We start from the raw sequence: 72,089 nt of genomic DNA, 5'->3' as shown, positions 1-72,089 counted from the left end.
CCTCGGAAAGCAGAAAGGTAGCCTTATGCATAATGCAGATGGAGGTAGAGCTTAATCTCGGAAGGCATAAAGGTAGCCTTATGCAAAATGCAGAAAAATGCAGGATGGAGACAATGCTTAGTCTCGGAAGGCAGAAAGGTAGCCTTATGCAAAATGCAAATGGAGACAGAGCTTAGTCTCGAAAGGCAGAAAAGTAGCCTTATGCGATGTAGATGGAGGTAGAGCTTAACCTCGGAAGGCAGAAAAGTAGCCTTATACAATGCAGAGAAATGCAGATGGAGGTAGAGCTTAACCTCGGAAGGCAGAAAGGTAGCCTTATGCAAAATGCAGATGGAGACAGAGCTTAGTCTCGAAATGCAGAAAGGTAGCCTTTGTAAGCACGTGATTTTTGGCCTATATGAGAATTACTCCCAAAAATTCAAAATAAAATAATTTTCCTTTTGTGTGCAATTTTGAGGATTTTGTGGCATTTTTGGATAATTATTTGTATTTGTCCATGCATGTTTATTTGTTAAATTAATAAAAAATACAAAAATATGTTGCATTTACATTTAGGATTTAATTCTACAATTAGGAGCAATTAAGTTTGTTTTATAAGAACAAAAAATCATAAAAATAATGTACGTTACATTTTTAGCATTTAATGTCCAAATTGTGTGATTTTATCGTAATTGCTATTTAATTGTGTGTTAATTGTTATTGAGAATTAATTTTCACTTTTATAAATTAATTTAGTTCTATAAGATAATTTAGGATTTTTAGAATTTAGTTTTAGTTTAAGAAAAAATAAAGGAAGAAAAAAAAGAAGCATGGGAAATAAGAAAAAAAATCGGATTGGGCCACCTTTTAATTTAAATCAACCAGGCCCAAACCAAATAAACTCCTACCGGGTCGACCCGACCCGGTCCGCCGCATAACCCCAAAAAAACACCCCCTTTCTTCCATTTTTCATTTTTGAAAAAAAAACCCTAAAAAAACCCTAAAGCCATCCGCCCCCTCTCTTCTTCTCCTTCTCCAAACCAACCCCCCAGCTCCAACGCCCCCCTCCCATGGCTGCCCCTTCCCCTTCACGTCCAACAACCTCCTCACGTCCACCATGTCCATGGCTGCCCTCCCCGTCGTCCCCATTGTCCCAAACGACCATCTGCTAAATGACCCCTTGTCCTAAAACAACCATAGTCCGTCGAGCTCCAGCTTCACCTGCTTCTTCTTCTGCCCCGTCTTCATCTTCTTCGACGAGCATCGAACTATCGTCGAGCTCCAGCCAGCTTTACTTGCTGCTTCTTCTGCTTCGTTTTCACCAGTCCGTCGACCTCCAGCCTCACGTCCAAACGACCCCTCCAGTCGCCGGAAAAACCAGATGACCACCTCTCTCCCGTCGGCCAAACAGTACCACGACCACCATCGTCGCTCCATGGCCAGCAGCCATTGCTGCTGCTTTATCTCCTCATCCCAAGCGACCACTAGTCGTCAACCTAGCTCACTTGTCCATCGCCCAGCCACGCCGGAAACCACTGACCGTTCGGTCATTTTCAGTGGTGTTCGTGGTCGCCTTCGTCGTCCACCTTCATCGCCTGAAATCAACCGGAAAACATACAAAAAATTTCCGGGCAGATTCGAGTTATTTTGGTTTCAATGTTTCCGGGCAGATTTTTTTCCGTTCGAGTTCGTCGTTGTTCCGATCCGTTACACATTTCTGAGATTAGTTCTGAGGTGACTTCAAACTGCAAAAAATGCTGAATTAAAAGGCTTAACAACTTGCCTATTAAATTGTGTTCAATTAATATATTTTGGAATGTACATTAGGAAATATTGTATATGTTTATGCTCATCTTAAACATGTATTTACATTGTACAGCTATACTGAAAATTGGACTGTACTTAGAATTATTTTAAGTAGTTTGAACTGTTTTCTATATACCTATGGGTACATGAATTGATAGATAGTCATTACTGGAGATTATTTTGATTTAGTTTAATTAGTGAAGTATAACTCTGAATTCATGCAAACCGGAATAGAAATGAGTCAAAGCTTGTGAATTTTTAATCATGTTAGTAATGGAGATCTGTAAATATTAGGCAGAATAAAAAATGGCCAGTAATTTCGTAGAATCAGTAGGCCCACTATATTTTAAGTTAGGATCATAGTAGTAATTGCTAAGATCATTAATCCAATAGGCATGAGTTGAGTTCAAACAAGACGAGATAACGATTAAGTTTAACAAACTTTCGAATAAGCATTAGTGATTAAGGTATTTTCCAGTTTCAAATAGTTGTAAACAATTAATTCCAACGGTTCAATTTATCTAACAATGTGGGTCTAAATTAGTTAGAGGATAATTAGTTTATTTTGGTAATATTATTTGTAAATTCCGTATTTTATTTATAATTTCAATTTTAGTAATATTCAATTATAGAATAAGGCATGAAACAATCTCCCTTTGTCTCGATTGCAATTTTCAGTTTGCATTTGTCTTAATCCGATAAATAAGTAGCGGCCTTTTCAAGCATGTAATTAATTAGAATTTTTCTTTTTTTAGAGACGAACTTAAATAGAAAAAATGTAGTCACTTTAGGATTATCCTTTTAAAAAATAAACGAGATGAGCCTCGCCCAATAAAACGCACAAGTTGCGGGGCCCTCAATAATTGGTTAATAACTGTATAGACTTCGGATTCGGCCGTTTAGCAAATTTCACGGCCTTACCCAAAATAATGATACGCTAGTCGCTTTAGGTGCGTACTTTAAGTAACATTACCTTCTTAAACCCGGGTGCACATTTATGTGACCCAAATCCAAATCTCAACAAAGTCGAAATGTGTCTCTAACCACGGGTGCATTGATGTGACATGGTTCGAGATGTGTTTTCACGACGTTGTAATTCTCTGTTAAAATAATAATAGTAATAAAAGCGGTAAAGAGTTTAAAGTTTGCACATAAGTTCATAATTGTATAAAAGCAGATAATCAAGCCGAATTTGACAGTTGAGCGACCGTGCTAGAACCACGGAACTCGGGAATGCCTAACACCTTCTCCCGGGTTAACAGAATTCCTTATCCGGATTTCTGGTGCGCAGACTGTTAAATAGAGTCATTCTTTTCCTCGATTCGGGATTCTACCGGTGACTTGGGACACCATAAATCTCCCAAGTGATGACTCTGAAATAAATAAATAAATCCCGTTTCGATTGTCCTTTAATTGGAAAAACTCCCTTATCCACGTCCCTTTGCGGCGACGCAAGCGAAAAAAGGAGGTGTGACAGCTCTGGCGACTCTGCTAGGGACTTAACCCAGAACCACTGGTTCAGGGTTAGAAATTCGAGCTTAGAATAATTGTTGTATTTGGCTTTATCGTGTGATTGAGCTTAAATGTGCAAAATGATGCTTTTTACCGCTTTGATATTATTTGAACTGTACATATAAACTGTGCTGAAACCTTCTCTTCTCACCTCCGGGGATGTGCTTACTGGTTGAGACTCCCTATTCTGTTAGTGTCATACCCTTAAATAAAAGAGGCTCGGAAGGTTTCTAAGCCGGCTGGCCTTTTGGTTTCCGGAAAGGAGCTCCTTCCTCAACTCGAGTTGTCCGCTCGGGCACACTGTCTAGAACATATACCCAGGTTGAACCTAGAATAACTTGACTTCATGCCGGATCCCTAGTAGGAACGTTTATTTGCATCATGTTGCATTTGACTTAGGGGACTCAACACAGGGGTTGGGTCCGTCTAGGACAAGCAACCTGAAATGAAAAAAGACCATCCTGCTGCATCCTGTTTATTTTGCACATTTATTTGTTTCAGATCTGCATGCTGACTGGCTTCTGAAATCAGGAATTTTTGAAAAATTGAAAAAAAGGAAAAAAAAGAAAATAGCAATGTAGGGAGATAACTACTTATTTTTAGAAAAATAAAACCAATGTCCAAATAGTGTCAAAACCCTGCCGAAATTTTGAAAAAATGAAAAAAATTGTCTTTTTTTAGTTTGATTTATTTGAAAAACAAAAGAAAGCAGTCTTGTTTACAAGTTTAGTTTATGTTGCCCGAACTACGCTGGTTTGACTCTCACAAGATGTGAGATACGTAGGCAGCCCTCATCAGGTCAAACCTCCCCTTTTGCAAAAAATAGCAAAAACAAAAATGTGTCAAAAATTTTAATTTTTCATAGAGTTGGGTGATGCTGTTTTGTCAGAAATAGCCGAATGTTCCCAAAAAGGATGTCGGAAGGCTGACTTTGCATAAACGACCACCTTTGGTCATGTTTATGGATTTTTGTAGGTTAGCTAACGCAACCTTAAAATCTTCGTCCCTGGGGTGCTGAAGGGCCGTGCTGGCAAAACCCGGTCTTTTATTTTAATTTGAAAAATAATAAGAAAAAGAGTCTGTGGTCAAGAATACCGTTTAGATTTTTCAAAGCCGAGCCAGCTTCGGCGGTGTCTTAAATCGTTCTTGCCGAGATAGCCTTAGAGTAGCTTTCAGTGGCCGAAAGGCTATTTTCGTAAAAGAATGGACAAGTTTGTGAAGTTTCATAAAATAATCTTCCCGGCCTTAAAATTCATGTGAAATTGGGAAGGGGCCACGTTTGCAAAAATAACCATTTGGTTAAAATCAGCATATAGGGGAAGGAATCTCTGTCATTTTATTTTTCTTGAGTTTGTATTTCTTTTGATTAGAGTATGTGGGCTGTTTGACTTTCGAGTCTGTTGTTCGTCTTTAAGTGATTCCAAAAAAAAAAATGTTTTATTGTTGTTTAACTTTTATGTGGCAGAACTACGCCCGGTCTGATTCATGCGGGGACATGATACGTAGGCAATCCACATAAGATTCGACCATCACTAAAAAAAGGGAAAGATAAAGCGAATAAAAGAAAAGAGTAAGCCGGAATGACGCATGCAGTCAAAGTAAAGGCATGTTAGAAATGGTTAAACTGCCTAGGAACATTGCATTCCCCAATGTGAAATTGCAATATGTGTTAAACTCTAACGCTAACAAGTTTGTTGTTTATATCCGAGAAAGAGATTTCAAAACAGTTAGCTCGTTAGAACATTCTGGCAGATTACCATTACCACACAAGATCAAAAGGGACCATTCCGGAAAATATGTCTGGTTCAGACAAAAGTATTGAGGAGGAAAAGACGGAGATGCAAATGATGAAGGAGGAAGTAGACAGGTTAAGACAAGAGATAGCTAGGATGCACCTGGCCTGGGCTAAGGGACAAACATCACCAATACTTCCCCCTACTCCTACCCTCTCACCGGCTCGGACTCCGGAACACCCTCCCACTGGTCCATCAACAAGCTTCCCCATTTCCCAATACTATTAGGGGGAAACTTCCTATAATCCCCAAGCTCCACCACCCAAACAAAACCCTCCTCCACCAGCTGTTCCTATTTTCGTGGCACCTCCACCCGCCACATTGCAAAAATATCTGATGAACCAGTGTTCCAAGTTCATGACAACCAATACTATCCTCCTGAACTCACCTTCAAAGCACCCGAGCCATACACTTATACCCTTCACCTTCAGCTCCCAATAGAAACTGAGAGGCCAGCTAAGAATCCGGAGCAGGACGAAGTGCTTTGTAAAGTGAAAAGCCTGGAGCAATCCTTCAGGAATATGCATGGATTGGGCAGCCAAGTCAGTGTGTCCTATAAAGATCTGTGTCCCTTCCCCGATGTTTAATTGCCGGCAGGTTTTAAGATGCCAAAGTTTGATCTATATGAGGGACATGGTGATCCCATGGCGCATCTACGAGGTTTCTGTAGTAAGATGAGAGGGGCAGGTGGAAAGGATGAGCTGCTGATAGCTTATTTCGGTCAAAGTTTAAGCGGGTCCGCATTAGAATGGTACACGAGGCAGGATCCTAGCAGGTGGTATACTTGGGACGATCTAGCACAAGCATTTGCAGGTCATTTCCAGTATAACCTTGAGATCATCCCCGACCGTCTCACACTGTTAAAACTTGAGAAAAAGCCGGGACAGAGCTTCAGGGAATTCAGATTCCGTTAGAGAGAACAAGCAGCAAGAGTCGATCCACCAATGAGGGAAGGTGAAATGGTGGACTACTTCTTACAAACGTTGGAGCCAACTTACTTTGGTCACCTGTTGACATTAGTTGGTAAATCTTTCAATGAAGTAGTAAAAATGGGTGGTGTGGTTGAAGAGGGATTCAAGTCCAATAAGATTATGAGTTATTCGGCAATCAAGGCCACAACTCAGGCTATCCAAAGTAGCACGGGAGGTGCGCTCGGGAAAAAGAAAAGAGAGGAGGTCGCAATAGTCGAGGCAGGTACTTGGTCCAGATTCGGAGGTTCCCCCCTCACTACCAGCCCAGACCCCATCACTCAAATTACCCACACATGCCATATGGCCTTCCACAACCCTACTACCCACCATCAGAGCCACTCTTTTCCGCCCATCACACCCAAACCTATCCCCGAGCTCCACATAATCCACCTCAGTATTATCCTCCGAACAATGTCCGGTCATATGTCCAACCATCAGGTCACTCCCTCTGGCGAGCGCTAGCACCACATAATGCATTCTTGCCTTCACAACATTTTCGAGCACCCAACGACCCTAGAAAACAGGGGCAGGGAGGGGAACAAAGGCAAAGAAATAGCTTCACGCCAATTGGGAAGTTCTACACAAGCTTGTTTGAAAAGTTAAAGCATTCTGGTCTGATTAAGCCACTCCTCGGCTATACTCCAGACCCATATGCAAAAGGCTTTGATCCTACTGTACGATGCATGTACCACTCTAATGTCCAAGGGCATAGCATTGAAGATTGTCGTTCTTTGAAAAGAAAAATAGAAAGAATGATTCAAGAAGGGGTAATTGTGATCAATGACAGTGACAAGGAGCATGCGAATCCTCTTGGGAATTTGCGGACTGAAGTTAATGATATTCAAGTTGTTAATGGTTTTGGCAATATTGATGGGAACCCAGTGGTTGAGATGTCGAGCTTGGCAATTGGAAAGACGCTCCGCTCCTTTCTTGGTTGGTCAGGGAGGAGTTTTGGTGGTTCATTTTGTTATCATTTCTGTTGTCCGGGTTATTTGCAGGGTTGTAATCCGGATATTGTCTTGTGTCAAACCCTCTTATCCTTCCATTTTTGTCATAGTGGTTTGTTTAGTGTTGTCTAGGTTCGTTTTAGGTTTGTTCCTAGGTTGTACCCCAGTTGTTTTGCTTGTTTTGTTATACGAATCGTTTCACCGCCTATCTAACGCAAAATTCCGGTCTTATGTTACTTTCAATCATCTTCTTTATTTAATTCTTTTATCCTTTTTGTCTTTGTTCAACGCCGATTCTAGTGACATGACATGCGTGCACAGTTTGGGCCTAATCTTAAGAGTTAATCATAAAACCATTGGGAGATGTTCGGAACACTTAAGGAAAATAAGAATAGCTTGAGATCATTTGAATCCCGAGCCACGTGAAACTGGGGCAAGTAAAACATAACGAAAAAACCATAAAGGCAAGTGAGCCATATTGACAAGGGGGCCGTTCATGATAAAGCAAGTGAGAGTACTGTCCAACGGTGCTTTAAAAATGACAAATGAAAAGGCGAACGTGTGGACATGGTTATCAAGTCCGGCACAATCAGAAGATGTGACGAATGTTTAATTGTTTTGTTTGTGCGTTGCATGTTTTGAAGATTGGAATGACGAAGGTATTTTATTCTGCTATCTAGACACTTTATCCTTCGTTAACCCTTTTGAGCCTTATTGGTTTTCTTTCGTACCCCTCATTCGGAATCAGTAGCGACAACTAGAAAACATAAGAATAGAAGATAAAGAAAAAAAAAACAACAGAAACAACAAAACGACAAAAGAGAAAGGAGAAATGAGAAAAAGAAAGAAAAGAAAAGAAAATAATAGGTAAATGAAAATAAATAAATAAAATAAAATAAAGAGGAATTGAGAACTACGTTTGACCTGATTCCTCAAAGAGGATACGTAGGCGCCTCACGGCTTGGTCATAGTGTACATAGTGTGCATAAGGTAACATAGTGTAACAAAAAATCAAAAATCTCCATGCAGAAACTAGGGCAAAAGTTGTGTCTGATGTAAAGAAATCTGGTTCCGAAGGTTGTAAATTTTGAACCCAAATTGATTCGTTTTGAGCCGCTAATACCCTTTCTTTCTAGCCCTATCCAAAACCCCACATTACGGTCCAAAAAATACCTTTTGATCAGTCTTTGAAAGATGCCAAGTCATGCAAATGAAAGTTGAGAATAACACTCTGATCCCGGGAAGAAAAGCAATAAAATGAGATAATCTTATCAGTGAAAACCTTCACGGGCACCTTGAGGCGGCTATAAGTTGAGAGAAAAACCAAAATAAGAGAGACTTGATAGTGAAAACCCTTCGGGCACTACAAGTCGAATAAAGATTGAGAATCATACAGGAAAGCACCAGACGAAGATTGTGAAAGGCGATTAACAACGGAGGATAGGCCACGTGTGCATGTCATGATCAATAGAGTTGGTATCCACATCTGATAGGTTTTACTTTGTAGTTTTCTTGTTAGGAGTCATCTTTTTCTTTTACCTTTTATTCTTTTTCTTGTACCTTTGTCATTTCCTCTTCTTGAGTCTCTTTGGTCAGAACAAGTGAGAAATGATTTCAAAATTTGCCATCAGCTTTCCAATTATGCAAGACGAGATCTGACTAGTACATCAAAGAGGTATAAGTCAGGAAAGAACATGCGTAATGAGCTGGTAATAGTCAACGTGCTTTGAGGTTCGCGCAAAATACCCAAGATTGGTCCATATCAATTCAGGGACAGTGCAACAAAAAGAGGGCTAGGGGGATTGAACTGAGGGTATATTCGATGATGAGATTGACAAAAAGATGGACCAGTGTCAAGTAGGATATCCCTAGCAGAAATCGAGGGTTATAAGGCCAAGGCCAGTGGAAAATCAAGAAAGAACAACGCGGAAAGAAATGGACATAATTGGAAATTCATAGGAGACTCAAAGGTTGGGGAAATGCCAAGTTCACGAATGATACCGCAAAAAAAAAAGATGTTGGGTCTACACCGGGAAAGGGCATTTCAGTAACACAGACGATGGAGGAAGTGGTTAATCAATGAACATGCAAGATCTTCAAGAGAAATCAGCTGGCATGAAAATACATGAGGTTAGATAAGGAGACTGGGAAAATGGTTAAGAGGTTTGTGAATAAGGAATCGTCAAGAAGGTCGGAAGGTATCAGCCCAGTTCAAGATGGTTAGACAACGCATAGATGGGAAAATGGTTGATAGCATCCCCAACAGGAGTATCGCAACCAACCACCATGTTTAAACTCACAAGTTTTCTTTGTTTGAAACAGGGATGGATGCTATGTTCATATCAAAGCTTGGAAGGTTGAAATATTCAGGTATAATGCCCCAATTCTGCTTACGCAAAGGCTGTTGAGAAGATCACACATCACCACTAGGAAAAGCATTTCCTAGTCTGGGTTTTCAAGTTATATTTTGTTGTAGGAGACACACTTCCTAAATTGAGATTTTTTTCTAGGAGACGCACTTCCTAGTCTCGGTCATTTAAATTCATTCCTAGGAGACGCACTTCCTAGTTTGAGTCATTGAAGTTACACCTGTAGGAGACGCACTTCCTAAATTAAGTTCATTCATAGGAGACGCACTTCCTAGTTTGAATCATTGAAGTTTCACCCCTAGGAAACGCACTTCCTAGTCTGGGTATTTCGGGTTATATTTTTGCTTTAGGAGACGCACTTCCTAAATTGAGATTTTACCCTTAGGATATGCACTTCCTATTTGGTTCATTTAAGTTCATTCATAGGAGACACACTTCCTAGTTCGAATCATTACAGTTTCACCCCTATTACACGCACTTCCTAGTCTAGGTCTTTCGGGTTATATTTTTGCTTTAGGAGATGCACTTCCTAAATTGAGATTTTACCACTAGGATACGCACTTCCCTTTTGGTTCATTTAAGTTCATTCATAGGAGACACACTTCCTCCTAAGTTTATTTTTACCCATAGGAGACGCACTTCATCCTAAGTTTATTTTACCCATAGGAGACGCACTTCCTCCTAAGTTTATTTTTACCCATAGGAGACACACTTCCTCCTAAGTTTATTTTACCCATAGGAGACGCACTTCCTCCTAAGTTTATTTTTACCCATAGGAGACGCACTTCCTCCTAAGTTTATTTTACCCATAGGAGACGCACTTCCTCCTAAGTTTATTTTTACCCATAGGAGACGCACTTCCTCCTAAGTTTATTTTTACCCATAGGAGACGCACTTCCTCCTAAGTTTATTTTACCCATAGGAGACGCACTTCCTAAGTTTATTTTCACCATAGGAGACGCACTTACTAAATTAATAGTTCAGTCATAGGAGATGCACTTCCAGGTTGAGTCATTGAAGTTTCACCCATAGGAAATGCACTTCCTTGTCTTGGTCATTTAAATTCACCCTTAGGAAACACACTTCCTAGTCTTGACCATTTAAATTCATCTTTAGGAGACACACTTCTTAAGTTTGGTTCATTCAGGGTTTAGGATAGCAGACGTATCTGCTAGTCAAAGTTTTTGGTTTTACTCGTAGGAGACGCACATCCTAGCCTAGTCATTAGTTTACTCTCACCATTGCATCATTAGTATAAGTGATTTATAATATTGCTAACAATTCACAAATCTTCCTAGTGCAAACTGGGGCAGAAAATTTCCTTTGTTTTGTCTATTTTATAGCAGTCAGGAGCCCCTCTGAAAAATAGAATGACGATTTATTTTCGAAGTTGTTGTTGAGGCCAGTAGCCCCCCCTGAAGAACAGAATGGTGCTTTATTTTCGAAGTTGTTGTTGAGGTCAGGAGCCCCCCCTGAAGAACAGAATGACGATTTATTTTTCGAAGTTGTTGTTGAGGTCAGGAGCCCTCCCCCTGAAGAACGGAATGACGATTTATTTTCGAAGTTGTTGTTGAAGTCTCGCCCGCCTGAAGAAAGGAATGTCGATTTATTTTTCCAAGGTGTTGTTAAGGTCAGGAGCCCCCCTGAAGAACAGAATGACGATTTATTTTTTGAAGTTGTTGTTGAGGTCAGGAGCCCCCCTGAAGAACGGAATAGCGCTTTATTTTTTGAAGTTTTTGTTGAGGACAGGAGCCCCCCCTGAAGAACGGAATGTCGATTTATTTTTCGAAGTTGTTGTTGAGGTCAGGAGCCCCCCCTGAAAAACAGAGTGACGATTTATTTTCGAAGTTTTGAAGTTGGGAGCCCGCCCATACAACAGAGGAATACATTTCAGTCTTTACATTTTAAGTCCGGAAGTTGGGAGCCCGCCCATATAACAGAGGAATACATTTCAAGTCAGTAAAGCAGAGGAATACATCCGAAATCCCCAGCGGGAAACAACAAAAATCCCCAGCAAAGGAAGGCAGTTCAAGATTCGATGGAAAAAATGATGCGAAGCTCCCGAGAAGGAAATAAGCAGTTCGAGATCGACAGTCAAGGGAGAATACAAGACAAATCAGAAGTAAATAAATGCCAGAGGAGTCACCGGGAAATCAAAGCAACACGAGACACAAGAGCATGACTGAAGATCTAGATAAGATTTTGTAATTCATAGACTATAGTTTAGTCTAGCTTCTTGTTTTCTTTCAGCATGGTGTAATAAGGAGGTCGGAAAGCAGTAATAGCAGCATGTAACAGCAGTAACATTGCAGTCCCATGGTAGTCCCAGCAACCAAAACTTCCCGAACTACATTAACCTAATTCCCTTCTATCCAGGGATATGTAGGAAACCTTTGAAGCAAAGGTTCGGTTAAATCTTTTTCAAAAAATGCTTCACACAGAGTACTCGGATGGGCAAAAATCGCTCACTTTATCTTTGCACGAAAACTCTTCGTGTTTTCGGACAAAGAGGGGCAGCTGTAAGCACGTGAATTTTGCCCTATATGAGAATTACTCCCAAAAATTCAAAATAAAACAATTTTCCTTTTGTGTGCAATTTTGAGGATTTTGTGGCATTTTTGGATAATTATTTGTATTTGTCCATGCATGTTTATTTGTTAAATTAATAAAAAATACAAAAATATGTTGCATTTATATTTAGGATTTAATTCTACAATTAGGAGCAATTAAGTTTGTTTTATAAGAACAAAAAATCATAAAAATAATGTACGTTACATTTTTAGCATTTAATGTCCAAATTGTGTGATTTTATCGTAATTGCTATTTAATTGTGTGTTAATTGTTATTGAGAATTAATTTTCACTTTTATAAATTAATTTAGTTCTATAAGATAATTTAGGATTTTTAGAATTTAGTTTTAGTTTAAGAAAAAATAAAGGAAGAAAAAAAAGAAGCATGGGAAATAAGAAAAAAAATCGGATTGGGCCACCTTTTAATTTAAATCAACCAGGCCCAAACCAAATAAACTCCTACCGGGTCGACCCGACCCGGTCCGCCGCATAACCCCAAACAAACACCCCCTTTCTTCCATTTTTCATTTTTTGAAAAAAAAAACCCTAAAAAAACCCTAAAGCCATCCGCCCCCCTCTCTTCTTCTCCTTCTCCAAACCAACCCCCCAGCTCCAACGCCCCCCTCCCATGGCTGCCCCTTCCCCTTCGTCCCCATTGTCCCAAACGACCATCTGCTAAACGACCCCTCATCCTAAAACAACCATAGTCCATCGAGCTCCAGCTTCACCTGCTGCTTCTTCTGCTTCGTTTTCACCAGTCCGTCGACCTCTAGCCTCACGTCCAAACGACCCCTCCAGTTGCCGGAAAAACCAGACGACCACCTCCCTCCCTCGACCAAACAGTCCCACGACCACCATCGTCGCTCCATGGCCAGCAACCATTGCTGCTGCTTCATCTCCTCATCCTAAGCGACCACTAGTCGTCAACCCAGCTCACTTGTCCGTCGCCCAGCCACGCCGGAAACCACTGACCATTCGGTCATTTTCAGTGGTGTTCGTGGTCGCCTTCGTCGTCCAGCTTCATCGCCTGAAATCAACCGGAAAACATACAAAAAATTTCTGGGCAGATTCGAGTTATTTTGGTTTCAAAGTTTCCGGGCAGATTTTTTTCCGTTCGAGTTCGTCGTTGTTCCGATCCGGTACACATTTCTGAGATTAGTTCTGAGGTGACTTCAAACTGCAAAAAATGCTGAATTAAAAGGCTTAACAGCTTGCCTATTAAATTGTGTTCAATTAATGTATTAGAATGTAAATTAGGAAATATTGTATATGTTTATGCTCATCTTAAACATGTATTTACATTGTACAGCTATACTTAAAATTGGACTGTACTTAGAATTATTTTAAGTAGTTTTAACTGTTTTCTATATGCCTATGGGTACATGAATTGATAGATAGTCATTACTGGAGATTATTTTGATTTAGTTTAATTAGTGAAGTATAACTCTGAATTCATGAAAACCGGAATAGAAATGAGTCAAAGCTTGTGAATTTTTAATCATGTTAGTAATGGAGATCTGTAAATATTAGGCAGAATAAAAAATGGCCAGTAATTTCATAGAATCAGCAGGCCCACTATATTTTAAGTTAGGATCATAGTAGTAATTGCTAAGATCATTAATCCAATAGGCATGAGTTGAGTTTAAACAAGACGAGTTAACGATTAAGTTTAACAAACTTTCGAATAAGCATTAGTGATTAAGGTTAATTCCAGTTTCAAATAGTTGTAAATAATTAATTCCAACGGTTCAATTCATCTAACAATGTGAGTCTAAATTAGTTAGAGGATAATTAGTTTATTTTGGTAATATTATTTGTAAATTCCGTATTTTATTTATAATTTCAATTTTAGTAATATTCAATTATAGAATAAGGCATGAAACAATCTCCCTTTGTCTCGATTGTAATTTTCAGTTTGCATTTGTCTTAATCCGATAAATAAGTAGCGGCCTTTTCAAGCATGTAATTAATTAGATTTTTTTTATAGACGAACTTAAATAGAAAAAATGTAGTCACTTTAGGATTATCCTTTTAAAAAATAAACAAGATGAGCCTCGCCCAATAAAACGCACAAGTTGCGGGGCCCTCAATAATTGGTTAATAATTGTATAGACTTCGGATTCGGCCGTTTAGCAAATTTCACGGCCTTACCCAAAATAATGATACGCTAGTCTCTTTAGGTGCGTACTTTAAGTAACATTACCTTCTTAACCCGGGTGCACATTTATGTGACCCAAATCCAAATCTCAACAAAGTCAAAATGTGTCTCTAACCACGGGTGCATTGATGTGACGTGGTTCGAGATGTGTTTTCACGACGTTGTAATTCTCTGTTAAAATAATAATAGTAATAAAAGCGGTAAAGAGTTTAAAGTTTGCACATAAGTTCATAATTGTATAAAAGCAGATAATCAAGCCGAATATGACAGTTGAGCGACCGTGCTAGAACCACGGAACTCGGGAATTCCTAACACCTTCTCCCGGGTTAGAAGAATTCCTTATCCGGATTTCTGGTGCGCAGACTGTTAAACAGAGTCATTCTTTTCCTCGATTCGGTATTCAACCGGTGACTTGGGACACCATAAATCTCCCAAGTGGCGACTCTGAAATAAATAAATAAATCTCATTTCGATTGTCCTTTAATTGGAAAAACTCCCTTATCCACGTCGCTTTGCGGCGGCACGGGCGAAAAAGGAGGTGTGACAGCCTTATGTGATGCAGATAGAGGTAGAGCTTAACCTCGGAAGGTAGAAAGGTAGCCTTATGCAATGTAGAGAAATGCAGATGGAGGTAGAGCTTAACCTCGGAAGGCAAAAAGGTAGCCTTATGCAGAATGCAGATGGAGGTAGAGCTTAACCTCAGAAGGCAGAAAGGTAGCCTTATGCAGTGCAGATGGAGGTAGAGCTCAACCTCAGAAGGCAGAAAGGTAGCCTTATGCAGATTGCAAATGGAGGTAGAGCTTAACCTCGGAAGGTAGAAAGGTAGCCTTATGCAGTGCAAGAATGTAAAAGGACGATTAGTAGTAAGATCTCTTAGCTGATTACGACAATATGACTACTGGGGAAATTGTATAGGGATAGCAATTGCGGATAAGTGATGATTTTGAGAAGTTGTATTCTTGAGAGTGCATAAATATATCTAATGATATTGCGAATTGAGTACCTGCATCCAAAGAAAAATCGTGAGTTCTGAAAGGGGAAAGGTTAGTTCATCTTCCCCGGGCTCTTGACGTTGTATGTTATTGGGGTAGCGTCGCTAAACAACAACAATTCGGATAAAAGTTATGCATGCTTTAGTAAATATAACGTAAGTATATGATCGAAAATAGCTTTCTTTAGATGAACCAACGACTGCGACGTGGTTCAAGATATTGCAACCTCTTTTTCTATGGAATTTTGAGGGTCCTCCTCAAAATTCTGCCCCAGTTTGCTGAGCGGACATTTCTAACGGTTGTGCTGAATGACTAAAAAACATCTTTGGAATTTTGAGGGTCCTCCTCAAAATTCTGCCCCAATTTACTGGGCTGGTGCTTCTGGCGATGCATGAACTAAAATTAACTTTGGAATTTTGAGGGTCCTCCTCAAAATTCTGCCCCAGTTCCAATAGCGGAGAAAATGGAATTTTTATTAAATTATGACCGAACCCATAGGCTGCCTACGTATCCCCTCTTAAACGGGAATCATGTCAGGCGTAGTTCAAATTACATCATAGAGGGAATCATAAGTGGTTACACATAATATTGTTTTACTGCATCTGAATTGATTGTCTTTGGCCAAACTTCTCCATCCATCTCTGCAAGAATAAGGGTTCCTCTAGTTAGAACCCGGTGAACCATGTACGGACCCTGCCAATTGGGAGAGAACTTCCCCTTGGCTTCATCTTGATGTGAGAATATTTTCTTCAACACCAGCTGCCCCGGTGTAAACTTCCTTGGATTAACCCTTTTGTTGAAGGCTTTGGACATTCTGTTCTGATACAACTGACCATGGCAAACCGCATTAATCCTTTTCCCATCTATATCTGATGATACCCAGCGAAACAATCAACAAAAAACTGCAACTCATGCTTGGCGCAGTTATAAGAATGTGTATGTTAGGCAAGGGGAAGTCGTCTTTGGGACTGGGCCGATTGAGATCCCGGTAGTCAACACAAACTCTAACTTTCCCATCCTTTTTTGGAACTAGAACAATGTTGGATAACCATGTCGGATACTCTACTACCCTGAGAACTTTGGTTTTGACTTGCTTGGTAACCTCTTCTTTGATTTTCAAACTCATGTCAGGTTTGAATTTTCTGAGCTTATGCTTTACCGGCGGGCATGTTGGATCTGTTGGCAGTTTGTGATCTACAATAGATGTGCTGAGACCAGTCATCTCATCATATGACCAAGAAAATATGTCTTCATATTCCTTCAGGAACTCCATCTACTCTTTTTTTTCTGATGGTGACAGGTGAATACTGATGTGTGTTTCTTTGACATTCCCTGTATCTCCCAGATTAACGACCTCAGTTTCGTCCAAGTTAGACTTAGGCCTATCTTCAAAATTCTCAACTCCTCTAACAACCTCTTCTGGTATATCATCCTGTTCTGAGTCCGTATCTATTTGTTGCGTTATCTCGTTGCAAGTCACAATCGTTGGTTCATTATCAAGGCAAGTAATAGTAATGTTGTGTAAAATAAAGTGAATGATAGAAAAATAATAAGAGAGAGATATATAATAAACTGAAATGCTTCGATTAAATTCGTAATTGTTTTGAGTATCAGAGCTCTTTTCAAAATTAAAGACAATGCAGAAATAAAATCAGCTAGTAAAAAGTAAAGTGTGATGCATGGTGCTTTTGTTTAGCCTTGCTACCCCGAAGCTTTCTGGGCCTTGGTGGTTCTGATTGACCAATTGCTGAGGCGCTCTCCTCGGTTCACAACTTGTATAGAAGGGCCTTCCTCCCCTTCCTCTTCGAAAATAACACAGTAGTCCATATCATCATCCTCCAGGAACAGATTTTTCACGGCTGCCAATGCTTCATCTTCCTCCGACCCATATATAATATCTGCCGGCTGGAAAGTATGCTCTAAGTGAGGTATCAGATGCTCCAGTGGGTAGTAGGGACCGCGCCATGGTGGCGACCAGTGATTGAACTCCTCCCAAGTGTACTCATACCCCAAACCAAATGTAGTGCCATGTTTCTTCAGCTTGATGGGTTTGGCGATTCCCTGGAGGTTTTTGCCGAGTCCCTTTCTAGGTTCGTATCCACACCAATTCAGGATACTTTCAATCTTGTTATCCCACCATTTATCTTTGTCTATATCGTTGACTCCTTCAATGTGGTAGTATCTTTCTCCGCCTATTCTCCTTCTACCTCCAATCATCGGGATGGTCTGGCGACTATATATGGGGTTGCTACCATCGCCATGAATGATCAACTCTTTGTGATTCTATTCGAACTTCACTGCCTGATGTAGGGTCGATGCTACAGCTCTAGCGGCATGGATCCATGGTTGTACCAACAACAAATTGTAGGATGTTGGGACATCTATCACTTAAAAGTCAACGTCGAACGAGGTTCGCCCCATTTGCAAGCATAGACTAATCTCTCCGATAGTAGACCTTTAGGACCCATCGAAGGCTTTGACATTGATGGCCCCCTCTTTGATCTCGTGCAGGCTCTTTACCAATGTTCTGAGAGTTATCAATGGACAGATGTTGAGGCTGGAGCCTCCATCGATCAAGACTCTAGTGACGAAGTAATCCTCGTATTGCATGGTGATGTGTAGGGCCATGTTGTGACTCAGCCCTTCCGGCGGCAGCTCATCTTCGTGGAAGGTGATTTTGTGGCTTTCCAGTATTTATCCTACCATATTTGCCATTTTGCCTCCAGTTATGTTGCTGGGCACATAAGCTTCGCTCAATATCTTCATCAAGGCATTTTTGTGTTTGTCAGAGCTCTGTAGAAGAGCTAGGATGGAGATCTGTGCTGCCGTTTTGTTCAACTGTTCAACGACCGAATACTCATTAGCTTGTATTTTCCTCCAAATATCATCAGGACCAGTTTCAGTAGTCCGTTCCGAGGCTTGCTTACCGGACTCAGCTAGGTGCTCTGGAGTGTAAACCCTTCCTGTCTGGTCATACCCTGCGCAACAATTGCTTCTCCCATCTTGGTCTTTCCTTTCCTCCTTGCTTCGGCTGTGTAATCTCTTGGTATGGAATTTGAGTGGAGCAGTGTTATGTCTGACATTGCTACAGGAATGGGTACCCTCGGTGGTAACACAACAACTTCAAAGAGTACAGGTGCCTTTAGAGCCCCAAACTCAACCTCAACTGGCCCGGCGACCTTCGCAGAAGAAGGTGCTTCAAATTCGAGAGGTATAGACATGTTGACTTCATCGCCCCTGGAGGGCTGGTTCTGGACAACAATCTGGTTAAGTGTGACTGCCGGTTTCTTTAGCTCATCATCCTCAACAATCAATCCTATCGATTCCTTGGGGTCCCAGTCATCTTCGATCTCGATCATGTGAATATCCCCATCTCTGTGATCAGGCAAAGGGTTGTTGCGGACATTGGGAGTAGGCTCCTTTGCTACGATAACCTTATTGTCGATCAGAGTTTGAATCTTATCCTTCAATGAGTGGCACCCATCAATGGTATGTCCCTTCATGCCGGAGTGGTACGCACAGGTCTTATTAGGGTTGACCCACTGGGAAGGATTTTCTGGAGTTATGGCGGGGATAAGGGAGATGTAATCAGCAGCTTTAAGTTTCTCATACAACTGATCAATTGGTTCAGTGATGGCTGTATATTGTCTGGGAGGTCTGCGGTCAAAATTTGGTCTGGGTCTAGGGAAATTTTGGCGAGTGGGAGGTGATTGGTAGTGAGAGGGTTGGGCATTATAAGCTTGGTAAATAGGTGCAAGTTGAGAGTATCTGGGTGAAGTAGGTTAATATGTGGGAGGTGGAGATGATTGGTAAATGGGTGGTGGATTTTGGTAAGAGGGTGCAGATGCTTGGTAATTCAGGATAGGCTGATATGTAAGTGGAGGTGACGGGTAAGTGTGGTATTTTAGTGGCGATTTGTCTCCCTGTGCGACCATCACGACATTGACATCCTTCTTCTTAGACGTGCCACCGGACTATAAAGCCTTGTTGGTGGCCTGCAAGGCTTCAAGATTAGTAACCATACCATTCTTAATGCCTTCCTCAATTCTTTCTCCCAGCTTGATGATATCGGAGAATTTCTGGCCCCCGATCAGCATCAACCTCTCATAATATTGTGGGTCCTGAGCTCGAACGAAGAATCTGTTCATTTGTTCCTCCTCTAGGGCCGGCCTAACCTTAGCATCCTCTGATCTCCAACAAGTAGCATACTCGCAAAATGTCTCGGTAGGCTTCTTCTTCAGATTCTGGATGTAGAATACATCCGGTCCATTCTTTGTATTGAATCGGAACCTATCCATGAAATCCGATGCCATACCTACCCAGCTTGTCCATTTCTTGGGGTCCTAACTGATGTACCAGACTCAGGTGCACTTGAGATTGGTTGAGTGTGGTGGGGTATGGTATCTACGTAGATGGGAGTGTTGTGGGGGTGGTCGTTTGTGGTGTTCAATGGTTCAGGAATGAGTAGTGGAGTGTGACATGTGTTGCAGTGTTGAGCATGAGTGGGTTGCATCTGTGGTTGCGGGGTGTTCTGTGGAGGTGCGGGATTTTGAGAATTTGAAAAGTTGACATCAGGAGCGGTGAGAGTGAATGATAAATTTTCCAAGTTCCAAACTTGATCCAGTTCTTCTTGGAACTTCAACAGTTTCTGCTCAAGTTGGGCAGCAGTTTCCCCTGAGGAATCTCAATTCTTTCAATTTTCTTTCTGGTGCTTGAATCTCCCATTCTACCTTTGTTCTTGTTCCGGATAGGACTCGGAGGAGGAGGAGGTGGAGGGCCCTTGGATATCGTACTGTATGATGATGGTGCCATAATGCACGAACTAACCTTTGGGGAGGAGAATAAAAATAAAGAAAAACAAAAAAGGTAACAAGTTAGTGCGGGTTATGAGAAGGAAATGTTGCAATATTTAAGCATATTGTGCAAGAATATAAATCGCGTCATAATTTGGGTGCCTCGTTGTGCCCGAGGTAGGCCTAGCGACAAATTAATTTGGAGAACTCATAATGCTAAATACCTCATTTTATTGATAAAAATAAGACGACTCCAAAACGATGCTAAGTAACAGAAAATAAAATGTCACTAGTGGCCATCGGCCTTATTACACCATTAAAATCCAAATAAAAGACTCCTAACTACTTGGTCCCAGAAGGACCTTCCCCAGATTTGGTATCTTTATCCCCCTCGAACAGCTTCACCAGCTCGCGCAGTCCTAACAGCAGATAAGCTTGGGCCAAATGTCTGCCTGCATTCCCTTCAGCGTTTCAACAATCTTCAATCCTCTTGAGGAACTTTCCTTCTAGCTCCACTAGACCCCGCTCCAAATACCCTAATCGCTTGTTGGCCCTGACAGCCATATCCTTCCATTCCTCGATCAATTTCTGATGGGCTTCTTGTATTTCTCGATGCTCACTTTCACACTCTCGAATTCTCTTACGCAGTTGATTGTACTTAACCCGTGCTTCAGCTTTCTCGTTGATGATTCTGTGTCCGTGAATGAACCCAGCCTGACACATACCATTGTGATTATCTTCCAACCAACCCTAATAGTGTGGCACGCAAACAGCGTGATACCTGTCTGGATCAATAGATTCTTTCCCCAAAACGAGCTTGCAATGCCACATGTGTTGAGCTTGGCATTTGTGAGGGCTATCATCATCCTGGAAATCAGCCCTAAAGTGACTCATTTTGTCGACCCTTGGTATGATTTTCTTCCTTCCAGCCTGCCTCATGGCTTGGAGGGGAACATAGGGATAAGTTCCTCTTAGACCAATGAGTATGAGAAATGGTGCATCTCAGGATCGAACAATGAATTCTTCCGTAGGGAACCATTCGACCATCCACTATACTTGGTTTTCTTTTAGATTCTCAAATAGCTCCACCCATCTTCCAGCGTCTTCTGGCTGAGCGAACATGTTAGGTATATAATTCATACGCCTTCACTGATGGAAGGCAATGTGATCATCCTAGTCTCTGCGTAAGATCTCTTGTCGCTATTCTCCTTTCTGGAAGTGCTCCATGAGCCAGAGCAGAAGTAATAAATTGCATCCCTCAAAATGACTGGCTTTTCGCTGATAGTTGTCCAGAGCCCGGTATATCTCAACAACAATCATGGGCACTATACTAAAAGGCTGTCCGCCAATTCCTTCCATTAGAGTCTTGGTTACCATGGCCAGTCTGGTGTGGATCCTAGCCTTCTTCATAGGGAACACTATCAACCCCAGGAAACAAAACATGAATACAAAAACCCTTCTGTGAATATGCCCCAGTGAGGTGAGGGCAAATTCATCTGAGTAGGTGCGGTATGACTTGCTATGGCCGTACCTCTCGTGCATATAGTCGAATGAGATGTAGGAGTCTTTCAAATAGGTCAGGTATGGGTTCTTCTTCAATCCCATCATCTTAAGGAAACCCCTACCCTTGTGATTCTCTGGCATAAGCAAACCCAGAATCTCCCAAGGAATACCAGCTAAGCCTCGTATTTCTTCGAGTAAAGGAGTCATTTCAAGGTCCCTGAAGCGGAACACGGACCTGTCATTATCCCAGAACAGAGTTGCAGGCTCTATGATTTTGTTGTCAGGATGGATTTCTAGTAGAGAAGGCAGATTCCCTAAGTATTTGCGGATGAGTGTATGATCACTAGATTGGAGATCTTCCCACCAATTCAGCAGCCTTGGATGAATGTTGGTTACCATGCCAAATCTAGGGACTTCATGCCTCATTTTCTGCAAAACAAAGTGTTAGACCCCTACCCTGCCAAACTCGACTATTTAAACCAATAATTAGCATAAAAAGTATTTAGTTCTCCAAATAAATGCACTGAACGTGTAGGTGCCCGTTTGGGTTTCAGGGAAACCTGATGGACTTTGGACAAGGCTATCTTAATGAGTCATTATGTGGACAACATAACTGACTCGGCTAGGTTTGACCATGATGCATGCACAGTTAGATAGAGTAAGGTTTCTATCGGGGTATTAGACAGGTACCCTTGAGCGTACAACTCAAGAGGGGAAGGCACGGAACCGTGGCCTGCACCGCTGATCGACTAGTATTACCGCAAATACGCCTTTGCTGAATTTAAAGGGTAATATTATTGGAAGAGCGCAACTACTCATTATAAGCGTTGCTATGGTATTTGTTTGGCACGAGTGGAATATGATGTTGAAGATGCAGTTTACAAGAATGAAACAAATTGACATATATTTTCACGTTCATAAGATAAATGATTACAATAATTGCAGTAATTACAACAGTATTGAAATAAAGCAGTAAAGGAAAGCAGTTAAAGGAAAGAAAAGACATGAAGAGCCAAGTCAGTTTCGTAGTGAAAGAATAAAAACAGTAAATAAAGCAATTAACGAGATAGTAAAGTCACAAGCAACATGCAATGGTAAAAGCCTAAAGAATATCCCCAGCAGAGTCGCCATGCTGTCGACACCCCCTTTATCTAATGCGTGGAGTCGAAATCGGGTATACGGCATTGGGAGGACAACTCTATTCCCTTTCGAGAATTGGGTTTTGGAATTTGGAAGAGTCACCACCTAATGATTATAGTGCATTAGGACACTTTAAGAAAGGTTTGAGTTGGAAAATCAGAGTTCGGGGAAGGTGTTAGGCACCCCTCAAGATCTACTAGTGTGGTTCCCGGCCATGTTACAATTGTGACTTTACAAATAACCAATCAAGGCTCAAATAAGGACTTACATACAACATTGCAATTAGGTTGAAAACTTTTGAAGGTAAGTAGAGAGGGCAGAATTTTATAAAAAAAGATTTGAATAGTTTTACAAGAAGAGATGAAAGCAAATAAAGGGAGGGGGTCCTAGGTTTGTGATTAATATGGATCACTTCGATGCAATATCCAACAATCACTCCTCAGAAGAGGGGTCACACGTGATATTAGCGCACCAGTCATCATATCTATATTCTACCCTTCCCACCCCGTTGAGGTATTAAAGCGCGGAATGGTATCATTACTTATTGCATGCTATTACCCGTCGCAATCCTATCAATCTCGGAGGCATTGAGACTACTAATCCTGAAGGGGAGGAAGTTGGGGCTTTTATGGTTTTAAAAGGATAAAATTCTAGGGCGACAAACAAAACACATAAAGCAGATATGGGAAAACACATAACAGTTGAAAGGCTCAAATAAACCTCCTCAAGTCAGAAAAGCATAGAGTTTAGCAAGTCTTACATGTACTGATTAGGTCTGAACTAAACTTAAAAAAGCATGAGGCAGATTGATTTATTACATACTTTAGATAAGAAATCCGAATCGGACCTACCTGCTGGTTGGAATTGTCAAAGACTGATGCACTTATGGTTTTTACCCTAAAGCTTGCCTAGGTGAAACCTATAAGCATGATATCTAATAATGCAAAGTATACTGATTTTAAGGAAAAGCTTTACTGGTTTTAGAAAAAAAGGATCTACAAATTTTAAGACGGGTTTTAGATTCGAAACGAGGCTGATTCAATTAACTGATCCTATAGGCATGGTGTTTATATGAAGATCCAGAATTTTAGAATCGACTTACAGGAAATTGCAGAAAACCCTATAAACATGGTATCTATATGAGAATGCAGAAAATCTTATGGACATGGTATCTATGTGAGAATGCAGAGTTTCAATGATTTATAAAATGCAGAACTTTAAAACATAGTAATTCCTATAGGCATGATCTCTAGATGAGATACAGAATTTGATAAATGATAACCCCTATAGACATGATATCTACCCCTTGCATGCATAGTTCCCCACCCTTTTCCACTAGCCGACTCCAAATGTTTATTACAAGATTATTACAAACCAGAATTGATAAAAGAAAAATAAAATAAAATTACATCAGAAAACTAAAAGTCCCAACCAAGGAGAGCCTGATTCGTACTTCTGTCTGAAACATGAAGTAAACCAACTCCAAAGATCAAGTTCCAAAGCCTTTCTCTTATTTGGGATGTGTCAAAGTTTCCAAGAGTCTCAAAGGGGATCCAGGCAATGCTTACACCCCAAATATATTTCAGAATTAAGGACATAGTGCAGAGTGGAAGGGCCAGCCCTCAAATGTCCAAGTTCATAGGGAACTCAAGGTCCCAAAGCAAGGCTCATAGGAGGGGTCAGAACTTAAACTAAGAGTAGGTGCAAGTGCAGGGGAGGGGGAGTGATAAGCTGGTGGTCATGCCAAGCAACTTGAAGTACTGACACACCCCTAACCAACTTGTCATTTCAAGTTGAGGAGTTAGGGCTTATTGAAAGCCAGGCTCAGGCCTGGGCAGCCATTTAAGAGGCTACCAGATCATGAGCCTTAACTCAGCATACATAGGGGGTAAGGGTAGGGGATTCATAACAGAAATAGTAGACAAAGGAAAAGTGGGCAAAGGACATGATCATCAATAAAACATACTGACACCCTTTACTTGAGGTTAAAATTCCGTTCATGGACAACAACTCATGTTCCTATGCCCTGAATCCCCATTTACAAACACATAAAGGGTAAAGGTATAGGGATCAAACATTCACAAGAAAGTAAAGCAAACAGCGGCATATGAACATGTCAAACTTTGCAGGTAATATGCATAGATGTAAAGGTTCTAAGTAAACATATTAGGATGATTGCTAGGAACTGAATCAAGACATACCAGTAAAAGAGCAAGAGAAGGATGCAAATACAAAGTAGTAGTAGTATATTAGACTTGACTTTCAGCCAAGCTAATAATAAGCAGGAGCAGAGAACAGCAGTAGAGAAGAAAGCAAGAGGGAATGCAGGTTTTGAAAGTATTAGTAGTGTATAAGAGTATGCAATTCGAAGTGTGCTGTAAAAAGTATTGAATTGTCAGTCTCCAAAAGTGCGGAAAGGTAGTCCCTTTTATAGTGCAGAGAAGCAAGTAAGAAAGGTAAGAAAATAGTTTACAATCAATCACATAGAATTTTCTTTTAGCTAAGGGATTTGATTTCAAAAGGGTAGAAGGTAATTAAGGAAAGAATTTGATCAGAATCTTTTCCAAAGTAGTACAAGAAGGGAAAATACATAGGAGCTATTTAAGGAAAGAGTTTGATAGCAACACGGTTTGTGCAAATAAGGAAAGACAATCAATCAACAGTCAGTAGAATCAGAAATTGAGTTTTGGTATGAATGAACCTAACCAGAAAAGGTGAAGAAAGGTTTAATCAAAGAAAATCAGTAACAATCAATCAAACCCCATTAGAGGATTTCAGAATCAATCAATTAGTAGTTGGAAAAACCCCTTTTGAATAAAGAATTCCTCATATATAAAGCACACAAACATGTCAAACAAGAAAGAATTGTCATGCTAATTAGAAAGAATCTAGTATAGAAAAGTTCAGAGTTATAAACAAAGAGGCTCAAATTCACTACATAGACTCAAACTTAGTTTGAGAGAATCCGGGGTTCCATAATAGAACCCTAATCCGAGCACGAGATTAAATTTGCGAAAACCCCCAAATACTAGGGTTTTCGACTCGAATCAGATGTAGAGACGAGAAGACAAATAACTGAAACATGCTTAGAGGTCTCTTTCAGAGACTCATGAGAAAACAAACAGGTAAAATAGCAGGTTCGAAACAAACATAGTGAAAAAGCTGATTTGAAGCATAAAGAACATGTTTTAAGAAAAGCTTGGAACTTAACAAGTTCAGAAGACAAAGAGGTAGTGTAAACTCAAGGAAACAGTAGATGAAACATGTTTAGAAAGAACAAAGTCCAGAATAAGGCAAATAAGAACTAAGAGCTTAGTAGAAAATACAGTAAACGAACACATGAGTAAATGAACACATAAGATAAACGTGTGAAAACATGATATAGAAACCAGTAGAAGAAATTACGGAGCACAATAGAAGAACATGCAAAATAAGGAAAACATAAAGATACGGGAGAAGAACATGCTAGGTAGAAAAGCGAACATACAAACATAGCATAGACAGATTCACACAAAAAAACAAAAAAAAGAAGAAGCAGAAGAGTCAGAAAACATTTTAAGATTTTTTCAGAAACCATAAATCGAAGAGAAACAAATTTTGAAAGAAAAGATTAGGGAAAACGTTTCAAAACTTCAGTAGAACATAGATGTAGCATAGATATAAGAAAACAAATAGGGAAAAACCTCGAATAGCTTAGGGTTTCGGAGAAACCCTAGAAATGAGAAAAGCTTAGAAGAAAGTCCGATTTAAGTCTGATAAGGTCAGAAACAGGTTCAGAAGAACAAGAGCCACCAGAGCAAGGTCGGAGATGGCCGGAACCTTCGAATCTGTGAAGGTCTGAGTGAAGACCTTCAAGGTCTGGCCTCGATCCTTCGAGCATTAGGCATGCAAGAGGCGGAGGAGGTGAGTATAGGTCGTCCATGGCCTGAGAGGCCATGGATTCTGGTGAGTCGGAGGTTGAAGATGGGATGAGAGAGGCTAGAGTTTCAGGAACCTTTGAGAGAGTTTGAGAGATAGAGAGATGGGGAGTCTCGAAAGAATGAGACAGAGGGAAGGGGGTAGGTGAGGGTTTAATTATGGAAAGGGGTATCTGGGCCGTTGATTTTATTTGATCAATGGCTCAGATTAATTCGGAACTGGGCCGGGTTAATTTAAGGATTGGGCTGGGGCAGATTTGGTTGGGTCTTGGGTTAATTGGGTTGGGGCTAAATTGAGGCTAAAATTGAAATCCGAATGGGCTATAATTGCAATGAAATGAGGCTAAATGTTAAATAGCCAATTTTCCCTTTTTATTTTATATAAAATAGTTAAAATGATTTTAAAAGTAAATTAAAAGTACTGACCCAATTAATAATATATAAATATCAATTTAAAAATATTGAAACCAATTTTACAATTATAAAATGCTATGAATCTTAAAGTAGGCTATAATTGCAATTATATGCAATTTAGCTTCTAAAATACCAAATAAATTTGTAAAAATATTAAAAAATTATATTAACTATATTTTGGTATAAATATGGGAATAAAATAAATTATTCACCAAAACTGATGATTTTCGGAATAATTATGGATTTTGCACTACTAAAATAGACAATAAATTGATTTCAAAAATCTTAAAAATTATGAAAAAAATACCAAAACTCTTGGGGATTGCTTATATGTGAATGTACATGCTATTTTGAAAGTATTTTGTATAAAAATACATAGGGAAAAATTGGGTATCAACAAGCATATTGGAGGCCTAAGTACAAATATAATAAATAAGACTGAAATACATGATTTTTACTAGTTGACAGGTAAGGGCATGAATGACTAACATGGTGAAAGGCTTATACTAAAGTGCAACAGAATAGATACGACATGAGTATAATTATAAAAGCATGAAATATGCATGGTATTTGCAAGTTAAGCAAGTAGAAGGTATGAGAAACACAACATTAATTGAAATAGAGATCAATGGCAGAAGAATAGCAACAAGTCACATCAGATCTATAATTATGATAATAACAGTTCAAGGTAAAGACATGAACGTATACACGGAAGACTGATATCAAACATTATGCATGTCCCTCATCCTCACCTGCACGAAGATACCCATCGTGCCATGACCTCATGATAACACACAATCATAACAATATAAATAAAATGGCACGACATCGCCCTTTGTGCTTTTACTCTCAAATGATATGGCACGGCATCACCCTTCGTGCTTTTACTCTCAATAACATGTCACGGCATCACCCATCGTGCTTTACACTTTTCCTCACATGATAATGAATATAAAATGGCACGACATCACCCTTCGTGCTTTACACTCTTTCTCATATGAAAATGAATATAAAATAGCACGACATCACCCTTCGTGCTTTACACTTTTCCTTACCAAGCATATGAATATCAATAAAATGACAAGGCGAAAAGTATAAATAACATCGAGGAGAGTGTTCAACGAATATTCCAAACAAATTCTCAATCAATGCTTTACAAGCCAACAATGATTCAATGAACCCTTAAGGGCCATATAATTCAAGTACTTCCATAAATCCCACAATTTATCAACAAATCAAGTATGGAATGTAGCATCTCAAAATATTGACCATAGCAATGTATTAATGATTATGCATAGAGATGACCGAATTAGACGCATCAATGTATTCTCAGAATTCCATCAAATTTGATCAAGTTATATTAGGCTAAGTCTCGATTCTAACATTTAATACTATGTTCTCAATATCTAAAAGTCAAGTGAGGCATGAAGCAAGAAGGTCACAAAATTCTACAAACACAAATGTAACATAATCCACCGCCGAGCATGATTAACCCTGACACATATACACTCGTCACTTCATATATGTATCACCACCGCATGTAGCAAACAATGACAAGTAGGAGGAAAAATTTCCTCAACAAAGTTAAGCAAAACACTTACCTCGAACAAGCCAATAACAATACCGAGCAAGCTAAGTGATGCTCCAAAAATGTCATCATGCATGTAGATACCTCCGAACGGCTCAAAACTAGCCAAAAGCAACTCAACTATATCAAATAAAGCCCAAGGAAACAATTTCAAACGATAAAGATCGAATCCCAAATCAAATCCCAAATTCGGCCAAAAATCACACCCGGGCCCACGCCTCGGAACCCGACAAAACTCAAAAAATCCGACAAACCCATTTAATTACGAGTCCAATCATAATAGTTTCACTCAATTTCGACTCTAAATCGATGTTCAAAACTCAAAAATTCATATTATGAAACTTTAGGCCAAAACTCCTAATTTCCTCTTTAAAATTCATTAACCAAATGCTAATATCAAAGATAGATTCATGGAATATAACCAAAACTGAGTAGAGAATACTTACCCCAATTCATATGGTAAAAATCACCTAAATCACAACCCGAATGCTCCAAATTAAACTACGGACCTCCAAATCACAACCCCGACGCGCTCCTAGGTCCAAAATTATCTAACAGAGCTAACAGAACCATTAAAAGTCCAATCCGAGGTCGAATACTAAAAAGTCAAACTCGATCAACTCTTTCAAATTTAAAGCTCCCTAGTTGAGAATAATTATTTATTTTAAAAATTCTAGAACTTGAAACTTTCTCTTTCTAGAATGTGAGCTCTCCTCTAAGACAATTGATATGGTGAGGAAAGCTAAATCTGGAGGAGGAAGGAGTACCGTACAACTATATACAACTGGAAGAGACCTAAAAAGAGTGCCACAGTCATCGGAAGCAAAGAAATTTTAGAATGTTAATGCAATTCAAGGAATAACACTGCTAGATTTGGAGAAAACAATAGACGCATCATCAACAATAGCGGAGAACACACCGATTACGAAATTCTGGGCAGATCAAACAGAAGATGTGGTAAGTGAATCGGAATTACTTGAGAAACACAGCCATGAAAAAACTCCTAAAACATGGGAAAACTGGAGTAAAATTGTAGGAGAAGGGGAAACTAGTGAAAAATATGATCTATCTGGGAAGAGAGAGGAACAAGTGAAAGGGAATGTGAAAATTACGATGGATGATATTAAGGATGGGATAATTTACTCAAAATCAGCTATTATTTGCTATGTTCTAGGGTCAAATCCCTTACAAATAGTAATGGAAGGATACTTTAAACGTGTATGGGGATTGCTGGGAATTGATAAAATTACTCAGGTGAATCAGGGTGTATTCATAGTAAGATTTTATTCATGGGAGAGTAAGGAGAAGGTGGTAGAAGAAGGGATTAGAATGTTTGATAAAAAACCAATGGTGGTGAAGCCATGGAGACCGAACATCAAATTTAACAAACAGGTGGTTGATAAAATTCCTGTGTGGATTCGCTTAATGAACTTAGATACCAAGTGTTGGGGGTAAAGTGCACTAACTAAAATAGCAGGGATAATAGGAAATCCATTGAAAACAGATAGAGCTACTAAACAAAAACAGAGAGTACAATTTGCAAGGATTTTGGTGGAAGTGGGAACAAACCAGAATTACCCAGAAGTAGTCATATTTGAAAATGAATGTGGTGCACTTATCGAGTACGAGGTGAGATATGAATGAAAGCTAACCTATTGTACAACATGTGGCTATTATGGGCATGCCATTAAAGAATGTAAGAAACATATAAGAGAGGATAAGGGAAGGGAGAGAAGCATCAAAGAAATGGAGAACAATAACCAAACAGATCAGAAGGGAATACCAGAGAAACAACAGCAAATTGAAGCAAGTGAAAAAAATTCAATTGAGCAGAATGCAGGAACGCAGCAGGAAAGGCAGTAGAAGGAAACAGGGGCAGGAAAAAACAATAAGGAACGGGAAAAATGGCATGTGGTGCAAGGCAAGAAAGCACGAAGAAATAGTGGAAGTACTCAGAATAATTATGCTGTGGGTACACATGTGAGCAATAGGAACAATGGAACCAAAGAAGGAGAGGAGCAGGCAAAAGATAAAATAAATAAAAACCAAATAAACAGTAGCAAAATAGGGCAGGTTGGGGGGCCTCAACCCCACCTCCCTAATAGATAGGATTGGCTTTTGGAATACCAGGGGCCTAAACTAATGCTGTAGGGTGGGCCGGACTGGGACCGGTACCGGACTGAGCCCGCTGTCCTAACGGGCTAAACGGGTCTGACGGGCTGGTCTTGGTGGGCCGGTCCTTAATGGTGCAAAAAGCCTGTGGCGGGCCGAGTATGGTAAAAGAGCCCATGAGCCTGGGACCGCTAAGCCCGAGACCGGCTGGCGGGCCTGGGTCGGTCTTACCGGGCCTAACGACTACTTTTTAATTTTTTTTAAAAAAAATAGCAACGGTCAAAAATTAAAATTATAGCCGTTGGGCTGCAATTTTGACCGTTTGGGAGTTTAAAAAATAGCCATTTGGCCCCCAAACTTTATTTTAACCCCAAACTTTATATAATTACACTTTTTTCCAATTCTCAACTATAAATACCCCCTCATTCTTTTATTTTTACTCACCAATTCATCAATCTCTCTACTATAATTGCTTATTTTATTGTTGAAATTTCGTGAAAAATTGTGAAGTTGGTGAATTGAAGTATTCAAGTCTTCAACGATTTTCAATTTTCAAGAAGTTGTTCGGCAATTCGATAAACGCGTTCCAACTCTTAAGTTTTAATATTATCGTTTTATTAGTTTTATTTAGTATAATTATAATTAATATGGCATTTTCTTTGAAAAATATTTTTGGTGGTAAGGGTAAAGCTAAAATTGGTGAAAGTAGTGGCCAACCTACTACCCTTCCCTCGGCTCCCCGACCCAGACCCGGTAGACGTCCTGCTGCTCCTATTATTCTTGATAGTGATAACCCCTGTTTTCAATTTTCCAATAGTCAATTTTGCCATAATGTTGCACCAGGTGAAAATTTAGATGATGAAACTATGAATGCTCTTTATCCTAATGAAACTATCTTTGAAAATGAGGATGAAGATGAAACCCAACCGGATTTAGATGATACACCTACTAGTCCTTTTAATAACCCAACTGATGTACCACCCGACCCACCTGTAGAAACCCCTAGTTTTAATAGACAACCTCCTGAACGCCTAGAAACATCATTAGTTTGGAATTTGTTTACTCAAGTAAGAGAACAAAATAAGGCTAAGTGTAAAACATGTGGGAAATTACTGGCGCATAAATATACTGGAGACCGTAGCGGCACGGGTAGTTTCATTAGGCGCATAAAAACACACCCTAGAGATAAAGCTAGATATTTAGAAATGAAAACGCAGCTAGAGGGAACACATGTAGATTTTGATGTTAACCCTAGTACAGGTTCAAATCTAGTTCAACTAGGAATTAACACTATGACCGGAGGTATTTTATATTACGATCCAAATAGAGATCGTGAAGAATTAGCAAAGATGGTTACCGTTATGCGCTTACCCTATTCTTTTCCCTCTAATCCTAATTGGGTGCATTATATTAGAAGAGTTTTTAATCCTACTTATAAAGGTTGGCCTCGCGCAACAGTTAAGAGCGATATTTATAAATATAAACATGAATATGAACAATATTTGCGGTATTTATTTACTCATATAAGTAATCGAATTTCTATTACTACTGATATTGGTAGAAGTGGTAATGATTGTGATTATCTAACTGTTACAAGTCATTGGATAGATGAGGAGTGGACAATGCAAAAACGCATTATTGCGTATAGAATAATTAATTCATGTCACACAGGTAAGTTTATAGCTAACACTGTTGCAGATATTTGGGGGGAGGAAGACTAAGAAAGATATACCATTTTTGGTAATAAAAATTATAAGACATGCCCTTGAATATCTTTTTGCAATATTATTTTTGTCTTTAACTTGCAATTATTTATAAGCTATAATATATATACATAACATACAATATATACTACAAGAAAATATATAAGGTAATATATATACATAACATACAATATATACTACAAGAAAATATATATATATATATATATATATATATATATATACACACACACATAACATACAATATATACTACAAGAAAATTTATAAGATAATATATATACATAATATACTATATATACTACAAAACAAGATTTTTCAAAATTCAAAATGAGGGCCCCACCCCCAATGACCACCAACGGCCATATTGTACTTTCTTATTAATTTATTATGCATGGCAATTTAGTTTACTATTGTTTTGTTATTTTACTTCACAATCGTCAAACACTTTAATAATTAGACTTCTACATATATATTACATATATATTATTTATATAGCCATGATATGGTTTACAAGAAATTGCCTTAAACAAATTTTTTTTTTAAAAAAAGTACGAAAATAAAAAAAACCCGTTAGGCCCGCTAAGCCCACGAGCCCGGCCCGTTTAGCCTAGGACCATATGAGCTTAGGCCCGTCACGGGCTGGTTCCACCCTTTGAGCCCACGAAGCCCGGGACAGCGAGGCCCGGGACTGCTAGAGCCCAGGCCCGCTAAGCCCAAGCCCGTTAAGGCCGTCCCGTTTGGCCCATTTAGGCCCGAGCCCAACCCAGAATACATCATTACCCTAAACAGACCAACTAAACAGAAGGAATTTAACTTATTCCTTTACAGATAGCAGATTGGAATGTTTGGGCTCTTGGAAATAAAGATTAAGAGAGCTAAGAATAACAAAGCTGATCTCAATCTTTGCACAAGATGGTCTTATACAACTAATCACTCAAAACATAATGCAGGGAGAGTATGGATATTGTGGATGCCTCAAATCTTCACTATGCAGGTAGAAATGGTGACAGAACAGTTAATATATAATATAATCACATATAGCAGCACAGGAAAGAAGATGAATGTTACAATGATCTATGGTTTTAATGATCAAGCATTAAGGAATGAGCTATGGAGAGATATAAGAAGGATAACTAACCAAGTTAGAGGGGCATGGGCAATAATGGAAAACTTTAACTCTATAATCAATCAAGAGGATAGAGTGGGAAGTTAGGTGACATATGCAGAAATTAAAGAATTTAAAGAATGTGTGGAATATTGTGGATTAAAAGAAATGAAATCATCAGGCTGCTTTTATACATGGAGTAACAAGCAAGAAGGTCAGGACAAAGTACTTAGCAGAATTGACAGGATATTCATCAACAATAAATGGGTGAATAAACTGCCAGCTGCTGAAGTACACTATATGCCAGCAAGGGAGTATGTTCATAGTCCTGCAATCATACAATGGGAAGGGATAGGTAGTCCTAAAAGGAAGAATATTCAGGTACTATAACAAGTGGAGTATGGATAGATCTTTCATGAGCAGGGTGGAAGGAGGCTGGAGACAACAAATACAAGGATAAAAAATAATCAGGTAGTTGAAAAACTGAATAGACTCAAGAAAGTACTAGGTGAGTTAAACAAAGACAGATTTAGTGAAGTGGAGAAAAAGGAATATGGCAGTTGGAAGAGGATGATGGAATGCCAGGAGAAAATACAAAAAGAGCCTAGAAATGAAAGACTAAGCAAAGAAGAGAAGAAACTGGCCAATAAGTATATATATTGGAAAGAGGCAAAAGAAAAATATCTACAACAAAGAAGTAAGGTGCAATGACTGAAGTATGGAGACATGAATACTAGGTATTTCCACTCCGATATCAAGACAAAGGGAGCAGCAACTAGAGTATTCACCATTCAAAACATCCATGGGGAAAAAGTTCAAACAACAGAGGAAGTAGCTGATGCTTTTAAGGAGTTCTATATGAATTTACTGGGCACAGATAAGAAGAACAAAGACCATGTAGTAAGCAAAATAGTGCAAGAAGGACCAACTGTCTTAGAAAACAAAGAGCATAACTGACCAAAGGCTTTACAAAGAAGGATGTCAAAGAGACATTGTGGGACATAGATGGGACAAAAGCACTAGGACCAGATGGGTATGGAAATCAATTTTTTAAAGATAACTGGACTATAATTAGAGAGGATACATTGATGCAATATTGGAATTTTTCCAATCTGGAAGAGTGCTCAGAGCTATGAATAGCATAATAATAGCACTCATACCTAAGTCTTCTCATGCTGCAACAGTGGGGGACTACATGCCTATAGCATGCTGTAATGTGATATACAAGATTATTTCTAAGATGATGTGTAATAGATTGAAACTGGTTCTACCAAATATCATTTCATAGAATCATAGTGGATTTATGGCAGGAAGGACAATAGTACAAAATATCTTGATATGTCAAGACCTAGTCAAACTCTACAACAAAAAGAATACTACAAAATGTTGCTTGATATATGTGGATTTCAAGAAAGCTTATGACTCTATAGAATGGAAGTTTGTAGAGGATATGTTACATGCACTGAATTTTCCTGAACGGTTTATAAGATGGATTATGGAATGCATAACTACAACCAGTTATAACATCAACTTGAATGGAGGATTCTATGGAACTATAAAAGAGAAAAGAGGACTTAGGCAAGGAGACCCAATTTCACCCCGATTATTTGTGATTTGTATGGAGTATTTTACAAGAGTGATGGGGCATGTATCTCAATAGAAAGAATTTAGATTTCATACTAAGTGTAAAGGATTATAACTGACACATTTATGTTTTGCAGATGACATGATATTATTTAGTAAAAGGGAGTATGCTTCTGTAATGCTCATGTTAAGGAGTCTCATGGCCTTCTCAAATGCATCAGGGATGACAGTAAATGTATATAAGCCAAATATTTTCTGTGCAAACATGAATAGAAGGGATATTTAAGATATAAGTAAGATGACTGGCTACAAAAGAGGTAAACCACCATTCAAATACCTAGGAGTACCTATATCCCCAAAGAAGTTGAATGTAGTAGATTGTGAAAGTTTAATAGACAAGATCCTAATAAGAATTAAAGGTTGGGGGTTCAGAAACCTACCATATGCAGGGAGAACTCAGTTGTAAATACTGTGCTATTGCATCTGCACACATATTGGGCATCTATTTTCATAATGCCAAAGAAAGTGATGAAAGCAATAGTAGCTATATGCAGGAATTACTTATGGGATGAAAAATAATTACTAAAAAATCTCCTTTGGTAGAATGTGATACAGTTGGCAGACCAAAAGAAGAGGGGGATTAGGGGTACAAGAATGTGTGGCATGGAATGAAGCAGCAGTAACAAAGTATGTATGGAATATTGAACAAAAAGTGACATTTTATAGGTCAGATGGGTGAATCACATTTATATAAAGGGGAAAGACCGGAGGCAATATCAATCACCACAGGACTGTGCATGGTACTAAAAGAGATTTGTGACATTAAAACTAGCTTTGAAACTGGTTTTGAGCAACAAAGATGGAAGGGAAAGAATAAACAATACACAGTTAAAAAAGTATATAAATGGAGAAGAGGAGAAGTACCTAAATAGCCATATGCTAGATGGATCTGGAACAGATTAAATATGCCAAAACATTGCTTCATAGGATGGCTGATTATGAGACAAAGACTGCATATGATAGAGTAAGCCATAAGAAGACATGTCTTCTGTATGGTATGCATGATGAAACAGTTCAGCATTTATACTTTGAGTGCCAATTTTCATGTAGTATTGAGGAACTTGACAGCTGGCTGGGAATAAAGATCAACCAACCAAATCAGCAAAACATATGGAGAAAGATATGAAGATGTATAAAAGGAAGAATCTGCAGAGGATTTGTGACTTCAATCATTACAACAATCATGTATAGAATATGTGGAAGAGTATTAAAGAGTATAGTAAACATAAAATACAGTTTATAGTAGACAATAGGAAGAATAGGAAAGAAAAAGAATGGATAAATCTTTTGTACATATAGTACACTATAGAGCAGACCTACCTAGTAGGGATGCATAGAAGGAATATACAATTAGAGGTAAGCTAAAGTAGAATAGCTTATAGTTTATAGTATAGTTATAAACTTGTAAATATTTTTGTCAGGTGGAGATCAATAAAAATTTTCGTTCACCAAAAAAAAAAGTTGAGAATCAGTCCCGAATAACCTGAAAACTAAAGATGACGATTCATATAAGTCAAAATACATCATACTCACGCCCCTAAAATACTGAGCGAAGTGTAAATACTCAAAATGACCAGTCGGATCATTACTATTATGAACCTATTCATTGGTTAGTGAGTAAAAAAATAATGGAAAGATAAATCGATAGTCCATTCCATTGTACAAACAAGATTAGTTGGCTGTATATGGAAAAGAGTACAAAATGGGAAATAAAAAGAGAATATAAATGAAATACTGCTCTTGTAGCTGAGCCACGCCCGTTATAGTAAAAAATGGTGGTTTAATTATGTTGCCCATCGGGTGTTTGTTGGACTTAAATAGCACTGGCCCGTTATCTTTCCACTGCACAAAGCAGGAGTTTTTCGTTGCTCTGTGAAACTAGCCTCACGCAATCCACTCCACTCTAGGAGCCAAAAAGCCCATATTTTTATTTGGGCCACATGACTCAACTCCATGCTTGGATAGGGCAAGCAGACATTAACTATTCGAAGCCCAGCCTTCAAGATCAACCTAACATTCCACCACATTATTGCCCCTACTTAGGTTACAAGCCCACGTTATATGGCTCGACAATGAAAGATCCCATGTCATTCAATTATATAGAAACAAAAGTCATTCTTCAAAATGATGTGGGAAATTTGAATGACGAGGCCTTTTATTAGACCCTAGCTTTCTCTCTTGAGCGAGAACCATCTCGATTCGCCTAGCAACATTGGCAGCCATCTGAAAGGAAATATCATCCCCCGGTCTTCTTAGCCATCTGTAGCCTGATAATGTAGATGAGTCCATCAATAAATCTCTTCACCCTCTCCCTCTAATTAGTAGTCATACTACCCTACTAGAGATGCTCAAACTACCTGCAATAATCCTCTCTCAGTGTGATAGGGAGGAACTTTTCTAGAAAAACTATGAGAACTGATCTCAAGTAAGAGTAGGCGACCCAGCTGGTCTAGTTAGCATATAATCTCTCCACCAGCTCTTGGAAGAACCCGTCATCTGAAACATAGCAAAATTAACCCCATTGGTCTCAACTATACCCATGATCCGCAACACCTCATGGAAGCGGTCAAGATAATCATGTGGTTCCTCAGAAGGTGCAGTACTGAAGTGAACTAGAAAGAGTTTAGTAAACTTGTCCAATCTCAATAAATCCTCAGAAGACGTGGTGGGCCTATCATCGGCTTGTGCCACAATAACCCGATGAACTATCCTGACTAGCGGGACTGCTGGAATCTGATACTAGGGAGCCATCTGCTCCGGAGTGTGAGTAGCGAGAGTCTATGCTCCTTCCCCAGCCTGAGAGACGGCTGGTTCCACCGAAAATGTACTAGCTTGGGCCACACTCTCTATAAGGCCCATCAAATGAACTAGAGCGTCCTAAAACACTGAAGTAGTGATGAACCCCTCCGGGACCTGAGCTGGTCCAACAGGTACAGTCTAAGCTGGAACCTCCTTATCAAAATCTACCTGAGGCTCCACTACTGGTGCTGCTACTCGAGCTCCAGGTTGAGCTTTGCCTCTGTCTCGGCCTCTGGTGCGACCTCGACCTCAACCTCTGGCGCGACCTCAGCCTCGACCTCTGCCACTGGGGGCTCCGGCTGTTGTCCAGCTGTAGATGCAGTACTTGTTATCACCATCTGCGAGAGAACAAGAATAGAAGAGTTCAATCATCAATGATAGAATAAAATCGTACGACAGAGAAGAATATAAGTGAAATTGTTCCTAGACTTCATAGCCTCTAGAAGATAAGTACAAACGTCTTCGTACCGATCATCCAGACTCTACTAAACTTACTCATGAATCGTGAGACCTAGGTAACCTAATGCTCTGATCCAACTTATCACGACCTGAAATTCTCACTATCAAGATCGTAATGGCGACTAACATTCCACTCGCTAGGCAAGCCAACGTTAGTGTAAATAATTTTCCATTTTAGACATATCTAGTACTTAAACCGATTTAAACTGAATAAAGCTGAAATGAGGTGCAAAAAGGTAAAACAACCAAAAATGTCTAAGTATAATCCTGGACCTGGAGTCACAAGTGCGCGAGCTTCTAGAAGTTCTATAAATAGAGTCTGAAATAAATATAACTATTTTGAATGAAATGAACAATAAATGAGGAAGGGGACTTCAAGGTCTGCGGATGCCAACAGATCTACCTCAAGTCTCCAAACGTGATAATTAGAGCTGATGTGCCTCACGTACAGCTTGGACTAGTACCAAAATCTGCACAAGAAGTGTAGAGTGTAGTATGAGTTCAACCGACCCAATATATTCCGCTATGTGTCGAGCCTAACCTTGAGGAGGTAGTGACGAGGTATGACAGGACACTCACGTAATTAAACTTGAACAAACAAAGATATATGTGCAACATAACAACAAAAATAGATAAAATACGTATAATTGGGAAGGGATATGTGAAATAGGAACAAGATACGATAGCTACAACAGGAATGACAACTTAAGACAGTCAAATAAATCATCAACCGATGAAAACGAATAAACATTATGAATAAAAACGGCACGACACCACTCATCGTTCTTTTAATCTCAACCTCACCATGAAATGATAATAATGGCACGGCATAACCCTTTGTGCTTTTACTCTTAACTTCTCCATGGAACGATAAATACGGCACGACATCACCCTTCATGCTTGAACTCTCTTCCTCGCCATGTATTAATCAATAAATAAAGCAAGAAACGACACAACATCACCCCTCGTGCTTTAACACTCTCCTTTACCATGATGTAATGAATATAAAAATTTGGGAGATAGAATAAGCAAGAATAAATCTTACGCCAATAATGGTTCCAAGATACCAAACCTCAACTTCCAAAAATACTCAACCGTCACAAATAGTTCATAAATGTGGAAAGAACGATCAAGTGAGTAACAAACTAATCTAAGCATGAATATTCTAATTAAGAATGAAATAAATTACAAGAAAACAAGTCCCACCCGCATGCTTTAACCCAACAACAATGCATAAGTATTCGTCACCTCATCACATATACGTTGTACACACACATTTAAACACGTAGCAAATAGGCAAACAAGTCCTAATCCCTCAAGTCAAGGTTAACCACGACACTTACCTCACTCCGCACTTGACTCAAAGTCTAACCACGACCTTGCCTTTCGAACAAGCCTCCAAATCAACCAAATCTAGCAAATTATTAACCAAACGATTCAAAATAAGCCTTAGGAACTACCCACGAATGAAAGAGGTTCGATTTAGATCATTATTTAAAAAGTCAACAAAAGTCAACCTCGGGCTCGCTTGGTCAAAAACTGAAATTCGGAGCAAAACCTGATTACCCGTTCGCCCCCTAGCCCGATTATATAATTTTTTCGCAATTCGACCTCAATTCTAATCTAGATTTTTAATTTTATAAAAATTTCTAATTCTACCCAAATCACCAATTTCTACCATGAAAATCCTAGATTTAATGTTGAAATCTTATGAAATGTAGTGGGTAATTAAAAAGAAGGTTAGAGTCACTTACCAATGAGACAAAGACTGCTTATGTGAGACTCCCCCAGTCAGCCCATGTTCGCAATGCGAAGCCTTGTTCGCAAAAGTGTTGCAAATGTGAGACTTGCAACAAAAAAACAGTAACAAATGAGGCATCAATTATTCTACCAAGTCCGAAATTTCTCTGTGGCCTATCCGAAATTCACCCGAACCCTTAGGGTTCCAAATCAAATATGCACACAAGTTCAAAAATATCATATGAACTCACTCTCATGATTAAAACACATAAATAATACCTAGAACTATGAATCGAACACCAAAAGGAATGAATTATTTTCAAAAAAACTTAAGAACTTCCATTTTAACAACCAGACGTCCGAACCACGTCAAATCAACTCCGTTTTATATTAAATTTTGCAAACAATACATAAACATTGTAATGAACATATACCAAGTTTTGGAACTAAAACCTGAACCCATTAGAAATAAAGTCAAAACTTCTGTTTAATTTATAAATTCTTTAAACCTTTAATCTTCAAATTTTCAACAAATTTTGATAACTCAAACTAGGGACCTCCAAATTTGATTCTGGGTATATGTCCAAGTCCCAAATCAAGATACAGACCCACCGGGACTATCAAAATACGAATCCGAGTCCGTTTGCTGAAATTGTTGACCGAAGTCAATTCAAATAATTTTTAAGGCACGAATTCACATTTTATTCAATTTTTCACATAAAAGACTTCTAAAAAAAGACACAGACTGCGGACGCAAATTCGAAGAAGACTAAAAGGAGCTATTTGAGGTTTCGAAATAGAGAATTAAGGGTTAAAGCTCCATATGACCTATCGGGTCATCATAGTACAAAATGTGAAATAAAAAGAAAAGAAAGATGAAGTAGTGCTCTTGGAGCTGAATTGGGATGACTGAACCACGCCCGTTACAGTAAAAAGTGGTGGTTTAATTAAGTTGCCCATGAGCCACGTCTACAATAAAAAGTGGTGGTTTAATTAAGTTGCCCATGAGCCACGTCCGTTACAGTAAAAAGTGGTAGTTTAATTAAGTTGCCCATCAGGTGTTTGTTAGGGTTAAAGCTCTAGATGACCCAATGGGTCATCATAGTATAAAATGTGAAATAAAAAGAAAAGATAGATGAAGTAGTTCTCTTGGAGCTGAATTGGGATGACTGAGCCACGTCCGTTACAGTAAAAAGTGGTGGTTTAATTAAGTTGCCCATCACGTGTTTGTTGGACTTGAATCTAAAACCAGCCTCACGCAATCCACTCCACTGTAGAAGCCAAGAAGCCCATATTTTCATTTGGGCCACATGACTCAACTCCATGCTTCTTGAAGATCAAGATAATTCCACCACATTGTTGCCCCAACTTGGGGTACAAGCCCACATTACAAGGCTCGGCAATGGAAGATCTCATGTCATTCAATTATATAGTAACAAAAGTCATTCTTTAACAACGATGTGGGAAATTTGAATTAGATATGTCATATGTTTTCTTTTGCTAAGTAGTGACAATGAGATTACTATCGGGGAAACAAAAAAAAATGAGATTACTAATATAGGAAGAGAATTAATGAGTGATGAATACATATAAAAACTTTGCTAAAACAATTTCTTTATCTTTAGATCTCCTTGGAATCTTTTGTAATATGTAAGTAACATTAATGTCTTTTGGTTTTAGCACTATGGGCTCAACACTTAAGGTTTTGAGCATTGAGCCATTATAAATTAAAAGTTATGATGTTCATATATATTATTTTTGCAATTTAATGATTTATATATATAAATTTATATTGCACATGAAAAGTACCGAGTTAAGATGAACCCGCAACTCGAAAGCTGTTTCCGTCCCTGATTAGGGTCCAACTAGATCCGAATTCGCATCGAAAAATTCTACATTGGGAATAAAAACGCTCTCTAACAGAGGAGCTTTTAGATCTTCCACTGTATAGTACCACTTTTATCTGGTCTATGCACGCTACTCGCTAATAATATTTTCAACATATTCTAACCAAAGTAAATACTCCTATCTTGTAATTCCAGTGCTTCTACTGAATTTAAAAGAAGGAAATAATTGGAAATTAGGCCATCCTCTCATCACACTATTTTAAGCAATATGAGATTGTATTTCTTATGGAATAATTAAATCTACACAAATGTAATAAAATCTACCATGGAGAGACTTTATCGTGCTTCCAAAGAGGCGAATTTTTTTAATGAAATTGATACTACATAAGATTTATTATTTAACCACTATTACGATAAATAAGAATATAAATACCATAAAGTTTCTTTTTTCTATAATAATTACTGCAATTACACTGTTGAGTTTAATCAACTTCACATGCTTGGTAATGGGAGCTCGAATTAGTACTAAAAAATCATGGACTTGAGATCACTCAAATCCAATTACAAATTGATTGTTGTACAACTAGTAAAACAATCTAATCGAAGAACCTATTATGGAACTTATTTTCTTTTTTCTCCTCCATAATAATGATCTTAATGCCTTCACTCAATGCGATTAGCCAAAGTTGTCATGGCATGTGATTGGCCTGAAATTATCCCTGTAGTCGAAGGGTTTTGTCCCAAAACAATACAATAACCATCATCATAATTCTCCATTCCTTGTGCCATAAGTTGCCATACTAAGCTTCCTGCCATGGTTCCCCCTTCTTTTGCCAAATTGTAGATATTTCTATATACACTACTCATGAATGTATCTCTTGAACTAAGGTTGTATCCTTGATCTCTGCTAGATTTGCCAAATTCAGATAGTACTAGAGGTTTCTTTAGTATGGTTTTTGCATCTTCCCAATGGCTTGTCACCCATCTTTGCATCCATGCCAATTGAGCTTCATCGCTTTGTCCAGATACCCTATAAATATAATGCAATTTAGTTTTGTTGCACTGATGATGTAAAAATATATTTACGCATTGAGATCATTTATAAGGTATGCGTGGATAAAAACATGTGAATTTGTGAGGAGAAAAGATGTTAATATACCACTGGTCAGTGTACGCATGGATAGTGGCAAAATCAATCTCATTGATAAGATGGTTACTGATAAAATCTGTTCCCACTTGATAACCGGGATTAACTTGCTTCCTTTCAGGAACTGAATCGCCATAAAATCCTTCCATTCCTACCTCCAACAAGTGTTTTTTGTCAAGTGACTTCACAAAACTTGCCATTTCTTGAACCCAAGCCTGGAATAATATTAGCCAGAAACCAAAATTTTATAGCTAAAAGTCAGTCATTGATATTTCAAAATTTTAATTAGTTGGAAATGAGTTAAAAGGCATTAGCTTACATTAATAGTTTTTCCAGAATAATCAGCTTGATTACGGGGCTCATTAATGAGTTCCCATGCCATAATTGTTGGATCATCTCTGTAAGCAACTTTTGTAATGGTATTGAATCTTGTAATAACTTTCTGTAGCGATTCACAAGAACATAGATTTATTAACCACCATATACCAACTTTCTTAGTTTTACTTAATACTAAAAGATATTAAGTAATCGTCGTCGTCGTCACAAGAACATAGTTTTACATAAACGGCGACGACGATTTCTATACTCATCCATGCCAATTGAGCTTCATCCATGCCATAATTAGATTGCATGAATATCAAACAATTGATTCTTAACTGAAAAAAGTTTCATACGTTTTACTCCTATACCTTGATGTGGTTCTTGTAATAATCTTTGAGCATAGGATGAGTATAGAAATCGTCGTCGCCGTTTATCTGAGCCCCGACATTCCGTGCCCACTGGACATATTGAGCTTTTCCTCCAAAGTCGTTCCAATTGTTCACAAAACTCAAGATTAAGCGAACACCATATTTCTTAGCTTCCGATATCACAAAATCCAAACCCTATATAGGAATACACAATAATAACCCTAAATTTAGAAACCATTAAACTAAGTGTCTATTTAGTGCATCATATGCATGCATATTTCTTTGAAAATTAAACCAGAAAATATTTGGTCAAGAATTTAAGTTACATACCTAACTTGGTGCAAATGGTTTCACATTATCAATGAATTTTTATTAGTGATTACTCTATTTTCCTTGTTACCATATTAAACTTGATATATAGAATTACTTCTTGTTGTTGTAGGTCAACTTAACATGATAATATAAGAAATATAAGAATTCTTTAGTGCACATAATATGAATCTTTACCTGAAAAACACGTTCATCGTAAACTCCAGGTGATATTTGTAATGCTCTGTCACCTCCATCACTGAAAGCCCATGTGCGACAAACAGATAGACCGGCAGCGGATGCATCTTTAAGAACCTCAGTGACTTTGTACCTCTCACTAGGTTCAGCAGCAACATGCATCAACCAATACGAGTTGAAACCATTGAATAGAAATGAGGATCCATTCAGTTCAAAATGGGCACCATTAACTGCTATAAAACCTACATTTGCATTTTTTGGGACCCTAGCTTCGCATGTGAGAGCTAGAAACAAGAGCAGAAGGCCAGAAATACAGCTCGTTGTTGTAAAAGACATTGTAGTTTAATTTCTATACCGAATGAGAGAGATGTGATATACTAAAGGTCACCTGCCTATCGTCGGCTTTTATAATGAGTTTAGATATAAGAAGATTTACTAAAAATAGCAAAACTTGCAGGAACCAAGAAAAGTTTCCTAGTGGATGAAAACTGAAATTTGGTAAGTTTACTTGAAGATATTATATTTTCAAAAAGCATCATGGGATGTTGATAGAATTAAGAGGAAGACAGTTAATTGGTTATAGCAGAAAGATCTGTTGAAAGAATTAGAAAGACAAATCATGGGGAAAAAATAAAAGAAAAGGAAAAAGAAAATTAGAAGGTGTAATATAGTGATGTAGTTGGGTTTTAATGTTTGACCAGATAGATTATTTGATGATGAAATAAATGAAAACGTGTACTTCAGTAATTGCAGTTAAGAAAAGCTAGTTAAATTTGGCACTAGCACATTGAGTTGTTTTAATTGGATAAGGAGAATTCCAAGTTGGGAATTCTTGTTTTCAGCTCCTCCCATCCTAGGAAAATAGAATTTTCTAGACGTTCCTCCAAACAGCTAAATTTAGGAAATAGGGTAAATGCAATGGTGGGAGATTAGCTGTTGGGTGTAGCGGTGGAGACAAAATTTTCGGGAATTCAAACAAAAAGTAAACATACCAAGAAGTCGAGAGCAATCAACATATTGTATGCAAACATAAAACTAATATTCTACATTATGTACAGTATAATGTTTCAACGAAATGGGTTCTAATTAACCTATGTCGCTCCCTAGCTCTGTACATACATAGTTAATTTTTTAAAAATAAACACTAAATTTTTCTTTTTAAAAATAAATAAACATTAATTGTAAAAAATGAAATAAGCTATACCTAGGTATTCAAACTACATAATTCTTTTCTTAAAAATACTTTAAAATAGTTATAACTGAGTACCTAACACTGTCAAGAACAACATGTATATTCCATAAGATAATTCAAGTTTGAATTAATTTGAAACAGAACCAATTATAAATTTAGATATATAATTAACCAACTCATGAAGTGAATATAATCTAAAATTCATGTCTTTTTGGTCCTAAAATAATAAAAGATAGATATGAAACGTGAAATATTTCTCGTGGGAATACTTCTGACAATAGCAAAGCAAAGCAATAAGGTACGTCTGATGATTCAACTCAATCAACTGAAGAACTGGTTTTTGAAGATGAAGCTGCTCAAGTTCTTTAGTTGTTAGGTTGAGTTTTGTGTTCCGAATTGTAACCTATTTGCTTTCATAGAAGTTTTGTAATAGGTTATTATTGAGACTTTATTGTGTTACGCTTTCTAAGCTAGAGTTAGTTTAGGAATGAGCTGCTATAATTGGGTTGATTTTAAGGGTTAGGATACTAGAGGTAGTTCCATTGGTTATTGAGTTGTAACCTAAAGTTGCTCTTTAAAGTTAGTGAAGATTTTGAGAAATCCTACTGGGTAGATCATGATTTTTTACTCCCTTGAGAAAAAAGAATTTCCACGTAAAAATCTCTATGTTGATTACTTTTTCACAATTATTCCTGTTTGAGAGTGCTAAAAGAGTTCAAGGAACCTTCTTTAAAAACGCGAAAATCAGGCAAGATACAATTCAACCCCCCTTCTTGTTTCTAAGCGTAGTTTGAAATAACAATTGGTATCAGAGCGGGTTCTTTCATAAGAGGCTAACACCTTGAAAGTATCTACAATGGTTGCATCACCATATGCTCAAGAGGGACAATCAACCGCTAGGACTCTACTGTTCAATGAAAAATACAATGGATGATGGAAGGAAAGGATGCATGATTTCTTGGAAGGAGAAGACCTAGAACTCTGGGATATTGTTGAGAAAGGACCAAAAATCCCAATATTTTTTAATGACAATGGTGTCCCTACTGGACCAAGCCAAGAGAAAAATACTCTAAGGAAGATGTCACAGGAGTTCACAAGAATGCCAAAGCTAAGAAGATCTTAATATGTGGAATTGGCCCTGATGAATACAATAGAATATCTGTCTGCAGAGATGCAAAAACTATATGGGATGCTCTACAATGTACTCATGAAGGAACCTCTCAAGTGAAGCAGTCAAAAATCGACATGCTAATTAGGCAATATAAACTGTTTAAGATGAAAGAGGGGAAAACTCTCATGGAGATGCATGTTGATATCCAATTTTTTCCTATATATTTTTCATATAAAAAATACTTTCAAATAGCATATATGCATATATAAGTAGGTCCCAATGTTTTATTAATTTTTTTAATTTTAAAGATTTTTTAACCAATTTATTCCTCTGTTTTATTCATAAAAATCCCAATAATAATTCCCAATATCAATCTTAGTGATTCATTTATTGTATTATCATATTTATACTAAAATATAGTCAATATAATTTTTGCATATTTTTACAAATTTAGTTAGTATTTTTAAAGCTAAATTGCTTATAATTGCAATATTAGCCTCTTTTAGATTTAATTGCGTTTATATTTATAAAAAAAGTTCAGTATTTTTAAATTAATAATTATGTATTATAAATTATTTTAGTACCTTCAATTTATTTCCAGGAATTAATTTACTATTTTTTATAAAATTAAAAGGAAAAGTGGCTATTGCAATTATAGCCCAAATTGAGTTTCAATTATAAACACTTGAGTTTAAATACACACTTCACCAAATCTCTCTTTTCTCTGTTACTACTATATTGCTGCCTTACCTAGTCGGCTGAAAGCCAAGGCTAGGTTGTGAGGAAACTTGCTTATTTTCTGTATTTGCATTTCTTACTGGCATGTTCTAATTAAGTTTTCTGCACCAACAACAATATGCTTATTTACTCTCTCTTGAATTCTTGTCTGCCTACTGTTTGTATTTAGCCCAGTACCATTGTTTAGCATGCTGTAATTTTCTTTCTCATGTTCTGAATCAATGTATCATGACATGTGAATTCTAAATCCCTACCCCAATGTGTTTAATACTTGTGGTTGGTTTGGGGCATGACATCATTAGAAATTGCGGTGCAAAACCCAAACTTGATCCTCTTAGGATCATAACCTCCATGTTTCTCTTATATGTTGTGTGTTCTGGTTGATTTACAGGCATGTCAATACTTCCTATTGTTGTACATGACCAAAGTTAACCCATGCCTAAGTGTATAAGCTCCTTTCAATGGATTCCCAATCCCCTGCCCCCTTTGTGTGAAGTTATTGACTCCTTGAAATGTTAATGGCTGTCTCCTATCACCCTTTTCCTCTCCTTTAGTCCCTCAGCTCTTAGAACTCTGTTTCTGCACTTTCACTCTCTTCTTAGACTTAAGTTCTGGCCCCCTCATGTGAGCCTTGCCTTGGGACCCATGAGCTCCCTTTGAACTTGGACACATGAGGGCTGACATTTTCACACTACACTCATCTCCATTCTGGTTATGTAACTTGGGTGTGAGCACTGCCCGAGGTCCTATTGAGGCCCTTAGGGAGCTCTAGCACACTCAAATCTGAGAAAGGCTTTGGATCAATGGCATTTTGAGGTGGTTTACTCCATAACTCAGAGAGGAAGTCAAGAATCAGGCTTCTTTTGGTTGTAACTTTTCTTTGTACTTTTCTGATGTGATTCAGTATTCCTGGTTTGTAATAATTTGTAATGTACATTTGGGGCTGGCTAGTGAAAAGGGTTGGGTAATTATGCATGCTCAAGGGTAGAAAACATGCCTATATGACAGCTTTTTCTACATGTTTAATTCGCATTTAGAAAACATGCCTATAAGACTGCTTTTAATTCTGCATATTCATCACATTTAGAAAATATGTCTATAGGACCTACTTGTTCAACTTCACATCTAGATAACCTGCCTATAGGAATTATCTAAAATTCTGCATGTTTGTCACCGTTTAGATTTCATGTTTTTTCGGGCCCAATTGGTCATAACCCAATCGCCTGTTAAAATCAGCATAATGAATAGAAATCATGCTTATAGGAATTCCCAAGTGAAAAACTGCCTGTTTATATTATCTACTAGATATTATACCTATAGGGGTTTGACATTATGCAGATACTATGTATGCAAAGGTTTAAAATTGGCAATTATGTCTACAAGGATCTAAAATCAGTAATCCTAGATACCATGTTCATAAGAGTAAAAATCAGCGATAATGGATACTGTCATCTGCAGAAACTGAAACTAGTTTAATTTAAAATTCGTCCATTCTGAATCATATTTTTAATAATCTAATTCCCTTATTTTAACGAGGTTTAATGACCATGCCTATAGGATTTCAAACAATTCGCTTTGAGTTATCACTGTTTCACCACCTTCTGAATTAAGTAGATATCATACCTATAGGACCCCGTCTAAATACTAAGGCAAGCCTTAGAGTAATGACTATAAAATTGAATCCACCTTTGTTAATTGTTACAACCTGCAGACAGACCTGATTCGAACTTCTTATCTGAGTTATGTAATAAATAAATCTGCTTCAATAATCAAACTCCCCTCGTCTTTAGTATTTAATCAGACCTAAAAAGTATGTGCAAGTCATGCTAGTTATGTGCTTTTGTTCAATGAAGTATATGAGCCTTTATCTATTTATATGCTTCCCCAACATGCAGTATGTGGTTTTTTGTATGTTGCCTTAGATTTTTATCCTTTGAAACTAATCAGCCTAATATCCCACCCTTTAGGACTAGTAGTCCTAAGTGCCTCCGGGATGGATAGGAATGGGACGGGTAATAGCATGCAATAGTAATCGAGACCAATCCACGCTTTAATACCTTAACGGGGTGGGAAGGGTAGATATGGATATGATAACCGGTGCGCTAACGCCACGTGTAACACCTCTTTTGAGGAGTGATTACCGGGTATTGCATTGACGTGATCCATATTAAATATAAACCTAGGATCCCCTTTCCTTTTATTTGCAAACTCTTTTTTTAACTCTTCTTTTAATTGTTCTTTCTTTTTTATCTATTTAAATCCCCTAATATTTGAGGCCGTACTTGTATATTTTCTAAATTCACAATAAATGTCTGGCTGGAAACCACACTAGTTGATCCTGAGGGGTGCCTAACACCTTCCCCTTGGAATAACTTCAAGCCCTTACCCTATCTCTGGATATTCAAATGACTTAGAATTTAAACCTCATTGGTGTCCTAATGCACCTTAAATCATTAGGTGGCGACTCTTCAAAAATGCAAAACCCAGTTCCTGAAAGGAACGAGTTATCCCATACTAAATGTCATAAACCCGATTTTGCGAGAAAAAGGAGGCGCGACAGTGTTAAAGACTTTGCTGGGGATTTTTAGGCTTTTACCATTTCAGACTATCATTGTGAATTTATGCTCCTTTATGTGCAATTACTTATTTAATTTCTTTAAGCATTCAATTCCCTTTTCAATTGCAAAACTGACTTCTCTTTTTGTTTCCTCCTTTTATTACTGCTTTAAATTATGAAACTGTTGTATTTACTACTTTCTTAATGTGCAAATACGTGCCAACATGCTTTTAATTATTGCATAACCATGCTCAACATCATACTCCACTCGTGCCAAACAAATACCATACCAATGCTTATAATGAGTGGTTGCGCTCTTCCTATATTATCACCCCTAAATTCGGAAAGACATATTTGCGGTAAAACCAGTCGATCAATGGTGTAGTCGACGGTTCCGTGCCTTTTCCCTTTGAGTTGTCTGCTCAAGGATACCAGTCTAAAACCCCATAGAAACCTTACTCTGTTTAAACTGTGCATGCATCATGGTCAAACCTAGCCGAGTCAATTATGTTGTCCACATAATGACTCTTTAAGATAAGCCTTGTCCAAAGTCCACTAGGTTTCCCTAAACACAAACGGACATCACCACATTCTGTGCATTTATTTAGAGAACTAAATGCTTTATGAGGATTGTTGATATTAAATAGTCGAGTCTGGTGGGGGTAAGAGCCTAACCTTATTTATTTTGCAGAAAATGAGGCACGTGGTCCCCAGTTTTGGTATGATTAGCACGCCCCCAATCTTGCTAGGCTAGTGCAAGAGTCTTCCATCAAATGACCAAATCAACGCGTGGAAAGAGAGGGCCACCAAAGGTAGTGAAAAGTTGGAATATCTGGAGTACAGTCTAGTGGAATTGGAAGGGAAAGTGAGGAAGAGAGTCATCGACTGCCAGAACGCTGAAGGAAACGAAGGAGAACACATGGCAAAGGCATTTCTACTAGTGAACCTATGCGAGCTGGAGGATTTGATTAGCGAGAGCATTCAACCTGAGGAAGGTCCTTCTGGGACCAAATAGATAGGAATTTGTTTTTTCGCTTTATGAATGTAATAAGGCCAATGGCAATTAGTGACTTTTATTTCTTGTTTATTTAGTGTTGATTTGGGATTCGTCTATTTTTTTATCAATAAAATGAAGCATTTAGCATTCTAAGTTCTCCAAATCAATTTGTCACTAGGCCTACCTCGGGCACAACGAGGTTTCCAAATTATGACACACTTTACATTCCTGCACTATGTGTTTAAATATTGCAATACTTTTTATAATCCTCACTAACTTGTTACCTTTTTGTTTTTTACTTTTTGTTTATTATTCCCCTCCCCAAAGGTTAGTTCGTGAACTCTGGCAACATCATCTTATTCCACGAGATCCAGGGACCCTCCACCCACTCCTCCTCTTAGTCCTGTCAAAAACAAGAACAAAGGGAAGATGGAAGATTTGAATAATGTCATAAAAGAGAACTCAACTGAATGGGTAGAGGTCACTCATGGTCACAGTACTCAAGTTTCCAAAGAAAATGCATCCCAACTCGAACAAAAGCTATTGAAATTCTAGGAAGAACTTGATCAGGTTCGAAATCTAGAAAATCTGTCATTTTCCCTCACCACTCCAGATATCAATTTCCCAAATTCTCATAACCCTACACCTCCACAAAATATCTCAAAGCAACAAAACCATCCCGCTCCTCACTGCAACACCTTCCATACCTCAAACAACACCCCACTGCTCATCCCAGAACTCCAAAACTCCATAAATGACCACTTTCACACCCACCATAACACCCCCATTTATGTGGAGACTATGCCACACTCCACCCAACCCATCTCAAGCATACCCGACTCTGATGACAAAGATTTTCTCATCAGGAACCTGGCTGAAGAACTCAAGAAATTGACTAGCCGAATTCAAGGCGTTGAAGGAAGTAAGCGAATTGAAGGGCTGAACTATGAAGATCTTTGCATACAGCCCGATGTCGAACTGCCCGAGGGGTACAAACCTCCGAAGTTTGAAATGTTTGATTTTACAGGGGATCCAAGTGTACATTTGAGAACTTACTGTGACAAGCTAGTTGGAGTAGGGAAAGACGAAAGAATCCGCATAAAGTTGTTCATGAGGAGTTTGAAGGGAGATACTTTGTCTTGGTACATTAGCCAAGATCCGAATAAGTGGTCAAATTGGGTAGGCATGGCGTCCGACTTTGTGGACAGGTTCAGGTTCAACACAGCGAATGCGCCAGACGTGTTCTATATTCATAATCTAAAGAAGAAGCTCATAGAAACATTCCACGAGTATGCTACTCGCTGGAGGTCCGAAGCTGCTAAGGTCAGACCTGCCTTAGAAGAGGAACAAATGAACAAATTCTTCGTTCGGGCTCAGGACCCGTAGTATTATGAACGACTAATGATGATCGAGAGCCACAAATTTTCTGACATTATCAACCTGGGTGAAAGGATCGAAGAGGGCATCAAAAGTGGTATGGTTACAAACTTCGAGGCCTTGCAAGCTACAAATAAGGCCTTACAGTCTGGTGATATGTCCAAGAAAAGGGACGTAGGGGCCGTAATGGTTGCACAAAGAACCAAATCTTTCATCAAATACCAAACCTACCCAATGTCTCTACTCACATATCAGCCTACCCCGAACTACCAAGCACCATCACCCTCTTACCGAACTCCGCCACCCGCTTATCAATCACCTCCACCTCCCACATATCAGCCTACTTCACCTAGATATTCCCAACCCGCACATGTTTACCAAGCCTACAATGCTCAACCATCCCACTATCAATCACTTCCTGCACGCCAAAACTTCCCTAGACCTCAACCAAATTTTGACCACAGACCTCCAAAATAATATACAGCCATTGCTGAACCTATTGACCAGTTGTATGAAAGACTCAAAGCTGCTGGTTATGTCACCCACATCCCTACTACAACTCCTGAGAACCCTTCTCAGTGGGTTAACCCAAACAAATCCTGTGCATACCACTCCGGCATGAAGGGACACACCATCGATGAATGTCGTTCTTTAAAGGACAAGATCCAGACTTTAATTGACAAAAAAATTATTGTGGCAAAGGAACCCACTCTGAATGTCCGCAATAAACTGCTGCCAGACCACAAGGGTGGAGGCGTTCACATGATTGAATTATAGGATGATTGGAATCCTGAGGGATCGATCGATTTGATCACAAAAGGTGATGACACAAAGAAGCCAAAGTTACTCTTAATCCGATCGTGATCCAGATTTAGCCCTCTGGGGACGCCGAGGTAAATATGTCCGTGCCACTTGAGTTTGAAACAACGTCATATACAAAGACACCATCACCAATTGAGGTCGAATTTGTGTCTCCAGCAAATGCACCCACGCTATTTGAAGTTGCGGTTTTACCACCCAAGGCACATGCTCCGTTTGGAGTAAAGATATCGACGCCGATTCAAGTGGCGATGTTAACCATGACACCATACCATACAAAGGCTATACCATAGGACTATACAACCGAGGCAAGGAGGAAAGGCAAGGGTAGTTTCGAAGAAACTATTATCGCACAAGGTATGACGAGAACTGGTAGAGTTTATACCCCTGAACATCTGGATGAGTCAAGCAAGCAGGCCTCCAACCGTCCACCTATTATGAGACAGGTCCAGACGATCTTTGGAGAAAGATACAGGCCAAGGACTACTCGGTCATCGACTAGTTGAACAAAACACCAGCGCAAATCTCTATACTTGTTTTGCTACAAAATTCTGAGGCACACAAGAATGCCCTGCTAAGGGTGCTTAGTGAAGCATACGTGCCAAGAAACATCACTGGCGGGGAAATGGCTAACATGGTATGACAGGTATTGGAAAGTCATAAAATTAATTTTCATGAAGATGAGTTGCCACCTGAAGGGTTGGGTCACAACAAAGCACTACACATCACCGTGCAATGCAAAGACTATTTTATCACCAGGATTCTGATCGACGGGGGTTCCAGTCTCAAAATATGTCCACTAATAACACTCAAGAAGTTGGGAAAAGGACTGCACGATATAAAGGACGAAGCCATCAACGTGAAAGCCTTCGATGGTTCCCAAAGGTCCATCATTGGGGAGATTAGTCTGTGTCTGCAAATGGGGCCAACTTGGTTCGATGTTGATTTCCAAGTGATAGACGTGTCGGCATCTTACAATCTACTGTTGGGACGATCGTGGATTTATACTGCTGGGGTCGTAGCATAAACACTGCATCAGGCAGTAAAGTTTGAATGGAATCACCAGGAAGTGATCATTCACGGTGACGATAGCAACCCTATATACAGTCGCTAGACCATCCGGTCAATTGAAGGAAGAAGGAAGCTGGGTAGAGAGACTTACCATCACATTGAACAGGTAAATACTGTTGACAAACATAAATGGTGGGATAATAAGATCGAGAGTATACTGAATTAGAGTGGGTACGAACCTGGCAAGGGGCTCGGCAAGAACCTCCAAGGAATCACTAAGCCCATAAAACTCAAGAAACATGGCACCACTTCCATTCTAGGATACGAGTACACTTGGGAAGAATTCAACAACTGGTCGCCACCATGGCACAATTCCTACTATCCGCTAGTGCAGCCAATAACACATTTGGAGTAGACTTTCCAACCAGCTGATATTGTCTATGGGTCTGATGAGGAGGAAGCTCTGGCAGCGGTAAAGAACTTGTTCCTAGAAGACAATGATATGGACTGTTGTGTTATTCTCGAGGAGGAGGGGGAGGAAAGCCCTTCTATACAGGCTGTAAGCATAGTAGCACACCTCAATAACTGGGCCATCAGGATAGCCAGAGCCCGACGAGCCTCGGGGTAGCAAGGCTAAAACAAGCATCATGCACTGTCTTTATTTTACTAAATGATTTTATTTTTGCATTTTAATTCCTGCAATAAGATCTCCAATGTTCCAAAATAGTTATGCAATTTATCAAAGCGTTTTGACTTTTCTTATGAATCAACACTCATTATTATTTTTCTCTCATTACTTTACTTATACAACATTACTATTACTTATCTTGATGAGCTAATGACTGTAACGTGCAATGAGACAACACAACAAACGAACATAGATTCAGAGGAAGATGACATACCGAAGGAGATTGTTAAAGAAGTTGATAATTTTGAAAACAGACCTAAGTCCAACCTGGATAAGACAGAAGTTGTTAACCTGGGAGATGTAGAAAATGGCAAAGAAACACGAATCAGCGTCCACTTATCACCATCAAAAAATAAGGAATACACAGATTTTTTAAGAGAATATGAGGACATATTCGCCTGGTCGTATGATGATATAACTGGCCTGAGTACGTCTATTGTGGCTCACAAACTGCCAACCGATCCAACATGTCCGCCGGTAAAGCAAAAGCTCAGAAAATTCAAGCCTGATATAAGTATGAAAATCAAGGAAGAAGTCACTAAGCAGGTCAAAGCTAAGGTTCTCAAGGTAGTTGAATACCCGATGTGGTTAGCCAACATTGTACCTGTACCAAAGAAGGATGGGAAGGTCAGAGTCTGTGTCGACTACCAGGATCTCAATCGGGCCAGTCCAAAAGATGACTTCCCTTTGCCAAACATACACATCCTGATCGATAATTGCGCCAAGCATGAGTTGCAATCATTTGTAGATTGTTTCGCTGGTTATCATCTGATCTGGATGGATGAAGAAGATGCTGAGAAAACGACTTTTATTATGCCGTAAGGAATGTATTGTTACAAGATGATGCCATTTTGGTTGAAGAATGCAAGGGCCACCTACATGAAGGCCATGACCACCATTTTCCACGATATGATACACAAGGAGATTGATATATATGTAGATGATGTCATCATAAAATCCAAGATAGCCACTGATCACATGGAAGATTTGAGGAAGTTCTTCAATAGACTGCGAAGGTACAACCTGAAACTGAACCCCGCAAAATGCGCATTTGGGGTTCCCACTGGGAAATTGCTTGGGTTTATTGTGAGTCGCCGAGGAATAGAACTAGATCCGTCAAAAGTCAAAGCTATTCAAGAATTGCCACCGCCAAAGAGCACGAAGGATGTAATGAGTTTCTTGGGAAGGCTTAATTACATCAGCCGATTTATAGTATAGTCAACAGTTATCTGTGAGCCGATCTTTAAGATGTTGAAGAAGGACACCGCTACCGAATGGACCAATGACTGCCAGAAGGCCTTCGACAGAATCAAGGAGTACTTGTCAACACCACCAGTCCTGGTCCCGCCCGAGCCAGGTAGACCCCTATTACTCTACCTTGCAGTATTAGATGGAGCTTTTGGTTGTGTTCTAGGGCAGCATGATGAAACGAGTAGATAGGAGCAAGACATTTATTACCTCAGTAAGAAGTTCACCCCGTACGAGGCTCGGTATTCTCTATTAGAGCGCACCTGCTGTGCTTTGACTTGGGTATCTCAGAAGCTGAGGCATTACTTCTATGCCTATACCATATTTCTCATATCAAGGATGGATCCTTTGAAGTACATCTTTCAGGAGCCCATGCCCACTGGCAAGCTAGCCAAGTGGCAAATCATGTTGAGTGAATTTGACATTGTCTACGTAACTCAGAAGGCAATCAAGGGACAGGAACTAGTAGATCACCTTGCTAAAAACCCCGTGGATGGAGAATACGAACTCCTGAAAACGTATTTTCCCGACGAGAAGGTATCATTCATAGGAGAAAACATTGCAGAATCTTATGATGGTTGGAGAATGTTTTTAGACGGAGCAGTAAACTTCAAGAGAGTTGGCATAGGAGCAGTCCTAGTATCGGGAACCGGTCAACATTATCTGGTGTCTACTAAACTCGGGTTCCCGTGCACCAACAACATGGCCAAATACGAAGCTTGCATCCTAGGGCTCAAAATGGCCATTGACATGAACATTCAAGACTTGTTGGTGATCGGAGATTCAGACCTACTCATACATCAGGTCCGAGAAGAATGGGCGACCAAGAACTCCAAGATACTCCCGTATCTGCATCATGTACAGGAATTGAGGAAGAGGTTCATGAAAACAGAGTTCCAACATGCTCCTAGAGTCCAGAATGAGTTCGTTGATACATTGGCTACCCTATCATCCATGATACAACATCCAGACAAAAACTTCATTGATCCCATTCCAGTGAAAATCCATGATCAGCCGACTTATTGTGCCAATGTTGAAGAAGAAGCAGACAGAAAGCCTTGGTTTCATGATATCAAGGAATATTTAGAAAAAGGAGAGTACCCAGAGCTTGCAAATCCTACTCAGAAACGCACGCTTCAGAGGTTGTCTAATAATTTCTTTCACGGCGGAGGAATCCTGTATAGGAGGACTCCTAATTTGGGATTACTAAGGTGTGTCGACACAAAAGAAGCATCCAGGTTACTAGAGGAAATTCACGCCGGGACCTGCGGTCCACATATGAACCACTTTGTCTTAGTAAAGAAGATACTCTGAGCTGGTTACTTTTGGAAGACTATGGAAACTGACTGCATCCAATATGTCCGGAAATGCCACCGCTATCAAATACATTCAGACATGATAGAGGTACCGCCAAATGAGCTTAATGCAACAAGCTCACCATGGCCATTCGCCGCTTGGGGAATGGATGTTATTGGACCAATCGAGCCTGCCGCTTCCAACGGGCACAAATTTATCCTGGTAGCAATTGACTATTTCACCAAATGGGTCAAAGCATCATCTTACAGAGTGGTGACTAAGAAAGTCGTGGCACACTTTGTCTGCGACCGCATTGTTTGTCGATTCGGGATTCCAGAGTCAATCATTACTGATAATGGCTCCAGCCTTAACAGTGACTTGATGAAAGCTATGTATGGAACTTTCAAGATCAAACACAAGAATTCTATAGCCTACAAGCCTCAGATGAATGGAGCTGTAGAAGCCGCCAACAAGAATATCAAGAAAATATCGAGGAAAATAGTAGAGAGGCTAAATAGTGGCACGAGAAGTTATCATTTGCTTTATTGGGGTATCGCACCACAGTTTGCACATCAATCGGGGCAACCCCCTATATGCTAGTTTATAGTACAGAAGCCTTCATTCTCGCCGAAGTAGAAATTTCCTCCTTAAAGATCATACAGGAAGCTGAGCTCGATGACGTGGAATGGGTAAAAAGTCATTATGAGCAACTAGCCCTTATAGATGGAAAGAGAATGAATGCAGTTTGCCATGGTCAATTCTATCAGAACAGAATGTCCAGAGCCTTCAACAAAAGAGTCAAGCCGAGACAGTTCACACCAGGGCAACTGGTGTTAAAGAAAATTTTTCCGCATTAAGATGAAGCCAAAGGGAAATTCTCTCCCAACTAGCAAGGTCCATACATGGTTCATCGGGTTCTGATAGGAGGAGCCCTCATACTTGCAGGAAGGGATGAAGAAGTCTGGCCAAAACCTATCAACTTAGATGCAGTCAAGCGTTACTATGTGTAATCTTTATGCTTCCCTTATATGATGTAAACTGAACTACGCCTGACCTAATTCTCGTTTAAGAGGGGATATGTAGGCAGCCCTACGGGTTCGGTCACAACTCAATAACATTTTCATTTCCCCCCTAAAATTGGAAACTAAGGCAGAATTTTGAGGAGGACCCTTAAAATTCTGAAGTAAATCGTCGCACGAGCAACAGTCAGAAATGTCAACCCATCAAACTAGGGCAGAATTTTGAGGAGGACCTTCAAAATTCCGTAGAAAGAGAGGTTGCAATGTCTCGAACCACGTCACAGTCATCGGTTCATCTAAAAAAACTATCTTAATTATATACCTATGTTATATTTTTACAAATCATGCATGTTTATTACTGAAATTGCCTTGTTTAGCAACGCTACCCCAATGATACATATAGTATCACCAGATCGAAGCCGAGCAAGTCAAGCGGAGCCAGTGGGGATACGAACTAACTTTCCCCCTTTACAAAACTCACGATTTTTTTGGATGCAGGCACTTGGATTACGAAAGCATCATACATACAATACACTCACGAGACAAACATCATTCACGAATACAACTCTCAGAACTGTTGCACTTACTCACATTTTCCGTACATGCATACCGGTGACGTTCCATGTGTTACCATGCTCCCAGTAGTCAGGGTATCGCAATCCACAATTAGCTAAGAAAGCTCTATTACCGTTTGCTACTTTATTTCTTGCATAAGTCTACCATTCTGCCTTCCGAGACTAAACACTGTCTGCATCTGTATTTCTGCATTGCATAAGGCTACCATTCTGCCTTCCAAGACTAAACGTTGTCTCTATCTGAATTTTGGCATTGCATAAGGCTACCATTCTGCCTTTCGAGACTAAACGTTGTCTCCATCTGCATTTCTGCATTGCATAAGGCTACCATTCTTCCTTCCGAGACTAAACGCTGTTTCCATCTGCATTTCTGCATTGCATAAGGCTACCATTCTGCCTTCCAAGGTTAAACGAAACCTCCATCTACATCTGCATGGCTAAAATATCGCCACCCTATCTACACTTGCATGGCTGAAAGATTGCCACCTTATCTACATTTGCATGGCTGAAAGATCGCCACCCCATCTATAGTTGCATGGCTGAAATATCGCCACCTTAACTATATTTGCATGGCTGAAAATATCGCTACCCTATCTACACTTGATGGCTAAAAGACTGCCACCTTATCTACATTTGCATGGCTGAAAGATCACCACCTCATCTACATTTTGTATGGCTGAAATATCGATGACTTATCTACATTTGCATGGCTGAAAGATCGCCATATTATCTACATTTGCATGGCTGAAAGATCGCCACCTTATCTACATTTGCATGGCTAAAAGATTGCCATCTTATCCATATTTTCATGGCTGAAAGATCGCCAAATACTGCATCTCATGGGCTGAAAGATCGCCAAATCATCCGAAGGCATCATTGTTTGGAGGCACCATTTTTATAGCTCGAGAACGCCATGTCATGGCCTGAGGACCCCTTTTAATCTTTTGCATATCATTATTCAAAGGGGTCATGGTTCGGAGGCATCATCCTCATAGCCCGAGAGCATCATTTCATGGCCTGCGAATCCTTTATTATATGTTTCATGGCCCAGGACATCATGGTCTAAGGACGTCATTCTAACCGTCCGAAGACAATCCTCATGGTCTGACGGGAGATTGTATCATGTTTACATTTATGCACAATATATGCTTGTATTGCTTATTTGCAGGTAAACCGGCAAGCAACGGCCATCTCGGCAGGAGCGATCTCACTCCAGTTCCCGCAGCCATGTCCAATCTTAACCATTCCCCCGTCCTGAATATTGCGTCAGTTCTCGAAAGTCTCCATCGGCATACCCCGCCAACGAATCCCGAACTACATATGACCTGATTCCTGTAAGACTAGAGACATGTAGGCAACTTAGAAGCCAGGGTGTGCCTAATATCTTTACCCGACAACTCTTTCATCCTTCCCGGGTAAAGAGGGGCAGATGTTGATATCCAATTTTTCCTTGTATATTTTTTATATGCAAAATACTTTCAAAATAGAATATATATGCATATATAGGTATGTCTCAATGTTTATTAATTTTCTTAACTTTAAAGATTTTTTAACCAATTTATTCCTCTGTTTTATTCATAAAAACCCAATAATAATTCCCAAAGTTATCAATCTTGGTGATTCATTTATTGGATTCTCATATTTATACTAAAATATAGTCAAGATAATTTTTGCATATTTTTACAAATTTATTTAGTATTTTTAAAGCTAAATTGCATATAATTGCAATATTAGCCTCTACTAGATTTAATTGCATTTATATTTATAAAAAATTAAGTCCAGTATTTTTAAATTGATAATTATGTATTAAAAATCATTTTAGTACCTTCAATTTATTTTCAGGAATTAATTTACTATTTTTTATAAAATTAAAAGAAACAAAAGTGCCCATTGCAATTATAGCCCAAATTGAGTTTCAATTATAACCCAAAATAGGCCCCCAATTTCCCAACCCAATTTCAACCCGGCCCCCGACCCAATATAAATAACCCAACCCGGATCCCCTACCTAACCCTTTCAATCCTTGCCGTTGATCATTTAGATCAACGTCCAATATCGGCCCTTTCTATTTTTAACCTCAAACGACCCCTTACCCCCACCTCATTTCACACCAAATGCCGTCCTTGAATCCCTTTCCTTCTCAACTCTCTCTGCAATACCTCATGAACCCTAGCCGCCTCCACCTAACCAAACCCTAATACCTCCCAAATCTGTGGCTTCCAAGGTCATCAGAGACCTGTATCAACCCCCCCCCATGGCTTCTACGTGTTCGATTCATATGGTCTCAAGGATAGATCTTGAAAGAGCTTGGTCCAGACCCTGTTTAATTTCAGTTCATGACTGTTCTCTGATCAGCCATGGCTATTCGAGTCAGACTCTTGACTCTCCTGCTTAGATCGATGGTTTTCAAAGCCTTTCTCATCACTTGGGGTTCTTCTGAAACCCTAACCTCTAAGGTTCTTTCGATTTCTTTTAAATCTATTTCAGATCTATGTTTTCTCTGAATTGTTAAGCATTTTTCTCGAAATTTATTTTAAAACTCGGTCTTCAAAACCCCTTATCTTTTCCGATTAAGGTTCTTATTAGTTTATTTCAAAACTTTTCTCTGATTTTTGACATGTTCTGCTGTGTTTCCTTATATCTTTCTTCTACTTGAGTTTGCATGTTAAAAGCCCTAATTTCTTTTGACTATTTATTAGACGAATGTTTGTTTGCCTGAGTTTCTGTCCGATTTTTTTGTTTATCCTCTTTTAAAAACTCTTCTATTGTTGAAAATTCTATGGTTTTGGGTCTGAGGCTTTTCGTTTAAGTGCATAACTCGGTTTTGAAGTTCTTTATCTCAAAATCTCTTATTTCTTGGTGTGATTCTTCTGACTATGGTTTCCTATCATCTCTAAAAATCGATTATGCTCGAAACCCTAATTTTCAAGATGGGTTTTCTTCACCTGCTACTGTGAGATCTTCACATGCTTTGATATTCTATGTTTTCTTCACTACATGACCTACTAGGCTATCATGTTTCGGATGTTGCTATCCACTGAATTTTGTGCCACTATTGTATGCTATTTCCTTCTGCCAACAGGCTTGGCCTCGCATGTATAGTGTTTATGCACGCTATTTATATGCTAAGTTTCCTTCTTTGTTTGACCTTCAACTTGTGACTGATTTCAAACTTTTCGATTATGCTCGAAACCCTAATTTTCAAGAGGGGTTTTCTTCACCTGCTACTGTGAGATCTTCACATGCTTTGATATTCTATGTTTTCTTCACTACATGACCTACTAGGCTATCATGTTTCGAATGTTGCTATCCACTAAATTTTGTGCCACTATTGTATGCTATTTCCTTCTGCCAACAGGCTTGGCCTCGCATGTATAGTGTTTATGCACGCTATTTATATGCTAAGTTTCCTTCTTTGTTTGACCTTCAACTTGTGACTGATTTCAAACTTTTCCTTTGTGAAATTCTGATTTCACTCGCCTGTTAGGGTTAATTGATTTTCTTTTCCTATTTTGCCTTGCTGAATTCTTTCCAAAATTAGTGTATCTCTGTACCTAGACTCGATGGCCTACTTAATATTTTACTACTTCTTTTATGGCAACTATCAGCCTGCTTATAAATTGATTTCTTTCCTTATTTTTGAACCTGTCACTAACCGTTAAGCAAAGTGATCCCTTAATTAAAGGCAATCACTTGTATAATTGATTCTGAATCATGATTGTTTCCATATTTGTAGCTTATTACCCTCTCTTACTCATTTTCAAAAAGCTATAAATACCATGTACTTCTTTTCTTTCAAAAACACAAACACAAGGCATAAACACTTGAGTTCAAACACACACTCCACCAAATCTCTCTTTTGTCTGTTACTACTATATTGTTGTCTTACCTAGCCGGCTGAAAGCCAAGGATAGGCTGTGGGAAACTTGCTTTTTTTGCATTTTCATTTCTTACTGGTATGTTTTAATTAAGTTTTCTGCACCAACAACAATATGTTTATTTACTGATTCTTGTCTGCCTACTGTTTGTATTTAGCCCAGTACCATTGTTTAGCATGTTGTAATTTCCTTTCTCCTGTTTTGAATCAATGTATCATGACCTGTGAATTCTAAATCCCTACCCCAATGTGTTTAATACTTGTGGTTGGTTTGGGGCATGATAGCATTGAAAATTGTTGTGCATGACCCAAACTTGATCCTCTTAGGATCATAACCTCCATGTTTCTCTTATATGTTGTGTGTTCTGGTTGATTTATAGGCATGTCGGCACTTCCTATTACCGTACATGCCCAAAGTTAACCCATGCCTAAGTGTATAAGCTTCTTGCAATGGATTCCCAATCCCCTTCCCCCTTTGTGTGAAGTTATTGACTCCCTGAAATGTTAATGGTTGTCTCCTATAACCCTTTCCCTCTCCTTTATTCCCTCAGCTCTTAGAACTCTGTTTCTACACTTTCACTCTCTTCTTAGACTTAAGTTCTGCGCCCCTCATGTGAGCCTTGCCTTGGGACCCATGAGCTCCCTCTGAACTTGGACACGTGAGGGATGGCATTTCGACACTGCACTCATCTCCATTCTGGTTATGTAACTTGGGTGTGAGCACTACCCGGGGTCCTATTGAGGCCCTTAGGGAGCTCTAACACACTCAAATCTGAGAAAGGCTTTGGATCACTAGCATTTTGAGGTGGTTTACTCCAAAACTCAGAGAGGAAGTCAAGAATCAGGCTTCCTTTGGTTATAACTTTTCTTTGTACTTTTCTGATGTGATTTAGTATTCCTGGTTTGTAATAATTTGTAATGTATGAGGCTGGCTAGTGAAAAGGGTTGGGTAATTATGCATGCTCAAGGGTAGAAAACATGCCTATAGGACTGCTTTTTCTACATGTTCAATTCACATTTAGAAAACATGCCCATAGGACTGCTTTTAATTCTACATATTCATCACATTTAGAAACCATGTCTATAGGACCTACTTGTTCAACTTCATATCTAGATAACCTACCTATAGGAATTATCTAAAATTCTGCATGTTTGTCACTGTTTAGATATCATATTTTTAGGGCCCAATTGGTCATAACCCAGTTGCCTGGTAAAATCAGCATAATGAATAGAAATCATGCTTATAGGAATTCCCAAGTGAAAACCTGCATGTTTCCATTGTCTACTAGATATTATGTGTATAGGGGTTTGACATTATTCAGATACTATGTATGCAAAGGTTTAAAATCGGCAATTATGTCTACAAGGGTCTAAAATCAGTAATCCTAGATACCATGTTCATAGGAGTAAAAATCAGTGATAGTGGATATTATCATCTACAGAAACTGATACTAGTCTAATTTAAAATTCGTCCATTCTGAATCCTTTTTTAATAATCTGATTCCCTTATTTTAACGAGGTTTAGCGAGCATGCCTATAGGATTTCAAACAATTCGATTTGAATTATCACTGTTTCACCACCTTCTGAATTAAGTAGATATCATGCCTATAGGACCCCGTCTAAATACTTAGGCAAGCCTTAGAGTAATGACTGTAAAATTGAATCCGCCTTTGTTAATTGTTACAACCAGCAGGTAGACGTGATTCGGACTTCTTATCTGAGTTATGTAATTATCACAACCCTAACCCCGAACCCGGTCGTGACGGCGACTCTCGTGAAGACAAGGCCAGTCAATTAAACCCAATTCACTTTTTAAAACAGTTATATAGTATAAAAGTAGTCTAAACATGATTTTTTGATAATAAGTGGCAGAAATACAACCCGACACAGCCCTAACCGGGGTGTCACAAGTCACGAGCATCTACTAGGGTATAAATACAACTGAAAGTCTTAAGTGTACGAATACAGACTAAAGAAATGAAGAGAGAGAATAGCAGTGCTGCGGACACCGGTATCTACCTTACTAAACTCTGATGACTCTACCTTCGATCAACCAAAACCCATTACCGGGTGTATAAATACATGAATCTGCACACAATGTACAGGGAGTAAAGTGAGTACTCCAACTTAGTGAGTAATAATCATAACTAAAGCCTGAATGGAAAGAAATCACGTAAAACATATCAAGATGTTGTATAGAAGCAGTTCAAAAACCAGTAAGAAAGCAGTAAAGCTGTGAAAATCGCTTAAAACATCTTAGCTCAGTTTAAACTTCTTTGAAAATGACTTTTTCAATAGTTACGCAAATGAATGCAAAATAGTTAGTGCAGATAAGCACAGAAATCCACTCCTCGGGCACAAATACCATAGTTTAACAGGTAAATGACTGGTAAATATGAAAGATAAACACATAAAGGTTCGCCCATCGGGCACAATGTCAACAACTCCGCCCCTCGATCCATATCTCAGAACAATACCAGCCCCTCGAGTAATCACATAGAATAATATCATCCCCTCGGGCTATATCTCACATCACAATGGGTAACCACGCTCATTGGGGTGTACAGACTCCAGAAGGGGCCCCTTACGGCCCAAGCGAAATATCAAGCCACCTCGTGGCATCTTAAATAGGCTCTCGGCCTCATATCAATATCAAGCCACCTCGTGGCGCACAATCTCAGGCCCTCGACCTCATTATCATAATTAGTATCTCACTGCTGCGGTGTGCAGCCCGACCCAAAAGTATCCTCACAATAAAGGCCCTCGGCCTTACTCAGTCAAAAATCACATAAGCCACTCGGGCAATAGTAAAACATAACGCTCAGCCCAAAATATTATTTAAAATATCATTTCAATTGCTAAAGCAGAGTAAACATGGCTGAGTTTTGAAAACAGTGGAAAATAACATGACTAAGTTCAAGTATAAAGTCAAAACAGTGAGGAAATATCAACAAAAATCCCCGAAGGGTTCAAATAGTTGGCACTAGACCCAAATATGGCTTTCAGCCCAAATAATGATGATAGTAAATAGTTTTCAGTCAAATACACGGTAAAATCATCAATCGGGAGTGACCAAGTCACAAACCCTAATAGTGCACGACCCCACGCTCGTTATCAAGCGTGTGTCTCACCTCAATATAGCACAACGATGTGCAATCTGGGATTTCACACACTCAAAACATCATTTACATTTATTACTCAGTTCGAACTGGCTAAATCTCTAGCTCGCGACACCTTTGCCCCTAAAATCGGCCTCCACGCGCGTCGAATCTATCCTAAATCAGAACGTGGACATCAAAATATGCTAAGGGGACAAAGCCCAAGCGAAACAATCAAAATATGACATAATTCCCAAAAATACCAAAACCCGAGCCCCAGGCCCACGTCTTAGAATTGGGTAAAATTTATATTTTCAAAATCCTCATACCCTCACGAGTCTAACCATACCAAAAATATCCAATTCCGGTATCATTTGGTCCTTCAAATCATCATTTTATAGTTTTGGAAGATTCCATAAATTTTCTTCCCAAATTCCATCCCAAATCACAAGTTAAATGATGAATTCAATGATAGATTCATGTGCTCTAGCCGAATCAGAGTTAAAATCACTTATCTCGATGAATTTCTTGAAAAACCTTCGAAAAATCGCCAAAATCAGAGCTCTCTAGGTCAAAATATTAAATAAAACCTAAAACCTCGTATTTATAAGTACTCCATGGATTTCCACCTCTGCGGACCGCACAAAACCAGTGTGGTCCACACAAAAATGACTGCGGCCGCACAGGTTTTTATCTGCAGTGATAGGCTTTAGTATTTTGGCCATAACTTTCGCTACAGATGTCCAAATTGTGATATCTTTACCTTTATAGAAACTAGACACGAAGGGCTACAACTTTCATTTATGAATCATCTCAAAATTCCTTGTAAATCAAAAGATATGAGCTTCCGAAGTAGGACCAGTGAAATGTTCCCCACCGCGGCCGCACTACATTTTGTGCGGTCCGCACAACACCTACAGCGGACGCACTTCATTTTGTGCGGACCGCGCTGGTGGGTTCCGAGGCCTGCAACTCTTCTGGACCTGCTACAGTTATGATTTTAGGCCTAAAACATCCCGGAACCTCCGGAACATCAAACCAATTGTACCAACACATCCCATGACATCGTTCAAACTTGTTCAAAATTTCGGAATGCTCACAACCATATCAAATCACCAATTTAACATAGGATTCAAGCCTAAGAACTCCAAGAACTCTTAAATTATTCTTTTGATCAAAAGTCTATCAAATCTCGTCCGAATGACCTGAAATTTTGCACACACATCCCAAATGACACAACGAAGCTACTGCAACTCTCGGAATTCCATTCCGACCCCTATATCAAAATCTCGCGTATCAACCGAATATTCCAAAATATCAACTTCGCCAATTCACGCTTAAGTCTTCTCTACAACTCCAAAACCCATTTCGATCACGCTCCTAAGTCACAAATTACCTAACGGAGCTAACCAAACCATAAAAACTCCAATTTGAGATCAAATACACACAAGTCAAATCTTGGTCAAACCTTCTGAATATTAAGCTTTCAACTGAGATTGTTCTTCCAAATTCATTCTGATTAACCTGAAACCCAACACCAACGATTTACATAAGTCATAATAGACCATACGGGGCAAGTCATGCCCGAGAACTGGTGAGCGAAGTGCAAAAGCTCAAAATGACTAGTCGGGTCGTTACATCCTCCCCACTTAAACACACGTTCGTCCTCGAACATGCCCAGAGTTGTTCCAGAAGCCAACCAATTGTTGAATAGCTTTACCATGCATTTACCCGGGGGTGATCCCACGTCACCCTATCTCATATAGGTCCGATAACACAATGCAACTAAAATTTTACAATCCAACCTTGCCCATAAACCTTAGAACCCCATTTCCATTTCCGAACATCCACAAGATCAGAATCTCACATCTATATTCAGAATAAGCCTGAACCAGCTGTAATAACCCATACCTGCAACCTCAGGTGCAATTACATGATAAACTACGTAACTCAAACGCTCATAGAGATAACTTCTATTCATAGCAACTGCCCACAACAACCGAATACCGGTAGAAAACCTCTTATCAACTAAAGTCTCATTCCAACACTTTCATATACTACCAACGATAAATGAAACATGCAATAAACCATAACCATTTCTCAGATCAACCATTCATGAAGCCACTTCTCCTTTGGCAAATGCCATAGCAAATTTCCGAGCCGAACCTCGATATTATCCTTCCAACATGCTGAAATCGAATCCGTTCGTATTCATTAATTATCCCAACGATCTCCTCTAATCCAACACACCACTATAGTGACATGACATATCAATATAGGCCTAAGCCACAACTTGCATAATACGCGCACCAATAAGCAATGGTCCGAACATACTCAAATCATGAAAATGACTCAAATGAAAGAGTTGTACCTCAAGCTCACCAGTACCACCACAACACAAGGCTGAGAACCCGTCCGACATCATAGGAACAGAACACACAAATCTAACCTGCAAGGTCATACCTCCACATATATTCGCTGCAATGCGCGACCTTATCCAAACACTGCTCCACATGGAACACCTCAGGTCACTCTGAGCGAAATTGACGACCACGCGCAATTGATGTCTAGAATCAAAGTAAATAATCATAACCACGGTAAAGCAAGTACATAACACTGCGCAACCCGAAAGGGTACAACAGATGCGCCATCCGCCAAGTAATATCCAATACTCCTCCCGCTCGAATCCTGCTGAGAGACCCCAATAACACCGCACCACATGTGCCGATAACCAACAAATCCTAACACCTCGCAACATGGAAAGGTAACTCATAGGCCTCCCCGGATTACTAATAAGCTCAATAACCGACAAATCAACACCTCTCTCAATAATACAATTCGGAGCCAACCAAGCCGACTCAAGTTAGAACACGCATCCACATTGGCCTGCCAACGAACTCCTTATCAAGGTGAAGTTGCTCCTTCCACCCCTTTATCTCTGCTGGTGCCATACAATATGGTGCCCAGCATCAAATCAATACCAAAATCAACAACCTTGCCCGGCGACATGCCCGGCCACATGAAACACATCCGAAAAGTCCCTCACCACCGGAACTGAATCAATGATAGAAGCTTCTACACTGACATCCATCACGAAAGCCCAAATAAGAAAGACAATCCTTCCCAGCCGTCCACTGGGTCTTCAAAATATAATACCACTCCACTAGAGCATAACTCTACGGACATCGCCACTTAATCTGTGGCATTTTCGGCATAGTCAATAGTGTCGTCTTAGCACAATAGTCCAGAATGACACAATACGGAGACAACCAGTCTGAACCCAATTTCCCATCCAAAATCTAACATGCCAAGCACAAAAGATCCGCTTGGGTCTCCAAACCCCAAAATAGTTACTAAACAGTGACGATACATACGACTCACAACCACAACATAGCCTGAATGTGAGAACTTCCCCGTCTCCAAATCCATATGGCACATGAATCAACATACCTGATCCCAATTCCGCCATCCGAATGCATACCGCACCTCAAATACCCAATCATTCCACGAAAGATACTCTAAACCCCTGTGTCACCAAGCAAACTCGAATATCAGCAGTCGATCCAATAAGAAAGCGCCGCAATTCTACCGAAGTACCATCAACTTAATCACATTGCCTTTTCTGAAATATATACCCTCGTCAAATCACTCCCATTTAGCAATACCATTTCCTTAATCATCTGGAGATCATCCTCCTAATCATCTGAAGCTCATTTCTCTAATCATCTGAAACTGCCTGTGCTGCCTAAGAATTTTATGACTTTCCGTTCAAAACTGAACCGTAACCTTACACACACAAATCTCAATCCTCCACAATATACCGCATATACCATACCATCCTAGGATAACATGAGAACTTCATCTCCCTTCCGATCCACAAACATCTACATACTCCACTAGTCAAGAACTTTCCATTGATCCCATCTAGAAGGAAATCACTATGCATCCCATGCTCCTCATGCCCATAGAAAATTTACATCTCCAACCGAGGTAGAAACCATCAAGAACTCTCTGAGTTCCCCTTGCACAAACCAGACCTGCCAGGACTGAATCCTTCTAACTCGACCAATCTACGCAAGCCATCAAAACCTAAGAGCATTGCCATGAAATACCTGTAGGAACTCATTACCCCGTACACACCCAAGGAACTAATCATATCCTTACCATACCGATCCGGCCTACTACCCAGCTATCCCATCTATCCGAGTTTCCTTCTGATTTACCTTCAACTTGATATCCCCTCTTACTGTAGCACCACAATTCCTCAACCAAGACTTACCACATGAGACCCAAGCATAAAACCATATTGTCTAAGGCTCAGAAGCCGCTGAGTACTCTCTTAAATGTTTCCAAAAGCACCACGTTCAAAATACCTACCCGAAGGGACTTCATGCGAATCTGGATCCATTACCTTCCTAATACAGATATATAGAATCCTATTGTTAATGTAGAAAGTACCACAAGTCTTCACATCTTCCAAATGAAAACTCAGTTCCTAACTACATATACAACTTTAAAATACCCAATTGTTACATGTAGAATCTTGAACATATTAGAACCATTCTCGAGAGTCATTCACTCTATTCAAACTGCAAATTAGTCTGATCAAATGAACCAAACAACCCGTGCCTCATTGGCACTTCGACACCGCAGAATGTAACCTCATCCCAATACAACCAAACAACTTCCTGCTCTATGCACCGAGCATTCTTGCCAATAACAACTCAAGACATCATGTGATTCTCACACACCTATGAAGCATAATATGATCTTCGTCAAAATTTTCCTTTACCTAAGCCATCCTCGGTCTCAACCTCCGTAGGCCATAACTGATTCACCCGAACGTCTCAAACCGGAACCAACATAGCACATAACCGTGCAATTGTTTAATCAATAGCAGACTCCCCCACTTGGCTCGAATCCGTAGACCAAAACACACACAATAACTCATAATGCATATACTCTATTGCTACCATAATACCATAGTGAGATTAAACTCAAACCTTCATAAGCTCGTGAAACACAGACCATCTGGTACCTTGAATCTTCTACAAATCTTGCATTCATCCTTGAAACAGTCAAGCCCACTCTCTTAAGTGACTCAAAATTCAAATTTCAACACTTATATCTCACTTGTAAATTAGACCTTCTAAAAGACACATAAGGATCACACAACCTCGGAACACTTCGCAGGAGATAACCCACCTGCCTTGTCTTTAACTAACATTTCTGTATACCTTCCACCGTCACAAACATTACGCAGTCACTTAGCCTTCCTGAGTCAGAACTCATACCACAACATGAAATTTACTTTACTCCCAACTAGGACATATGAAAAGACTCTTCACACACCCATAACTCGGGGCTATACCTCAAATCAAGAAGAAAATCAAACACCTAATAGTCCTTTTATCCTCCAGCAGACCCTCCTCGTCGCTTCCAATTCATAAGAATACATCTCGCAGTCACAACATACTCATCACATAGCCATGCAGCTGTCACTTCCACTAATAGGGACACTACTAAACATACTAGTTCAAAGACACTTGCTCACACAATCAGCACCTCGGTGCTCAAGCTATAGTCAAAGATCCGGCCTCAAATCCTCCAGACTGGCCCAACATTAACTCACAGAGATCAAGTCCCGCCCCTCGATCGGGGAATCACAAGCCATCGATGCACATCTGATACTGAGCACTCATGCGCGCACACGAACGCGTGGAGGGAATTCAAAGAGTTACATTTCAAGCTGAATCAAAGGACGCACGATAAGAATTCAAGAATGTGAAGTTTTCCTAAAAGTTCTGCAGCCTCTCGGGGATAAATATAGACGTCTCCGTACCGATCCGCGAGACTCTACTAAACCTGCTCATGACTCGTGAGACCTATGTAACCTAGGCTTTGATACCAACTTGTCACGACCCTAACCCCGAACCCGGTCGTGATGGCGCCTCTCGTGAAGACAAGGCCAGCCAGTTCAACCCAACTCAACTTTTAAAGCAGTTAATCAATATAAAAATAGTCTAAACAAGATTTAAACAATACTAAATAGCGGAAATACAACCCGACACAGCCCTAACCAGGGTGTCACAAGTCACGAGCATCTACTAGGGTATAAATACAACTGAAAGTCTGAAGTGTACAAATACAGACTAATGAAATGAAGAGAGAGAAAAGTAGTGTTGTGAATGTCGACAGCTACCTTACCAAACTCCGATAACTCTGCCTCCGATCAACCTAAACCCACTACAGGGTGTATAAA

The 72,089-nt window shown here is 39.2% G+C and overlaps 1 protein-coding gene across 1 annotated transcript; it reads right to left on the bottom strand.

The window, feature by feature from the left end:
* Positions 1-42,543: 42,543 nt before the first annotated feature.
* Positions 42,544-44,559, bottom strand: LOC107824377 (mannan endo-1,4-beta-mannosidase 1-like). The gene is made up of 5 exons (XM_016651122.2): positions 44,224-44,559; positions 43,717-43,911; positions 43,347-43,469; positions 43,040-43,242; positions 42,544-42,910 (listed from the first exon to the last, which is right to left on the bottom strand). Exons 1-5 carry the CDS (start codon positions 44,557-44,559, stop codon positions 42,544-42,546), a joined length of 1,224 nt encoding a protein of 407 aa, XP_016506608.2.
* Between the last annotated feature and the right edge of the window lie 27,530 nt (positions 44,560-72,089).

Source organism: Nicotiana tabacum, chromosome 22, assembly GCF_000715075.1.
Source record: "Nicotiana tabacum cultivar K326 chromosome 22, ASM71507v2, whole genome shotgun sequence".
In the NCBI taxonomy this organism is placed as follows: Eukaryota; Viridiplantae; Streptophyta; class Magnoliopsida; order Solanales; family Solanaceae; genus Nicotiana; species Nicotiana tabacum.
This window is presented reverse-complemented; position numbering and strand designations above follow the sequence as displayed.

Coding starts and splice junctions, on each gene's coding strand:
- LOC107824377 (XM_016651122.2), bottom strand. CDS start 44,559: ATGTCTTTTACAACAACGAGCTGTATTTCTGGCCTTCTGCTCTTGTTT. Junction 43,912..44,223: donor ACGATGAACGTGTTTTTCAG/GTAAAGATTCAT, acceptor ATTCCTATATAG/GGTTTGGATTTTGTGATATC. Junction 43,243..43,346: donor ATTCTGGAAAAACTATTAAT/GTAAGCTAATGC, acceptor ATATTATTCCAG/GCTTGGGTTCAAGAAATGGC.